The 67,062-nt window shown below is 39.9% G+C and overlaps 4 protein-coding genes across 4 annotated transcripts; 2 read left to right on the top strand and 2 right to left on the bottom strand.

Annotated features, from left to right (window-relative positions):
* Positions 1 to 16,677: 16,677 nt before the first annotated feature.
* On the bottom strand, positions 16,678 to 19,144 carry cunh2orf68 (chromosome unknown C2orf68 homolog). Its single transcript, XM_034238341.1, has 4 exons — positions 18,835 to 19,144; positions 18,041 to 18,174; positions 17,818 to 17,963; positions 16,678 to 17,737 (listed from the first exon to the last, which is right to left on the bottom strand). Exons 1-4 carry the CDS (start codon positions 18,942 to 18,944, stop codon positions 17,615 to 17,617), a joined length of 513 nt encoding a protein of 170 aa, XP_034094232.1. The 5' UTR covers positions 18,945 to 19,144; the 3' UTR covers positions 16,678 to 17,614.
* Positions 19,145 to 19,832: 688 nt separating this feature from the next.
* Positions 19,833 to 26,004, top strand: usp39 (ubiquitin specific peptidase 39). The gene is made up of 13 exons (XM_034238340.1): positions 19,833 to 20,041; positions 20,351 to 20,429; positions 20,540 to 20,634; positions 20,723 to 20,859; positions 21,294 to 21,446; positions 21,542 to 21,767; positions 21,879 to 21,953; positions 22,197 to 22,264; positions 22,425 to 22,613; positions 24,432 to 24,574; positions 24,698 to 24,833; positions 24,956 to 25,042; positions 25,769 to 26,004. The coding sequence occupies exons 1-13, from the start codon at positions 19,972 to 19,974 to the stop codon at positions 25,820 to 25,822; spliced, it is 1,512 nt and encodes a 503-aa protein (XP_034094231.1). The 5' UTR covers positions 19,833 to 19,971; the 3' UTR covers positions 25,823 to 26,004.
* sftpbb (surfactant protein Bb) lies at positions 26,005 to 29,988 on the bottom strand. The gene is made up of 11 exons (XM_034238342.1): positions 29,813 to 29,988; positions 29,487 to 29,539; positions 29,133 to 29,207; positions 28,684 to 28,806; positions 28,473 to 28,604; positions 28,286 to 28,363; positions 28,013 to 28,200; positions 27,779 to 27,920; positions 27,505 to 27,576; positions 27,066 to 27,176; positions 26,005 to 26,503 (listed from the first exon to the last, which is right to left on the bottom strand). The coding sequence occupies exons 1-11, from the start codon at positions 29,925 to 29,927 to the stop codon at positions 26,465 to 26,467; spliced, it is 1,128 nt and encodes a 375-aa protein (XP_034094233.1). The 5' UTR covers positions 29,928 to 29,988; the 3' UTR covers positions 26,005 to 26,464.
* Positions 29,989 to 57,283: 27,295 nt separating this feature from the next.
* Positions 57,284 to 63,002, top strand: LOC117561010 (eosinophil peroxidase-like). Its single transcript, XM_034238175.1, has 14 exons — positions 57,284 to 57,350; positions 57,786 to 57,873; positions 57,967 to 58,142; positions 58,859 to 58,988; positions 59,230 to 59,356; positions 59,442 to 59,648; positions 59,950 to 60,307; positions 60,416 to 60,576; positions 60,678 to 60,936; positions 61,020 to 61,190; positions 61,307 to 61,544; positions 61,649 to 61,848; positions 61,952 to 61,975; positions 62,087 to 63,002. The coding sequence occupies exons 1-14, from the start codon at positions 57,284 to 57,286 to the stop codon at positions 62,524 to 62,526; spliced, it is 2,646 nt and encodes an 881-aa protein (XP_034094066.1). The 3' UTR covers positions 62,527 to 63,002.
* Positions 63,003 to 67,062: the final 4,060 nt, after the last annotated feature.

Below are 67,062 nucleotides of genomic sequence, written 5' to 3'. Positions count from 1 at the left end.
CCCCCCCCCCCCCCCCCCCCCCCCCCCCCCCCCCCCCCCCCCCCCCCATGGCTCCAAGGTGTTTTATTCCGCCTACGTTAAGAACCAGTTCATCTCCATTTTCATTTTGTATTTTTTTTTTTCATTTTAGAGTATTTATTCTTCATTTTGGGTTTGGGTTTGGATTCAATATCATCCCCACTACCATTTTAATTAAATGTCCACCTTCTGAGACAAGGCCAGACCCTGCTTACACCAAGATGTTCAGCCTTTGTGTAACACCAAATGGACGCCTTTCCAATCGATTACCTGATTAAACTTATTTGTATATTTTTTTCTCCCTTTTACTTACTTTAAATAACAGGATTAACCCATGGTTTTGTTTATTATTAATGATTGTATTTTTCTGATCACATTTTGACTTTGAAAAAAGGAGCTTTATCTCACAGTCCAAAAGATACCCATTTTACAGAATGACTTGCTGTCTATAAAGAATCATAATATCCTTGTTCATACCAAGCTAACCTTCAGATGTAGCAGACAATGTTGATTGTTGCTTTGTCTATTTAACTTAAGGATTTCCAACAAGCTGTGTTAGGAAGGGTAGCAAAGTATTACTGAGCGACCGTTGACTAGATTAACAAAGGAATTCACATTACACTTGTTAGACGCTTTTATCCAAAGTGATTTACATACATTCAATACTGTGGACAATCCCCACAGGAGCAATGTTGGGGTGAAGTGTCTTGCCCAGGGACACAACGGCATGCTGACTGCAGTGGGACTCAAACTTGCTATCCCCAGATTCGAAGTTACGAAGTTAGAGCCACAGCCACCCCACATTAAACCTTGAATTGATAACAGAGATGAGACACAACAGGACATAAATACATACTTTGTGACTCTGGCCAATAATAATTACATTTGGCCCTTAGCCACTTTGATAAAGTAGGACAAAGAGCTCTTTGAGGCCTTGGTTTTGGTGTAAGCAAACATTCACACAAATAAAATTACAGTTGTAAATGTTGATGCAAGAAATGGATCAAATGGTTAAGTGTGTTAAAGTAGTTTCTCAATCAAAGTAGCTTCATAAAAGAGGACATTAGATATCCAGGGATCTGCTGTCGCGTAAAAAAATTAGTTGAAGAAAGCTTTTTACAAACTGTAAGACATCCCTAGATTTCCTAAGGCTCAAAGATTACACCATGTCAGCAATACCTGACATAAGAAGTACTAACATGTTAATCCAGAAAACTTTTGTATCAAGTTGGCACTTGTTGGTAGCTGGTACAACTAACAGATGCAGATAACATTATTGAACAACAAGGTATTCAGATGCCAGACTATTAGGCAAAACTAAAATCCACAAAATGGTATTTCCACACAGTTCAATAGAAAAATGGGTTATACTGCTTTTACCCCCAACAGCTAATTCAAGATACTGCTGCTCAGCTTTAACAAAGACAATGTTGCAGCCTTTCACAAGAAACATTTCTCACATTCTTGTGGAGTCTAAAGTCTTAGATAAATCTTCCTTTTGAACCGGTTTGTTTAAACAGGTTATCAAGCTACAGTGTCTTTAACCAGCCTACCCCCATCTTTCTCTTTTACGTAGTCAAATTACAGATATAAGAAATCTTAACATGAAGAAATACGAGATGAGATGTGAGAAGAATCGAATGATATGAATTCAACATGCTTATTTCAGTTACATCTGGTTAAACAACCCTGTCTCCTAAAAAGTACGTCCCCACAGAACTAAACTGCATTCTCAATTACGTTTAGCTAGAAACGTATTTTCTCCTACTTTACGTTCGTTATGAACGTATCTCAAATACGTTTATTTTCTACATATCTTCTTGAAGCATATTTTCTCCCACGTTACGTTTCTTATGAACGTATCTTAAATACGTTTATTTTCTACATATCTTTGCCATTTATTGTCTTGCTTATAATAATGATAATAGTCATTTATAAATATCATTGTAGAGCACACATTTGAAATCAGTAGGCGAGGCTGTAATTTTGCCAGCTGTTACTCTCATGAGCGAGGCAGAAAATAATATTTTTTAACATGCCAAAAAGCTGCTGTCGTTTATTGCACCTCAAACATTAAAACAAATCCAGAGTTACGTGTTTCTGTACTTCCTCTAAGAAGAAAGGACAGTAACAGAAGATCTCTGTGTCTTCAGGCTTGATCGCGGTTCAAATGACAGCGTTGGTTTCCCCAAAAGTGGGCGGGGCTGTAAAGTGACGTAGATTTTACTCTCATCTATTATTCAAAACCATTCTATTTATTCTAACGTAAATTACATGCCAGTGTTTTATGTTTTTATTTTAAATCGTATAATGTCGGACTTTTTTTCCAGTCTGTGCGGAAAATAAATGGGGCTTAGAGCCTCAAAATACTGAAATCTGTATTTTTGAAAATCTTTTTTTCCTTATTTAATCAACAATAACACACAATTATCCTTGTTTTGATTTATTCGTTTAATTCTATAATCTTGGGCTTTTTAGCCGTAAATAAAGTCACCGGAAACAGACAGGCCTATAAGGGACATTTTGAGGATACACACAAACTTCTTATTATACATCCATGACACAAACCCACTGAACAGATTACCCAAGATCCTCAGCTTGAAGCTCGTTGATTGGATGTTTAGCTGCAATGCATGTTGGGATATGATGTTAATGCGATATGATATCCGAAAAAAAATAAAAATACTTTATTCCGAGTGTTCTTGCTTTTCTCTTTGGAAGTAATCACATAACGGCATTGTAATACACAGTTCGGCTGCATTAAATAGTACACATCTGCTGTAGTTCTGTATTTATAGAGCCCTGATGAGAAGACCTTTGGACAAACAGGAGAACTGCCGCCAAAACTGAATATGTGACTTGGATCATAAATATATCAACAATTAAACAACATCTTGCATTTCTTTCACAAAATACGTCTCCTTGCAGTATCAATACTAATTCGGCTGACTTTTATATTTGATCCAATTGGTAGATAGGTTATATTTACACCATAACGGTGCACAGCTGATAGAAAAGGACTTGTAGTTTTTAAAGATATTACTGATTTTCTTTGAATATAAGAATGTAAATACTAAGTTGAGAGAATAGTCAGGGAATTTGGGTAATGGGAGACACCTCTATGGAATCACAATTTCAATAGCTTACCATTAAATGATGGATATGGCTTTCTGTCTGTGATGTTTTACAAATCAGATATTAATGTGTAGAAGTAAAGCATGAGAAATAGTATAGCAATATCCTGTACAATTATGTAAAAACATGAATAAAACTACACATCTTCAGATGTTATACATACATAAGTGTCCTACACTAATAATACAAAGTTATTATTGGTATGCTGTGTGTACCTTGTGTGCACCGCCTAGTGGTTAAAGCATGTTATTGAATTATTTTTGTTGAATAATGTTATTTTTGTTGAATAATGTTATTTGATGAAAAAAATATTAAGAGTACATACTTTCATAGGGGGAAAGTAGAAGGTCAATGATAGAAGTATAGAATATAAAAAAATCAAGAAGATACTGTAAGTGATCTCTACAATAAAACAGTTTAGTGCACGATGTACAAAGATATTAAAGGTGGGGTAGGTCATTTTGAAGAAACCAGCTCGAGTGCGCTAGAATTTGAAAATACACAACCGCAAAAAATCTGCCACTTCCTTACAGAGCCCCTCCTCCAACACACACGAACACGCACATGACCAATGAGGGCGCAAGATAAGTTTGTGCACAGATGGAAGGCTGACAGGCAGATAGGCCATCCAGTTATTTTAGCCGGGCCGGCTCAAATGATTGGTCGTGCTTTTTACAGTGCTACGGCTTCCACAGATGCATTTTGTTATGGATTTTTTGTCAAAGCACTTAAGATATTCATTGCTATCGGGATGTTAAGAGCATTCCATGGAATATAACAAAAAGTGTATCTCGAGCCGGTTTCTCAAACTTACCTACCCCACCTTTAATATGAGGATGTGCAAAACAGACAAACTAATTAACCTTTTAACACATTAAAGAATACTTTAGGTTAAGGTCTTCTTTCAAATAATAAAAAAGCTTTGGGGTATCTATATCTACAGATAAATAATTAAGCACTGACACAAAGTACTAACGTCTAATGTATTGCTCTCCTGCAATGTTAACTATGTTTGAAGCACTTATTTTAACTGATATTATACATATGACTTATACTCTAGTGTTTAGATAGTATAAGAAATGTTGCGAAATTGACAGTTTAATGGTGGAGGTTCACACATATTGATAGATGTCTTGTAATGCACTGTTGAGGAACCTGTGACCAAGTTTTTCATTCATTGCATAACTACACCGTAGTTGTGTATATGATATGTCAATAAAAATTAGAAAATCTGAAAGGAGATGTGCAAAATAGCCATTATACAGTTTTAATTAACTATTAGTAGAGAATAACGAGTAATTAATATACTTTATAGAGATCTGCAGATAAATGTTTAGTCTTCTCAAGCACCCAACTATCAAATATCTCTCCTGATTGTTGGCACTTGACAATCACCTTTCCCTGAATTTTACTCAGGTGTAACTAAAGTCTTATTTAAGGGTTGTTATATTTCACATCATTAATCAGAATCTGCAAAGTAACTCAAATAAATGTAGTGGAGTAAAATACCAGGTTAACCTCTGAATTGTAGTGGAGTAGAATTACAAAGTAACACTGAGCTGTCATGTGGGTATATATTAACCCTTTGTGTGGTGTTCGGGTCAAATTGACCCCGATTTCCATTGTCAATGAATAAAAAAAATACAAGGATATTTTCGTTCAACCTGAAACTCAATGGCCGGGGGCTTACTTATTGTGAAGGACATGTGGTTTTTTTTTTTTTTTTTTTTTCCACTTATGAAAAAATGGCCCACCCGCATTTATGTCCTTCATAAGAGGTTCGGGTCAATCTGACCCGGATACAATACCAGAACAGACAGACAGAGAAAAACACACAAACTAAAGACACACACACACACACACACACACACACACACACACCACACACACACACACACACACACACACACACACACACACACACACACACACACACCCCACACACACCATTGTATGCATAGAGAAGCTGTTTGATCCTGTTTTCCCTTGATATTTACCCTTTGTAGTGTGTACACAAAACTATCCTAGAACATTATAACATTTTAGATCTTCCAGAAATGTATAAACATTTTACATTTTCTCGCACTGTCCCCCCTCGCACCTGCATGCCGGAGGAGGGGACTAAACAGAGACATAACCTCAGTGTAGTAACAGTGTAGTGCAGAACTACAATTATCTACCAACAAAATGGGCCAAAGATATTCTGCTCAGAGCCTTGGAGCTAATAATGGATGAGAGTGAGTGGAATGCATTAGAGCAGTGGTCCCCAAACTAAGGCCCGCGGACCGGGTACGGCCCCGCCTCCACATTTGGCCCGGCCCCCTGAACAATACCAGAGACGCATTATGATTTTTTTTTTTTTTTTTTTTTCCAGTTCTGGCCACGCGAATCCTAGACATAGCCCCTGTCAAAATGTTGTGACCTGCTCTATCGAAATCAGTCGCATTGACCCGAAGACACCTTTTGAGTTGTATACACTGTTGGAAAGAGGACATTCCTAGCTTTCTAATGATATCAGGATTGTTTTTTGTACTCAACTATTAAACGAAATATGTCACATTATATAATGACTGTTAACCGAGTCATCCATTTTGAGAAAACGGCCTTCCCAAGTTGTCTCTTCTCTGGAATCATCGATCTGATTGATTATTAGCGGAGCAAATGATCAAAATACTACGAGGGAAGATATTTTCGTTTGGAGGGGAAGCTCGCGAGTGTGTTGTATACGGTGTGTGTGAGTGTGTGTGCTTGTGTAATTTTGCGTTTGTGTGTATTGTGTTTTGTTTCCCGGGGGAAACACTCACGAGAAACACCGGCTGTTGTTATGCCTGCCGTCTCCGCTTGTAATTATGCCGAAGCTTCAAAGTTGTATTTATCATCTGAATTTGCCGAAACAAGTTTAATATTCTGAAAGCCAAGACTTTCAGATGAAAACCAAACTGTAACGGACCCTGCAGTGTTATCTATGATTACTATACTCTTACATTCATAATTTCAGCGGGAGTGAGGGGGGGGCGGGCGCTGCGGCAGAAGAGCAGATGCGAGTGAGGAAATAAATAGGAAATAAAAGTTTCATATTCTGAAAGCCAAGACTTCGTTTGTTTAAATTTTTAAAATCAAACAAAACACCCGAACCCCGAAAAAATAGGTTTTTTTACGTAAATCCACGTTTATTTTGAGAGATTCTGCTCTGACAACTAAGCTAAACTTTTACCTGTTAAGATTGTGCACGGCACAAACAGAAAGTTACAGTAATTTTCAATGGACTTTTTTTCTGTGAGAACCCAGAGAGGGTTATTTGGTTTATTATTTATTTCATAAATAGTGTTATTTTATTTCATTAATAGTGTTATTATTTATTTCCTGACTTTTTTTCTGTGAAGATCCCGGAAAGGGTTATTAATATTGGTTATGTGTGGCTTTCTAGAAAACAATAAATGTTTACGTTAGACCACCCATGCGGATCGTCACACTTTTTCTGTTACAAACTGACCCGGGCCCCATCAGAGAAGGGAAAAAGTTTAGTGGCCCTCACAGGAAAAAGTTTGGGGACCCCTGCATTAGAGGAACACGGTTGAAGTGGAAACAGGGAAGACATTTCTGAAGATGAGGATAATGTGGAGGTAAACTCAGAATTTGACAGCAAATTGGAAGATGAACTTGACTCAGAGCCAGCTGATGGGACGACTCCCACAGCCAGCTGCAAGAAGACCCCCACAGTCAGCTTCTGAAAGACCCCCACAGCCAGCTGTGAGGTCTGTGGACCCTCAAAGGATCAAGACACAGACTACATGCAGCAACTGCAACAAGTACATCTGTGCTATACACACGAAGAAGTTCTACATCATGTGTTTTCCTAAACGGACTTGCCCATTGACTCACATGATGTTCTGCAGCGTCACTTCATCAATATATTTTTCGGATATACTGTATTTATGAATAGTGACTGTTAATTGTTTTTATTTGCTTTGTGTTTATATCTGTTCTGTAATTTATATGGATGTTTAATTCTCTCTATATTTCACAGACAAATACTTTTGGCTGTGTGGTTCTTGTGTTCCAATTGCTGCTAATTGCTTTATTTCCTTCAGGGCTTTGATTATTATAGACAGATTAAAAATAATAACACATTACAGGAAAAAAATGTTCCATTTACATTTTTTAACATAAATTACATTTTTATCACAAAAAAACGATGGACCACTTCCATTGTTAAATTTGATCTAGCAAAGAGTATTTTCAAAAACTAATCATATATTTCATTTATATTGTTGGGGAATGAGTTAAAGACAATATATATAAGGAATTGTGCATGTTGAATTCTGTATTTTTTTTTAAACACTGAAATATGTCCCGGGTCAATTTGACCCGAACATTACCAAAGGGTGCGAATGTGAACATAACACAAGGGTTAATGCTGCCCATTATGGATACAAGCGATTTTCACCCATGTAATTACATGTTTTAAAGTGTACCACACCAATGTGTTTCCTATCGCCTAAACCTCCAGGGCTGTACACAGTTTAATACTGGCAACTTCTAATTTTTGGACAAACGAAAACGTCTTTTATTAAACTACAATTCCTGTAGAGACGTTGCCATAGAGAAATGTGTAGAAAACATTTGCGAAACACAATAGCCAGCATGTGTAGTTCTGGGGGGGGCATTCGAGTCCAGTTTTGAATAGTCTGCCGTGGTTTCGTTCCATTTCAAAGAGCTTGACGCTCGGCGTAACCTTGGCGCACTGCCACTCCAGCATCCAATCCCAGACCTTGAAGATCAATCAACAGGGTTTGTCAACGGGACTGTAGTCCCAAACGATAGCTGGAGATTATGGGTAGTGTAGTGTCTTCGGCCATCCTAAACTGAAATGTTTTCGGATATCATATCGCATATCATTAACAACACCACATCTGGCGTCACAGAGATCTTCTTCAGTATCTTCAGATACTGTCCTTTCTTCTTAGAGGAAGTACAGACAACACGTAATTGGATTTGTTTTAATGTTTGAGGTGCAATAAACGACACAGCAGCTTTTTGGCATGTTAAAAATATTATTTCTGCCTCGCTCATGAGAGTAACAGCTGGCAAAATTACAGCCTCGCCTACTGATTTCAAATGTGTGCTCTAAAATGATATTTATAAATGACTATTATCATTATTATAAGCAAGACAATAAATGGCAAAGATATGTAGAAAATAAACGTATTTAAGATACGTTCATAACGAACGTAACGTGGGAGAAAATATGTTTCTAGAAGATATGTAGAAAATAAACGTATTTGAGATACGTTCATAACGAACGTAACGTGGGAGAAAATACGTTTCTTGCTAAACGTAATTGAGAATGCAGTTTAGTTCTGTGGGAACGTAATTTTTAGGAGACAGGGTTGGGTTAAACCAGGTGACAACACTATGTTGAAATACTGTATCGACCAGTTTGGGCAGTCCTCTCAAGTCTGTGTTGAATGTATGTAAAAATGTGACAAGCTGTAATGTCAATGGAGAACAAATGATATGTTTTCCTCTTGTTATCAACAAATTAATTGTAATCAAACACCTTTTACTGTATTGGCCCAAGATGTTAAACCTTTTACATTTCTACAATTCCACCATCAAATCCTGTTGTAGGAACTGTGGAGATTTTCAGCTGAACCGGTAATCCAACAAGCTTTTTTACTTTAATTAGCTTGTTTACTGTCTGGGCAACCTAAATCCTGCCTGCTTAGTAAATTAATGAGTGGATTGTTTGTTCTGCATGTGATTTCTGCACTTTAGGAAGTTATCATAGGAGTTTATTGTCATGGAGACCTACATACTTTGGTACTTTGGCTTTCATGGCAACACCAAGACTCGGATCAAATGCATGCCTACTTTGATCGTAATACTTATGAAAGGAAGTTGCTGGAAGGCTTTTTTTTTTGTTTTCAATATGTTTATTTTCACACATAAGGATACATGTGGAAGTGATATTCAGAGGTTACATACAAACTTAAGATATATATCTATGCAAACTGGCATTATGAAAAATGTCCGGATTTGTCTCTGAGAGCTGGAACATTGGTTCAATTAGAAAATATAAACCCATGAGTAGTGTTCATGGTCAAGTAACATTATCAAATTCAGACTGGCAGTTCGACTACAGCAGCTGTGCCTTTCCACGACCACACTGGCTCAGTCAAAGGTCTATCTTTAGCTCTGAATGGTGGAGGGTTACACATCCACAGCCTTGAATGGGCAGGAACACTGCACCACTGTCGCACTGTGGAGGCAGCTGAGAGCGCATGTCTGTTCCTCAAGAGCACCGCATGCTGATAAAGCATAACTTCAATTATTTTAAAGGTAACAGGTTTTGATGCAAGTCCAATGGGTGATCTGTGTTCTCCTCAACCACAAAGGCTGCAGATATTTCCCACAACAAAGAGCTTAGAGGACAGCACCTGTGCTCAGCTTGCATCCGAGACCAAACACAGAGCCATGACAGTGAGACCAAACATTGTTGCAGACTGAGAGATAAATAAAGTCTTATTTTCTCACAGTCACAAGCCCTACAGTGTTGATAGATAAGGTACAAGCAGCTCAGCATTTAGCTGAGGTCAGTGGACCTTCTTGTAAGGATTGAGTGAAAGCAGATTGTATATCTGTGGGAGATTTTTGTTGATTAATTGTATGTTTGTAGGAATTTGAAATGAAAGCTACACATTACTGTTTATAGTTTCAATCTTTTTGCAGGTGATCTACTTCATGAGTCATGACACTCCCAAATTGTTAACATTGGTGCACTTTAAGAAATTATGTTGATTTAGCACCTTTTTTTCCACAGCTTCTTTCTCAATTTTGTATTTTTTTTTAAAGGGTTAGACTATTTATTTGATTATATTTCAAGTCCAAAGTGGAATGTCAATTTGTTATGTATAGTCCGGTTTTTATTCAAGTTTAAAATAAATCCTCAAAAATTGCCTTACTTTGGCAATACTTTGTTAAACATCAATAACGCCTTGAAATCACAGCCTAAATGTTTGACTTTAACTTGTGTGACATGACCTTAACCCTAACCAGTGTGTTCAAACAAGTTTTAATTTGCTCAACACTGGAAATTACATCTCATTTGGGTGTGTTAAACAACAACACTTTTATCATCATAACAATCTCTGTTTTGATTAATGTTAGAAAAAGTGCATCCGATTACACAAGCCTAATCTTATCTGGACTCAGCCTGTGTCACCATCAACTTCCGTACGCAACTGTTAAACCCTGAGCCTGTTTTTCAGGTTTCAGGCTTGAAAACTGACATTCCCAGAACAAATGACCATATCTTCCCTTCTAAAAGGGTTACATTAATAATCTTTTTTCTCAAAGTAATGATAACCCTGTGAGTTGGATGTAGAAAAGTCAGATTCAATATAGATGTTTTTATTTTAAAGAAAATTCAGATTGAACATGGTAAAAAACTGTAAATTATAGTGTCTGCCCAAAAAATATGTGTACTTATAGTGAAAAACTAACCTTGGATGATGGGTTAGTAGACTAAAAGCTTTAGGAATCCAAAGTACAACAATATAATAAGTACCCCTGTTATCAGATTGATGCAAAACAGTGATATATTGACCTATTTAGACAGATTTAGCAACAAAAAAACCTCTTCTGGGGCCATTTGGGTGGATCTTCCATATCTCTGGCCCCCTTGCTGGATTTTGACATGTGACATCTCTTTATAACCGTCAGAGCCAATGGGAATCGAGGGGAACTCCCACATAGTCCTTGATTTGATAATGTGTGTGTGTTAGACTGCCGCATATCCGAGACCGGAAGCAGCAGCCACTCTGGTGGCTACCATTAGCAGCTAACATTTGCTCTCTGCTCTCCGATTTTTTACATAAAAATGAATTATGGATTATAAATTAAATCATTTTTTTTATACAGAGACATTAAAAACCTATGGATTAACCGATTCAGCCGCGGTTTTTTTCTCGTTGTAATGCCATTGAACACGTCTTTTGATCAGATTGACAGCTACGGTGAGACGATCTCCCTAGAACAGGGGTCTTCAACTAACAATTCAACGAGGTCCAGTTAGAGAAAATCACCCCATGCAAAGGTCCGGAACATCAAAATGTCTAACTTGCTTCATGAATTAGTGTGATATATATATTGAAGTGACCTGTAGCTTTATCAACGTCTGCATGTAATCAACAACTGACTGCCAATCAAATAAAGAAAGTACAATTCAAAAACAACAATATTTATTGTCAATTAACATTGAACTATACAGATATACAGTAAATACTGTGGATATGTGTAATGTTCCTCTCGGGCTGTATTTACAAATAAAATAGAAGAAAATAAATAAACATATCTTTTGAAAATATGTGCATCTTAAAAAGTGGCTTAATTTTAGATAAATAAAATAAAGTGGCAGCAGCAGCTTGAGTGTCACTTTTTCTTTGTTAACCGTTTCACATCATGACTTAACAGTTTCAGCTCGCGATTATAGAACAATATCAGGTCTTTACACATAACAATTGAACAGTTTTAAAGTTTCTCTTTCTTTCCCTCTTATATTGCAGTCCCTCACTCACTTTTTTAAAATTCAGTGTGAGAATTGAGCTCGAGCTCGAGGAGTTTGTAAATCTGGGCTGAAATGGTGGTCAGGGGCCATTCTCATACACATGCACAGTGGTTGCAGTGATGCAAACACAGGTATGGTGAAAAAAAGAGAGAACTATTCGAAGCAGGAAAAAAACAGCGTAATACTAATGCTTCAATTAACTGCTATTCTTTATAATATACTCAGATCAATAGGAGACAGAGATGTTAGTTAAAAATCAAGGGTTTTTATTATTATTTACAGCAGGGGTGGGGAACCTTTTTCCTTTAAATTTTTATAACATCCTCCGAGGGTCGTACAAATTATTGAACTCAACCTCTGCCTAAAAAAACTAAAATCACAGCCCATTCATTTCACCTTTCTTTCATGCTGTGCAAAGACAAAGCAACCTCTGAATCCAGATATCTCACCATGACTCACGTATGCATGCATGTGCACGGTGGTGGCGCCGCGCGACCACCAAAACAGAAAGATATGGACACAATATGTGTGCAAATGTATTGAGTATCCTATCCATGTGAACATGATTTAAGTGGGGGGGACCTAACCCACTCCAGGGGGGTCCGGGGGCATGCTCCCCTGGGAAGATTTTTTTAAATATTGAAGTTAAAAGCATCAATCTGGTGCACTTTGAGAGCAACATTAAGAGATCTATGGATACATCTCTCAACACCCATATGAAACAGAACTGTAAGCATATTTTTCTTTTTGGATATTTTTGCAAATCACTCCCCTTTTAAACTCTATACTTGTTATTTTTAACAACTTTTTTGTTACTGTCATATAGTATTTTATACCTGTTTTTCATTAAGTCTCATTAATAACTATAATGATCATATCAAGGTGTGCCTTAACCTCACTGAGCTGAGGTTATTTGAGCCTCTCAGGAGAGAGCTCTCTTCCACCTGGTTGTAGAAAAGCTCTTTAAATTCGTTAGCATAGCTAGCTAACCAGATGCTAATAACAACAGATCGCCACTGTGCTTACAACTAAAGACACAGCCACGCAAACACTGTGGCATGTGTACGGCTCCTTATGGGTATTGCAATATTTGAAGAGCTGGAGCGGCGTTCCGGTGCTCTCTGTCAGCACTCCTTTCAGACGAGGAACCTGTCCTTGGACAGGAAAAACAGGTACTCGCTTGTTTAATTAATTTTTGCGGTCTAGATTTATTCTTCTTTTTTGAAGTGAGAAGTTGTTGATTATAGCTCCCGGGTCCGTATAGGTCGGCGTCTGGGTCCGGATCCGGACCGCGGTCCGCCTGTTGCCGACCCCTGCCCTAGAAGCTCCGTAAAGGTACGTGTTGTGATGTCTGTATTTGCTTCCCCTGTCGCGAGTCCGGATCACTCAGTGATGATACTATATACCTAAAATAATATGTGGACCTCAGCTTTAATCGGATATATTGTATGTGCAGCTACGATAAGTAATAATTTATGGGTACTTTTATCTTGAGTTCTATGCCAATGTCCGTTAGCATTTTTCGCTAAGGGGTCATTTAGATGCTTCTATGAGACTTGTGTTTTGTTTTGGTAAAATGGTTTGTATCGTCAGTTAGCTGAGATTATTTCCGTTAATCTGGTATAACACATTAATAGGTTCTTAAATATTAAGATCCCCTGAGACTAGTGCTGCGTACCTGGACTCACATTCAGGTTCAGGTCCGGACTCAAGTCCAGAGGTTCAGGTTCAGGTCCGGACTTATAAGTCCGGACCTGAACCCATGGCTTATGTCAAGTTGTGTGAGTAACTAAAGTGAAACTTATTGTGAGCTAATTATCAATTAAAAATTAACTCATAATCAACTCAAATTCAAACTCGTCAGGTTTATTGTGCTCCCTTCCAACTTGTGTCTACATTTCTCTACAAAGTACAAATGTAAAAAAAAAACTTTTTGCCACTTAGTCTACAAATGACTTATGACAGCAACTACAGTGAACTACTACACAGTTCAAACATTTATTTCATTTACCAAACTAAAGTAACCAAACAGTCCCTGAGCTGACTGAGCCTAAATCCCTAAAACGTTGCTGAAAGGTAGAGTGTAGAGTAGACTATACGCATTACACTGTTACACACCTACTATACAGTATAGGCTACACTGTAGTGACTGTACAGTTAGAGTGTACTGTACTGTCTGTACACCATGTCTTTTCTACAACTCTACATGTGTACATTATACAGTACATACTACATAGTGATGTACATACATACTGTTAGAAATTAAAATCAATGTTGATATGGCGTAATTTAGAATTAAATACACTATTTAATTTAAATCAGTTTTATTCTGAAAAAACAGAAGTTCACACTATTAACTTAATACTTTTATACTGAAAATTATTCACTTCCAGTTAGCATTAGCATGTGGCGAAATGCTACGTTTTCAAACCGTGAATCGAAGGTGAAATGACATGTGATGTTGTACACTGAGCACACTGGGATTAGCACTCATTTATTGACGCTGAATAACGTTTATCAGGGAATGTTTAAATAACCACAGACACCAACCTGGGCTGACAGGAGATGGGGAGAGCGCCTCCTTTTGCAATTTCATTTGTACACCATCGCATCTTTTGTGTAATTAAATGCCGTTAACTTTTATAAGCTTCCCTTGACTCTTTTCAGTCTCTCCTGCCTTCAGGGAGGTTTTAGATGGTTTAGAACAGTGCTTCTCAAAGTGTGGTCCGCGGACCACTGGTGGTCCGTGAGCGCCCCCTAGTGGTCCGCGAGTATATTGGTAACATTTCACATTTGAAATAAATAAATACATTTGAGTTTTCCGCACTCTCGCGGGAATATCTCCGCAATGGAGCGAGGTTAAGTTTCACTTTCGATGGTATGATATAGCCCAGCGCAACACCTTCATCACACCTGCTGCCACTTGTTTGTACCATTTTCAGGCGATTTGTAATCTGTTCTAGAAAAACGATGCGATTTTGGATATTTGTGGAGTTAGGTGGTCCGCGAGTGTTATTTTATTGGTTAAGTGGTCCTTGGTGTGAAAAAGTTTGAGAAACACTGGTTTAGAACAAGAAGGAGAATATAAGTGCTAGTTTTTTTGCGAGTCCAAGTACCGGTTCCCAACGTTCCGGTTTTAACCGGACTTGAACCGAAACTTTTTACAAGTCCAGTACCGGTTTGGCGTACCGGTACGCAGCACTACCTGAGACACAGTGTCGTGAAAAAAAAAACTAGGGTCCCCGCCGACGGGGACCTTGGGGTTTAACAGGTTGGTCCTGGAGACGTTCCAAAATCAAAACAAATTGGATCTAAACTGATATAAAAATAATATTAAACAAAGGAAATGTAATGTGAACTTCGGTGCTTTATCAATAGGGTTTTGTTTATAATATTTACATTACTATTCAAGTTCAATAACTCAGTCATAACTTACAATGTGATGTAGGCCATGATAAAACTGAAGATTTCCAAGTATCCACTGGTGAAGCAGAGAGTTGCTTGCAATCCTTAAAGATAGGTGGGGTTAATTAGTCAATGTTATTTTATTTTCAAATAATAGTTCATGCAAACCTAGAGATTTTAATAAAAAAAATGATGGCTCATGGTGGCTACATAGTTGTTTTTCTCAGGAAAATAGTACATTGGGTTAGAAATGAGAACACACCAGTGCAGTATAGCAATGTATGGTACGTCATGGTCCCATGTTGCAAATAAGAGCTGCCTGCCTGTCACAACAGGTACCTCAGTGATCTGCAGTCATATAAGTGTTACCTGACCGCAGGTGTTTTATAATATTTTGGAAGTGAAGCTGCTCTAAGAGGGTAAGGTGTGCAGGTATGAGTGTGTGATTGGATAATTGTCATCCAATGAGTGAAACTAGAGATAATCTGGCAATCAGAGGAGTGGGTGACATAGGAATGTGTCTATCCTCTTGTAACCTCAGTCACATGCTGACTGGAAAATGAGAAGTGAGCAGGAGAAGGGCGTCGACAAACTTCAGAGGAGTGTCTCTGTTGCACCAATAGCACGGCAGAGACAGCTTTTCATGAAAAGGCTTTGTGTAATGCTGTGGAGACTTGGCCCGCCATGTGGTCAGAGGATGAAGTTTGCATATTTTCATGCATTAGTGAAAACAATGAATTAATCCCTGACTATAGGGTGGATCTACGGCTAGTCTGTCCAAATGTCAACTCAACTGTTTTTTTCCACAGCAAAGGGATGGTAGTTAAACGTTGTGTTTCTTCTTTTCACTGTGGGGATGGGAATAATTGGTTTGCTATTTATCCGTTGGCTGTTAAAGGACAGGTTCAACATGTGCTGTTATCAAAGTTAGAATAGGGAGTGCTTACTTTCTTTTTGATCTTCTCACTTTGTCCCTGGGCCTTTCTGTCAGTTTTTCATGCTTGGGTTGTCCCAGCGAGAAAACGGGCCAAACACAACAAAACTAAAAAGGTTGGATGAACAAAACATTGTATGAAAGAAACAGGCTCTTTTTATCATACAATCAGCCGTGGAATATAGTACCCAGTTTCCCTGGAATTACAAGGTTTTACCCTCCAGTCCCTTACTTTTTTTATATATAAAAAGAGATGAAGTAGTGCCATAGAAGAATGTTTGTAGCATTTTAGGTTGATTAACAACACATACTGTAGAAATATTGTGTATGGAAAATGACAATATGTCTATACAATTATAACACACTGCTATGCACTACTAATTGACAAACATTTAAATTAACTTATTATAAAAACAAAAGTTAAGAAGATAGGCCTGCAGAGTGGAAAACGCTGATTCCTACTGCCACCTGCTGAGGAGTTTCAGTAAAACTGAAAATATATTTTGCTGTAAGTATTCCAACCAATGTATGTTTCAGGATAGAACAGAAGTGATGATTATCTGGTATTTTTCTACATCAATTTGAGTGTTTAACAAAATATCAAGACACTAAGAAAATGTGTTCACACGTTATGGCCGTTTAATTCCACACGTCTAAATCCAGACACATTTGGACAGTATAAATGGCTTTTATATACAGTACGTCATTTTATACGTAAAGAGGTATGTCCTCAAAAATATTACAGTATCAAAAATAAAAGTATTTCAACAATCCAAAATAAATAAGAATACTGAAAACACAACAAAAGACAGAAGACACACAAACACATTGTCATGGCCACCTCCACTATTCTCTCCAAAAGAAGATATTCTCAAATGTTTTAAACACAAAATCGCTGATTTCACTGACTTTCCATTCACAGCATTTTACCAAAAAGTAAACATTTTGTTTATAAAAACTAGACATTTGTAAACACAAGAAATTCAGGACATGTGTAACTGCGGAGGAAGGTGGCGATGCTCTCTGTCAAATAATACTCACTCCTCTCTGACTTTAAATGTAAGGTATGTAAGTTTGAGAAACCATTAAGATATTCATTGCTATCTGGATGTTAAGAGCATTCCATGGAATATAACAAAAAGTGTATCTCGAGCCGGTTTCTCAAACTTACATACCCTACCTTTAACTTTCTGAAATCATCAACGTTGTTTTTAAGTGAACTTGAAGGTGTATGAACCATCCTTAACGTTATGAATGAGGGCATGAGGTAACAATCCAAAGTGAGTGAAATGTAGTAAACCCGAACCTGACAGTCGACTGCACCAACCTGCCTATTGTTGCGGACTGAATCTGTGCGGTTCCTTCTCGAAAACAGAAGCTGGATTGACATCTGGATGCTCATCTAGCTGGATCTCTGTGGACAGTACGTCATCCCAGAGCTCTCATTATGCACTGTCAACAGCGTTCATGCTTTGTAGGAGTGCAGAACTGCAAATTAAGTATTGCTCGTCTTTGCCTGAAGACCCGCTATGTCATCACAATTTTCTGTTCAGTCAGCGTTTTCCTCGTCTTTTTTCAATTTCCTTTCGAAGTCGAGTCTCCAGAGCTGCCCTCATGGCTGAATCCAATATGTTTTTCTCTGCTACACGCTGCACTAACCTCTCAGGCTTGTCCTCCTTTAGAAATAGAAAGGGAATTAGGACCAAAGCAAGAATAAATCACAATGCCAGAATAATAAACAGTGATCTGCATGTACCTTGTGCACAAGGAATGAGGTAAGGGTACCAGAGTCCGCCTGGTAGTCGAGCCAAAAGAGTTCAGTGCCATGGGTCTCTGTTTCTGTGCTGGACCCGCTCTCATTGGACTCCTCTGCCTCAGCACCGGCCCCTGGATCTGAATCATCTGGGAAATGAGCAGACAAGTATATTATTGACTGGATTCAGTGTTGGAAATAAACACAGCAAAGTGCCTTAACTTACGTCTGCGTCGAGGATCGTACACCTGGATATCAGGTCGACGGGGTCGTCTAGGGGTCGTGGTATTCCTCCGCCGCTGGAGCTCTTTTGCCTCCTGCACCTCTTTGGCTTGCTTCACCGATTTATCATAGTCATCTCTTGAAGAGCCAAGAAATCAACATTATTTAATTTGAATGGAAGTTGTGGTTTTTACATTCTTAAGATCATTGATTACATAACTTTAAAAATGGGACATACTCACTAACCAATAGAGAAAACAAGTATAGAAGGAAATCTCAGGCAAGGGTTAAACAACAGATATGAGGTACAGGTACAATGAACGTGTATGTGGATGGTTGATACTTAATGTTACCAGTGATAACAGTGTTGTTGTTGTTGTTGTTGTTGTTGTTACAACAGCTAGCTATATGTTGTTTTGTCTCCAGTGTCCTAAACTATTATTCTACTCTGCTTCTTCTTGTACTATTAGTATTGTATGTTTTATGTATTATGTTGCATTGTTGGAGGAGCTTGGGACTTAATTTTGTCATTGCCATATCTACACTGTAGGTACTGTGCATATAACATAAAGCCTTTGAATCTTTGAATTATATACCTAGGATGACTCTAGCCATGCGCCTGAAGGACTTATTTGTATATGTTCAGGTTGAGTGTAGAGGAACCTCCCCTTACAACGACAGTAACTTCTATAACATCCTCTAACTTCTATTTAACGTGTGCGGTTGTGGCTCCAGATATGGTGGCTAAATAGTGAAAGCTTGTTTGTTAGCTTCTAGCATTAGCTTTTGGGAAATCACCTAGCAATCTGGTTCCTCCGGATATGGTGCAGGAAGCCGTGGCTCATATCCAAGCGCCCAGACCGTTTGTATTTCAGCTCGTCCAATTCATCTTCTCCTAAAATATCCATTTCAACAAAATGTTCCAAAGCGGTGATAATATTTGTGAGATAATAAACGTTAAGGATTGCAACAAGTCTCAGGCAGATCCACAGACATGACAAAAAGCTACATGCTAGCTAACGGTAAATCGTTGTCCAACTAAAACATTCCCCGAGTTTACAATTTAATAATAGCTCGAAAATAAACATTGTTTTAAAGAGACATTTTCTGAAGCACAATAAATCAGAAATTGAATGTGAATATATATATATATATATATATATAAAATCAAGTTATGCTTTCAGAAAATCTGCAAATTAATATATTTGTATTGCAGTGATGTAAAGTAAAGTAGATTTACTCAAGTACTGTGTAGGTACAGTACTTTACTTGACTATCTACATTTTCTGCTACTTTGTACTTCTACTCCACTACAATTCAGAGATAATTATTGTACTTTTACTCCACTACATTTATTTAATACCTCCAGTTACTTTACACATTATGAAAAATGTTATCAAACATGATCAACACTTAAATAAGAATTTAGTAAGTTACACCTAGTAAATCCATAAATTAGACCGCAGTAAATAAAATAATACAAATGAGTTCCACATTTACCAGCTATGATAAACATATTAATAATTATAATCAAAACATATATTATATTATTCTGAAAATGGCCAATCTGCATAATGAGTACTTTACAACTTTTACTTTTGGTACTTTAAGTATATTCTGATGTCAGCTATGTTGTACTTTTACTTGAGTAACATTTTGAATGCAGGACTTTAACTAGAGTATTCCTACACTCTGGTACTTCTACTTTTTACTACTAAGTACAATCTCCAAGTACTTTTGGCACCTGTGTGGTATTGGTATTGAGCAACTAAGGGGCAATAATGCTGGCCTCTCCGTGTTAGTTCTTGGTTGGCCATTTGCGACGTACAACCACCGCGAGTTTCGACCATCGCGCACGGTGCTGCTCATTCATCTTCTCCAAATAAAGTTGTGCCTTCTCTGTTGTTTTGACATTAAGCTCCGAAGGAAACTGCCATGATGGTTTCTATGAAGCGAGAAAGAGAGGCTGAAGTGGACGATGATGATGAGGACGACGAAGACATAGGTACGTTTATTTACTTCTACGTTTGGTTAGCATGAAGCTAGCTAGTGCTACTAGAAAGTGCGTTTGATTGTATTCACTAGTTTCAGTCACACACAGGCAGGTCAACAAGAACCACTGCAGTATAGTTTTCACTGGGTAAAGAAAGATACCACCCTTCGGATTTATTCATCATTACTAGTGTGCAAGTTGATCATCTCATAACAACCAAAAGGCTAGGTCAGTTAGCATGTTTGGCTAACGTGAGATTACATTAAACTGTTTGAACCATAGACTGGTTTGAACATTGTTTTGTTTTACTTCCGGTTGCAGTGGCAGCCAAAGTAGGCCGAGGACGTGCAGCAGAAGACCGGAGAAGCCGCCACTGTCCTTACCTCGACACTATAAACAGGTAAGATATAGTTGAATGTGCATAGCTAATGTTAGTGCTACATGCTAGTTAGCCCCGTCCTCCTCTATTGCTCGACAGCTGATTCCCAGTCTTGTCTATGTATCCATCAGGAGTGTGCTGGACTTTGACTTTGAGAAACTGTGCTCCATATCACTCTCCCACATCAATGTCTACGCCTGCCTTATATGTGGGAAATACTTTCAAGGTAAGTGAGGGATCCAACATTAAACAAGGAATGAAACACCTTGTTGTGCTAAGACTGATTCACTCATGTTGTGCTTGTATCCCTGCAGGTAGAGGTTTGAAGTCTCATGCTTACACGCACAGTGTGCAGTTTACCCATCATGTGTTCCTGAATCTGCACACTCTCAAGTTTTACTGTCTGCCAGACAACTACGAGATCATTGACTCCTCACTAGAAGACATCACGGTAAGTTAAGTGTAACAGGCATGTCAATATTTTACTCATGTTAAGCACCATCTTAACACGAGTAAAATATGACTTTGCATATTATAAATTCATCCAGGATTGAGAGTTCATGTAGTATTCAGAAACATTACATGCCAAAAACATACCCGATGGCTATACTTATTATTATTATTGTTATACAACTGTATATTAGTTAATAAGAGTGTTTCATATGGATATATTTCAAATGTGATCCGATGGTGTTTTACTATAGCCACTATTCATATTGATTTTGAATGAGTTGGCATAATACTATGACAGGATAATATAAGTTAGATACTGTTTTAACCACCAAAGGTCATTCTCAAAGTGTCACAGTGTCAATAAGTAACACCAATTCCATACTGTACAAACTGCACTTTGTTGTTAGTAATCTGTTGACACTTTCTTTACAGTATGTGCTGAAACCAACTTTCACCAAGCAGCACATTGGAGGGCTGGACAAGCAGGGTAAACTGTACCGAGCCTACGATGGTACGACCTACCTGCCTGGCATCGTAGGGCTCAACAACATTAAAGCCAACGACTACGCCAATGTGGTTTTACAGGTACGATTAACTGTCTCCCTGGACCATCAATGGACATGGTCATTCACTTCTCTAAATAATCACAACCATGTCACGTTTGCCGTTCCCCCCCCTAGGCTTTTTCCAATGTTCCACCGTTGCGAAACTACTTCCTTGAGGAGGAAAACTACATGGGGATCCGGAGACCACCGGGTGACATCATGTTCCTCTTGGTGCAGAGGTTCGGTGAGCTGATGCGCAAACTTTGGAATCCGAGAAACTTCAAGGCTCATGTCTCTCCACATGAGATGCTGCAAGCTGTTGTGCTGTGCAGCAAGAAGAACTTTCAAATCACCAAACAAGGTAAGGCTTGAGTTTCCAGAAGAAGTACTGCACATCTTAATAAGACTTTTAGCACGTGTTGCTCTATAGAGATTACATTGTGATTCTGATTGATTGTCTTCTGTTCTGCAGGAGATGCTGTGGACTTCATGACGTGGTTCTTGAATGCTCTGCATGGTGCTCTGGGAGGCACAAAGAAAAAAACATGTGAGTCAGAAGAGGATAATCAAAGGGGTTAATAAATGCAAAATGTGTCTTTAATGCAATCATCAGAAAGAGGTTTGGCAAAAAAAAAAGAAGAAAGTTTTACATCAATTGTGAATGTTACTTTTCTCTAAGGTTGAATTTACCTTTAGAGTTAGCTTTAGCATGAAACATTTTACTTCAGTTATTGACTGTTGCATATATGAAAATAAACCGGTGTCCTCATTTATCTTTCTGCCCTCTCAGCAAGCATCACAAAAGCGTTTCAAGGCTCCATGCGGATCTTTTCAAAGAAACTTCCACACCCAGATTGTGTGAGTTTCATTATCAAAACATGAATTGACATCTTGAATGTGAATGGTTTTATAAAGAATAGTCCATGCTTATTCAAAAATTATCCGAGCAGTTTTTGCAAATAGTATTATGTTTAGAAAGCCATGGTTTCCTTCTCATTGTTTTACTTTGATTTGCCAGACACCAGAAGAGAAAGAGGCGTTGCTTGTGACGGAGGAGTACCAGGAGCAGATGTCAGAGTCCACCTTCCTGTTTCTGACCCTTGACCTCCCAACAGCTCCACTGTACAAGGATGAGAAGGAGCAGCTCATTATCCCACAGGTTCCCCTCTTCAACATCCTGGGGAAGTTCAATGGCAGCACGGAGAAGGTACAGTTAAATAATAATAATAATAGACTTTAAATAATAAGTGCAAAAATGAAACGAGTGAGGAAAAAACGATTAAGAGAAATGTTGCGATGCAGTAATCTTACCTGAAATGCTTTGGCGTTGATTACGTTTTTTTAGCCAAAAACTGGATTATTAAATGTTGACATGTTACAACTAGTGTTAAAGGTGCGGAAAAAATAATTGGGCAACTACTAATTTAGATGGATACAAAACCATATCATTGCACAATTTGGCCTAATGCACTATTTAAAATTGCACACACAGTTTAACTATTGCGATAATCCAAATTGGCACATACCTGTTCTCCTCAACTTGATGCTGTTTGTTTGCTTTGGCTCTGCCAAGCATCCAACCATGTGTTTGTGTTGTTTTGATGTTTGGCAACCCTGTCAGACAAAGGCTTGAGCTTCTGAAAGCATGTTCTTGACCATGTACCTCCAAATAACACAGACACAGAATAAAAAAGAGCATCTTCTCTGATAAGATAGAAGAAAAAAAAGTCCTGAGGCCGGTCGGGACCACGGTGTTTAATGTTGAAGTTTTGTTTCAAAATGCAGATTTTCAGATGTGTACTGTAGAAAATAATTCCTAGTGTCCAGCTTTACTGTAAAACAAACCTAACCACTAGAAAATTCAACTGTTCGTTGAAAACGGCAACATTTGGGCACCAGAGGCCTGTACTACGAAGCCGGTTCAACCTAATCTGGATATGTTTGAGTTAGCCGGTTGGCCTAACCCAAAACATACGCGCTCTCGCTAAGCGGTCCTACGATGCTGGTTATCAAGTGTATCGCTCAAGCCAGCCGTGTCCTATCTAGTTAGGTGCGCGTTCACATGAAAGGGGTGGTATCTGGAGCATTCGACCTATCACAAACATGGACAAGCGTACTGACAGCGCAGCGCGTCAACTATAATATTAGACATATGAAGAAGTTAAACTTTAAACATCCATGACTTAAACACTTTATCCAGGATCAAAGCCACAGAGCTGCACCAGCAAGGTGAATACAGCTGGTAAAAGAAAAAGTGTTTGAATGCGTACATTAACAGGTTTATGATATCACTGCTCCGTCTAAGACACGATCTGACTTTAATTACATTTGTCTCGAGTGTTTCGTCAACTTAATGTGTTGCTTAAAATAATATTTCTGCATACAGTATGTGACACTGTGAGTGTTGCACGGCCAGATACGGCTCAGCTGACTCAGATAAGGAAATATATGATACATTATGAAGTGATATGCCGCGGACTGTACTTAATGTTACTCTGATCCGGTTACTTATGTTGTGGCAGATATTTAAGTAAGCTTTCTTAACGCTAATGTTATAATAGTCAGATTGCTCTGAAGATGGGAGGTGATATTCTATTAATGTTCACGTTCACACAGTCGGTGATTTTTGCCGGCCGTCTTTCCTGCAACGGCAGCTTTTCTGTATTTCCTTTCTCCTGTAATATGACTTGATCGCTTTAAACTCCGCACACTGAGCTCTGATTGGTCAGCAGGCAGTGCTTTCACTGAGTTGAGCTCTTAGCCTGCAACCTAACCTGCTCTGGGGCAGGCTAGCCGCTCAGCATAAGTTACCATGGAGATCTAGCCCGCTAAAAAGAGAACCAGCGTCGTAGGACCGGAAACCCAGAGTTTTCCCTGAAGTTAGCCGCCAAGCGAAAATCCGGCTTCATAGTACAGGCCTCTGGCAATCAGCCCCACATCAAATCTGTACCTTCCGCTTTCTTATATTTTATTTCCATAACACTCTAAACGTTTGTGCATGCTCTCCTGTCTCATCTACATTCAGGAGTACAAAACCTACAAAGAGAATTTCCTCAAAAGGTTCCAGTTGACCAAACTGCCTCCGTACCTCGTCTTTTGCATCAAAAGATTCACCAAGAACAACTTCTTCGTGGAGAAGAACCCCACAATCGTCAACTTCCCCATCACGTAAGTGCTGTGGATATATATCTGCAGGATCTAAAATGTGTGTTGATAATAGTTTTAATAATATGTTGTCCCCATTATGACTTTGCACCTGTTCATGTTGTCCCTTTGTATTCTTTTCAACAGGAATGTAGACCTTCGTGAGTACTTGACAGAAGAAGCTCAAGTGACAGAGAAAAACACAACATATGACCTCGTCGCCAACGTGGTGCATGATGGGAAACCAACCGAGGGAGCATACAGAATACATGTTCTGCATCATGTGGGTTACAGCCAGATATTTCAGAAATGACTTGTACAAACAACATAAAAAGACATATTTTGACATAGCCAGTGTTGTGTTGTTGTACAGCTATGTGTAAATAATATCTTTTGTTTTATCAGGGAACTGGGAAGTGGTATGAGATGCAGGACCTGCAGGTGACCGACATTCTCCCCCAGATGATCACACTGTCCGAGGCCTACATCCAGGCAAGTCACTTTTCTATGAATTCTCGGAAATGGGGCTGGGTGCAATGGAGAAAATCACCATGTTTTCCCCCAAGTACCCATGGCGATGTTGGAAAGATATTGTAGACTTCACGTGCTGTGGAGTGCTTTAACAAAACATTTACACTGACATTTTTTATAAATATTCATCAGTATTTTGAAGGAAATAACTAAATCGGTAAAGGCAAAAAATAGAAAAGTTGTGCAAATTACATTACTGTAGTGCAGCCTATTAAACACCTTGTCCAGATTAAAGTATTCAAAATCTAAAAAAAAAAATATATATATTTTTTACATCACAATCTTGCTAGAATATGAATCTATTGCCTAATGTAAATGCTGCTGGGCCTTGGCTCCATATGTTTCAGAGTGACATGAAATATTCAGCACCTCTCACCTGAAGGCACTCGCAGCACAATAAATGAATAATTGTGTATGTTTTAAACGGAGCGCTACTGTAAAACGGACAGTTGCCGCTTCTGATCATTTAAAATACTATATAGCAGTTTTTTCAGTGTTGATTTTGCTAATAAACTTAATGGAGGACTGAATACGTGTAATTTGTGGTTAACGATTCAGATAATGAGGACAAAATGATAACGATCTAAGCTTTTTCTTTAGATCGTTATCATTTTGTCATTATCTGAACCGTTAAACAGAAAAAGCTTTTTCTGTTTTAACTGAAATGTCCTTTTTTTCTCCTTTCAGATCTGGAAGAGACAGGAGAGTGACACGGACACAAACAACCACACGGCGGTGTAAGTGAGACCACATTCTCAACATGGCCAGAAGGAAACTGGGTATTTAACGGATAAAACAACAACATGACAGAAATGCGGCTAAAGAGACTTTTTCTCTAAATAAATGTATGTTTCCTGTGTTTTTTTCACAGTTTTATGTTTTTACTATGTGGAAGTTTCCAAATAAACAAACTTCAGGACATATTTGTGTGTTGAATTTTAATGACAAACCGTTGGATTTTGAATTAATTTGAGGACTTTGTCATTGATATGCAGTTATTAGCACCAAGCATCAGAACAGCATCAAGATAACAGAAAAAGCAGTTTTGTTCTAAAATCATAATGAGAGCTTATTCTATGTAAGGAACTTTATATTTGCAGTTAACACATTCATAATGACATATTTAAAATGCAGAATAGTACTGTTCACCAAACCGTTCACCACTGCAGAAACCGATGTTCAGACGGAATCCCAGCCTTGTGGCGGTTCATGCAAACGGTGCCATTTGATGTTGAATATATGGCTCATTGACTGAAGCAATGTATGAGACGGATGATTTCTCAGCAAAAGTAAAAAAATAAGTTTAGCGCATTACATTAATAAATGTTTAAGAGATGATCAGTGCAATATATTTGTAAACAGAAAGCAGATCTGCAGTTTGGTTCACTCCTTCCACATGAACTTCTCACAGTACGCCTGGTTCTGCAAATAAAAAACAGACATGGGAAGTGAAACCATTTTTACCATTCCAATAACTCCCTTCGTACTTTTGAACTGTGCTTGAGTTGTCAATCGTCACCCAGCATAGCCAAAAACCCATGTGTGCTTAAATGGTGTCTTTCAAAGAAAATATTTGTAATGGCATCTTCAACCAATTTCTAATTCCTCCACATTTCTGAAAGACAAATGAATACTTTGACTGATTTTCAGTTTTGACTAAACGTCAACCGACCTCATGCGTCCCGTGTCTTCACCCTGCATTAAGACAGTGATGGTTGTACGGTATCACGGGACTACTATAAATATGGTATTACTTATTCACCATTGTCCTCAACCGTGAAAACAAAATGCTTAAATCTCTACAAAAGAGAGGCTGGGTACAGCGGACTCAAAATAAAAGTAAGATCTGCAGGAAGTTAAGATCAGGTTTGATGGTTGTAAAATATCCTTCTCAGTTTTATGTGACTTTTTAGTGGCAGTTGCTGCAAGCATTGTTACATAGAAAAACAATCCGCATGTTGTGATTTATTTAAATGTGCCTTACCCCACACTTTTGAGCAGTCTGAATGTCCTTGCACCAGTACGTCGGTCCCCAGGTACAACGATTCTTTCCCAGCGGCTCCAACTTCTTTGAAGCAACACACAGATCGGCTCTCTGCAGACGGGACAAAAAATCCAAAGGAAATCAACCAGACTGAAGAATATGTCTTTGTAAGTATTCAAGTTGCTACCACGTGTTCATGGTGGGTGTTGCGTGGACCAGGGCTCCTCATACTGTTGTAAATGATATTAGTAAAACCACTTATATGTCTACCAGTGATGGGAATAGATGTCAGTAAATGTGCTTATTTCAACCCGAGTGAAGGTCTGACGGCACAACTGCTTCACCATTTATTGATAACAAATCCTTTTGGATCTGTAACACCGTGTGAAGACATTTAAATATGAAATGTTAGACATGTCTTTGAAAAAGAGCTTCTTACTTCACAAGCGTCCATCTGGTTTCCCAAAACCTTCTGCAGTTGAGAGCTGTAGGTTTTGGTGAAGGATTCACACTGAAAAGAGCATGACAGTTGAGAAATTACAAATATTCCGTTTTTTAAACATCCTGATTGATATCTGCTTAACAAACCCATTTAATGAAACTCAAATGTAAGTAATAAACAACGTGAGGCCCAACACTCTTAGTTATCGTGATCCATGACATCGTTTTTAGTTGTGAGCAGTATTTGTGTTAGTGGGAGCTGAGGGTCAGACCTTCGGGATGGCGTTAGGGTGATGGACACACACAGACTGGAGGAAAGAGGAAGCCAGATGTTCGGTGGAGTTGAGTCCCAGGTGAAGTCGGCTGAGCACCGCCAGCGTGCGGCACGACTCACAATCAGAGGGGGGGGGGCAACTCTGGGGAATCAGTGGAGCGTTAAACTCGGAAGTAGAGGTGTTGGTTTCAGCTCAAACCAAAAAGAAGGCCAAATGTATTCATCATGTGACTGACCTGAAACAGGCTGCTCCTCGAACAAACACACATGCAAAAGAGTACATATGGTGTGAGGGGCAGCGGACGATAGGAGGAACTCCACTATCAGCACTCCATATTTCTCGACAAAATCGTCACATTGGTCCTTGTAGCTGTGTGGTATGAGATCACAGACCTCAGCCATGAGCTTTTGCAAAGCATCCTGCAGGGCGACACAGATATGTAACATGATGCCATTTGTTGTTGTGTCTGCAGGACAGAGTGATATTAAAAAAACCAACATTCACCTCAGTCATATTTGTAGGCAACAGGGTCTCCAGTTTCTTCACGAGAAAGATACACAGGGTGCAAGCTGGGTTGAACAGCTTCGAGAGAGAGGATTAACTGATTAGGACATTTATAGTATGGAAATATCAAGCACAAGTTTCATTTCTACTTGTATTTTAATATCTGCTTCTGCTTTCTCACACTCACAGAGATGTCGGAGGCTGTGCCGATAGCAAAGCTGGATGTGTCTTTGTTGGTGTCATGGTTAGGGAGTTTGAGCACTTCCTCCTCCTTGTGGGCAGCACACAGTCCAAACACCATACAGGTCTTTGCTGGTTTCTACATAAACACATTAGAAGTTGATCATTGGTTGTTCATTATAACCCTTTAAAGAAGCCTATCTAGAGGGGGAACTCACCAGGTGGCCAGGTGTTTGCTGCAGGACTTTGGGCAAATACATCTTCACCTGTGACTCACACTCTGATGCCTGCTCTCTTGGCAGGCGTTGGCACAGAGCATGTAAGGTTTCATAGAGATTCTCCTGCAAAAGAAAAGTAGTTAATGCAGCGTCTATGTTGTGGCGGTATTTCTAGGTTACTACTCTGCAAAGTACACAAGCAATCATGTGCAAGATAGCTTGACAGATGTATACTTTTGTGATCTTGACGTTCAAATATTGGAATTTGTCTCATTAAATGTGTGCTTACAACATGCAATGACCACCTTTAGAGATGTTCATTTAAAGGTTGACATTTTAGAGGCATTACAAGGATCCCAGTTATCTGCAAGTTTCCAGAATTCCTCAAATACTGGTCAGTCAAGTAAAGTTAGGTGAAACTGTGGTGTGTGATTCACAAACAACCTCACCTTGGTAGTTCTGCTGGAAATCATGTTGGCGGACAGATGGATGACCTGGCTGCACTCTGAACACATATCTAACGTCTAATAGGGAGAAGCCACAGTGACACACGTTAGTTACTAAGGACATTCATAACAGCCACATTTCAGAGTTAATGTAAAAAAAAAAAACTAATTCATCACCTCTAATGAATAAAAAGCATCTCATTTTAAAATGTATGTGCAGGAGCTCCAACAAATAAATACATATGTTTAAGTACAGTAGGTCGATGTGTAATCCATTTTAAATTAACAATTGGTATGTTGGCCTTTTTAAACATTTGACAAAACGGTGATAATACAGGAAATGAATGTCAGGCTCACCAGAGATTTCTGTTTAATGAATGACAAAGGATCTGTGATGAACCGGGAGTCTCCTTTAAAACAGAAACATAAAATATTCATACAGGGAAGGGAAGAGAAATAGAAGGAACGACCATGTTTTAAAAAGGTACCAAAAAGAGAAATAGTAAATCAAAATACAAATCCATGTTCTTTTGCATGCAAGTGCTCGAAGCTCAAGTGTCATAGCAAAAGCACCAGCATAACAAACCTGATATTTCACAACAGATGTAATGGCGACCGACAGCCAGGTGACAGACAGTGATGCAGACATGAATAAAGTCATTGCCGGTAAATGCTCTTCTTACCGGTCCACAGAGTCACGGAGAGGACCAGCAGGGTGAAGACAGACGGTGACATGATGTAGAGAAGTCTCAGCGATGTGAGGCAATCAGGTGATTTTATAATGACATCAGTGCGCATTTATTTGTCGGATTTAACAGCGGATGGATATCACTGTTGTGTGCTTTACCGCCACCGTTGGTTTCGGAGTGTCATGATTCCTGTTTATAAAAATATAATATAAAGGTGCGGACTGCGGAGGGTTACTTGCAAAATATAATCCGGTACAATTACTAGTCAGGGTGGGCCCAGTAGTTCAACATTTTTAATCCCTATCTGATCGGATCAGATTTGGATTTTTGGTAGTTCAAAACAAAAAAAACAGGATTAGGATCACTTTGATATCCGATCAGATCAGGAAATCAAATCCTAGTTTTAATCTGGATCAAATCTTCAAAACGGGTAGTTCAAACCGACAACACAGGATTGGGAACTGGATTATTTTGATCCCACCAGAGGGGTGGATTTCCAGTGGATTACCAGAGCAAAATGTACTGTACAATTTATTTAGAAATATGTTTCAATATAAATAAAATGGCAACGTTTGTTAACTGAATTAATACACAATTTTTAGCCTTCATGGCAAATCTATTTTATTTTTCATTTTTTTGGTCACGTTTGTGGTGGCCTATTTTGTTTTCAACCAAATGTTGATGACATAAATGTGTATGCTCATAAAATGATCACAACAAAGATTGTCAATCACAAATGTAATTTAGATTAAAGAAAAAATATCTTCAACAAAAAAAAGTCTATCATCTGTCATCACCTTTCAAAAGTAATTGCGGACAATAGATGTGGTCTCTTGTCTTCCTTGTATTATTTTTCATATCCACTAGATGGAGATCGGTAGGATTAAAGCACTGATATTCAGGATCTAGTCATCTTGAAAAGTCTGAATCTGGATCAGGGTGATCCTATCCTGAATTGCTTTGAAATACTGGAACAAAATCTGGCCGAATTGTCTGATCCTGGATCTCAACAAATGGGATTTCAAAATATGATCGGATCTGATTGAGATTAAAAGTTTTGAACTACTGGGACCTGTTAACTCATTTATTCAGTAACCTAATCTGAGTATCAAAATATATAAATAGGGCCTATTGTCATATCATTACTTGTCGTAACTTTTGGATTACCTCAATATCAAATGCAATGCAAATAAATAAAAGAGGAACAATTTATCAATAAGACGTTTTTTACTGAAGTGTATTATGTAAGATGACAGAACAATGTGAATTTAAGAAAAAAATTACAAAATAATAATATGTTCATTTGAAAACCTGCCTTTCATTATGCAGATTCAGGCGTATCGATTCACACTTAAAGTATTATCCTAGAACAGTGCAGCCTCAAGGAAGAAGTTACTTCTCCCTTTAATTACTTAAAGTTAGTTATTGCTGCCAAGTTTTGGTTAATTTAATTTACATCAAAACAAAAAGTTCTTCATAATTTGCAATGGTTACTTGGGTGTCTAAATAAAGAGGAGTATGTCTGAATACATTTGGAGTTCTTCCATTGAAACACAATTCATAAGGCTCGTGAAGGCTTCTGAATTCTGAATAGACCAATAGATGGCAGCAGAGTGGAGGAAATACCCTAGCTAGATTGCCCCTGCAGGAAGTTATTTCTTGAAAAAAGTATACATCTCTGTGTGGCAAGGCTTTACGTATCAAGTACACAAAGATTGTATTTTTTATAACAAGAAAAACTATAATTTCACTGAGCACTGAGGAATAAAAGTCACTTCCACCAGAGAAGTGTTATCGGCATCCAAGTGTCCCTGTGGGGAATAGACTGGTGTGTAACCTATAACAACCCCGAGGTATGACTGATCTGATGTGTTTCACATCTTTATAGCTTTTCTTTATATTTTCTTCTGTTTTTTGTTATGTTTTATTTGTGGAGAATCATTTTTGGACCTTCAATGGTGACCTGAATTTCCTATGTACAATTGCAGGAAAACGCACATATGGGGTCTGTTTGAATTTTCCTTTTTTGCCATGCTGAATATTATCGAGTGACTGAAATATTGGTTTTATTTAAGAATACTTGCACTGGATGTTAGTTTAGAAAAAACAGTCTATTCTCCATATTGCGTGTGTCTTTTAAAATAATATTCCTGGATCTATTTCTGTTGCTTATTATGGTAGCAGGTAGCAGTGACAAGGAAGGTATAGTCATCACTCTCCCAGCAACGTTTCCCAGCTCCTACAGGGGGTCCCGAGCAGAAGCTCTACTCCAACTCCCTCCCGATGTCTGAACTCGTTAACCTGCCTCTAGGAGTGAGTCCTTCCACCTTACCCTCATTCCTTGAACATATGATGCATTTAACATTCTGCATACTTGGCTTGGCACAGTTAAATGAGGCCAAAACATACACATAACAAAATGCCAAAGTAATCACTTTGTAACTCCTGCACGAGCCCAAGGAGGATTATAAATGGTTGAAGCATTCTGACTCACATGGGTTAAGTAACCCCTTTTTTGTGAATCATGATGCAAAATGACTCAACTTTGCCAACATTGGCAGCAAAGTTTTTAATAAAATCAATAATATACATTTTTTATAATGAACACTTTCATCCTCGAAAGGAGCCAGTTGAGGTGGTTCGGGGCATCTAGTTAGGATGCCACCTGGGCGCCTCCCTAGGGAGGTGTTCCAGGCACCTCCAGCTGGGAAGAGACCAAGGGGTAGACCTAGGACCAGGTGGAGGGATTATATCTCTTCGCTGGCCTGGGAGCGCCTTGGTCAGCCCCAGTCAGAGCTGGTTGATGTGGCCAGGGAAAATAAAGTTTGGGGCTCTCTGCTGGAACTGCTACCCCCGCGACCCGACCACGGATAAGCGGGAGAAGATGGATGGATGGATGGATTGATGGACTTTCATCCTCAGACACCCGAGAAAAGTATTCTTAAACTATTCAAACATATCCACACACATGGATTAGTCCTCTTACAACTCAGAGAGAGCAATCGTTTGGGCTAACACAATAAGATCACAAAAACTGTAAAGTAAGGTACGACCGATGCATGAATTAATGAAGGATGCATCGTGAAGCCCTCTTGCTCACTATAAACACACGGTCTTTGAATCATCAGTTAGGCTAGTGAATGTTAACACAGTTATTTCATACATTCATTCATTCATTAGCTGGATTCAAATGAAATAGAAACATAACTTTCCTTCAGACCAATGACAAAGAAAGGCAAGGCAAGTTTATTTATATAGCACTTTTCAACACAAGGCAATTAAAAGTGCTTTGCAAAAAATGAAAGACATTCAGAAAATGGCATTTAAAATCAGTCATTAAAAAGAAAAGCTAATAAAATAAACATTAAAAGAAAAAATACATGGATAAAAGTTACAGTGCAGTCTAAGATATGAATAGTTCAATTAAACATTAAAAGAAAAAGTACATGGATAAAAGTTACAGTGCAGTCTAAGATATGAATAGTTCAATTAAACATTAAAAGAAAAAGTACATGATAAAAGTTACAGTGCAGTTTAAGATATGAATAGTTCAATTAAAAGCAGCGACAAAAAGAAAAGTCTTTAGTCTGGATTTAAAAGTAGTCAGAGTTGCAGCGGACCTGCAGGTTTCTGGGAGATTGTTCCAGATATTTGGAGCATAATAACTGAATGCTGCTTTACCATGTTTAGTTCTGACTCTGGGGACAGAAAGCTGACCAGTCCCTGAAGACCTGAGAGATCTGGATGGTTCATAATTTAGCAGGAGGTCAGAAATGTATTTTGGGCCTAAACCATTCAGTGCTTTATAAACCAGCAGCAGTATTTTGAAATCTATTCTTTGACACACAGGAAGCCAGTGTAAAGACTTCAGAACAAAGAAAAACAGTAGTTGTTTTCACAGAGTTATAAATGAAACAAAAATAAACCTTTGTGTTAGTGATGGCCGACACCCATCTCTACTGGGTGTTTTCATAACTCAACACATTTCTATCATACTCACAGGGATAAAAAAAAAAAAGAAAGGCTGCCAAGAAATGTTTCGTCTAAAATAGCCAGCCTTGAAAGTTTGCGCTGCTAAAAGGTCTTAATATCAAGATAATTGATAATAAATTGATAGAATGTTTAAAGGTCCCATGTCATGCTTTTCCAGTTATTACCCATCCCCCTGTGTGTTATGAAGGTTATTATGCATGTAAACGGTCTGCAGAGTCACCAAACCTCAATGTACACCCTGTAGCGAGTAAAACTCTAACACAGAAAATACCTGTCTATGCTGCCCCGGAACGCCTCGTTGGGGATGTTCTTTTTCAATTTTTTTCTTCCGGGAACCAAGTGACGTAACGACGACCCCTCCGCACGGCTCAGAAGCGTCCCAGAAGCGTCTCGGCGTTGGGCTCCGCTCAAAATAGAATTCAAGTCTATTTTTCGACGTGAGGCGTTGCAGAGGCGCCGGGCAGGAAGTGGAACGGTGACAGCATCCGGCCCATCCACAAAATAAACTAATTTTGCAAACCCTATCCCTCCATAGTCTTTCAAGTAGGAGGAGAAATGCCAGTGTTCTCCTCCGGTTTACAGGCACGGAATATTACAATTATTATTAACTTTGTCTGTGCAGGAAATGTGCCCAAATCAATAAAAACTGCGAGCCGGCAGGCAAGACGCTCCGCTTCTGAAATGCTTCTGAAATGCGCCCGGTAGGGTATGACGCCGGAGAAGGCCGGACCAAAACCGCGGCGCAGCCGTGACACGACGCAGACGGACCCGGTGGAATCGAGGGTTAAGACGGCGGGACACGGCGAGGCTGTGAGTCGGTGTGTGAGCACACACACAAACTCCCAGCCAGGCTGCGGGTGCGTGTGTGTGTTCGGGATGGTTTCGCTGTGTCTCGCTGTCTCGCAGACGGCCACTGTGCTCATAGGGAGGGGGTCATAGGGAGGGGGGGTCAGGAGCTCCAACAAGCCGTCTAGGACAGAGAGTGAATACACTATACAGAGATGCTGTATGAGAAACCAATGAGATTTTAGAAAATTGAACAATATAAATCTATTCTAGTAGACCTCAACAATGGAATTATGATCAGTAGAAATGGCCATGACACATTCAACAGTTTGTCAAACTGAAACACCCAGATTCTCCTAAAGACAAGACCAAATCATTTTTAAATGTTTGTATGTGATATAGCAAAACAAAAAAAAACGTTTCTATTTACAGGATGAACCTTATTTTTACATTTTCTTTATAAGCAATACACTTGCATAACTAGCATGGAATATAAAACCATTGTTATCAAATATGTTCACAGTTCTTGTAACAACACTCCCTTCTCTGAGGTAAAAGCTTCCCTTGCTCGCTCCTCTCAGTTCACTTCTGTACGTTTTGCCTCCAGGCCTGCATTCACTGTCTTTCCTCATCCCCCTGAAAACATTTCTTCACAAATAACTGGTTGTCAAAGTCAGGTTTAAGCATTAGGTCACTGTGACGACAGACTACAGACAATTCATTTTACGTAATTTCAAGGAATTGTCTTTACAAAACCTCTAAGCACACAGATTCCCTTATGTTACAGGAATCATTGGGACAAATACAATATAGATAGGGAGCATGGTGCAAAACTGAAATGAATAAATGCATTTAAAAAAAAAAGTATAATCAATGTTAAGTATTTTGCGTCCTATGCGAACTATGTGCACCTACTACAGACTTCTATTTGTCAGCAAACACAGAATTGGATGGTTATTCTTACAATTTGTGAAAACAGACGAGCAGTTTGTCCATTTCTCTAAAGGTGTACAATCTTTGCACAAGAATAATCTTAGATGAATGCAGATATGACCAAATCTGAGGAAACAATACAACCTGAAGTCTTTCCCGTAATATCTGTAACAGTAAAACAGAAACACTGATGACAGGAAAGGCGTACACACACACACACACACACACACACACACACACACACACACACACACACACACACACACACACACACACACACACACACGCACGCACGCACGCACACACACACACACACACACACACACACACACACACACACACACACACATACCATGTATACATCACTTCAGAGGACATTACATTGACTTACATGCATTTCCTGGAGACTTACCCTAACCTTAACCATAACCAACACATGCCTAACCCTAACCCTTACCCTTAACCTTACCCTAATCCTAATCCTAAACCTAACCAAGTCTTCACCCTAAAATGAATGATTCCCCTCATGGGGACCTCCAATTTGTCCCCAAAGGGAAGCCAGTCCCCACACGTGACTGTAAACAGATTTAGGTCCCCACAAGTATAGTAATGCTAGACTACACACACACACACACACACACACACACACACACACACACACACACACACACACACACACACACACACACACACACACACACACACACACACAAACACACATGAACACAAAATACCTTTAGATGAGGAGATTAAGGTTGCTATGGGGGCCTGCACATCAAATAAAAAGAGAACAAGGAAGAAAGAAGAGAAACAACTGTAAGCACACTGATTTAGTATAAAAGTGTCAACGCCTCTAATATTGTGACTACAGTGTACTAACACTAAGTTTGTGATTTTGTGCATAAGAAGTCAGTGGGTTTTATCCATGCATTTTCAATAATATTCATGCAGTTAACTCGTATATATTGTAAGATCATGTCACTTTAAGATTTAGAGTTGATTTTGGCATTATGTGTTGTTTAAGGATTTTGTACTGTTGATTGGAATTTTTGTTCGTGTGGTTCACCTATATCAGTCTGCACATCTGGCACATATCCACGCCTTTCCTGTCATCAGTGTTTCTGTTTTCTGTTTTACTGTTACAGATATTACGGGAAAGACTTCAGGTTGTATTGTTTCCTCATATTTGGTCATATCTGCATTCATCTAAGATTGTACACCTTTAGAGAAATGGACAAACTGCTCGTCTGTTTTCACAAATTATAAGAATAACCATCCAATTGTGTGTTTGCTGACAAATGAAATACAAGTCTGTATGTACAGTAGGTGCACCTAGTTCGATTGTGCATAGGATGCAAAATACATAACATTGATTATGAATTAAAATATTTTTCATTTCAGTTTTGCACCATGCTCCCTATCTAGATTTTATTTATTGTCCAAATGATTCCTGTAACATAAGGGAATATGTGTGCTTAGAGGTTTTGCAGAAAATGTAAAAAATAAGGTTCATCCTGTAAAAATAAAAGGTTTTTTTGTTTTGCTATATCACATACTAACATTTAAAAATGATTTGGTCTCGTCTTTAGGAGAATCTGGGTGTTTCAGTTTTACAAACTGTTGAATGTGTCTTGCCTCACATTAAAGGTCCCATGTCATGGCCATTTCTACTGATCATAATTCCATTGTTGAGGTCTACTAAAATAAATGTATATTGTGCAATTTTCCAAACTCACATTGGTTTCTCATACAGCATCTCTGTAAAGTATGCGTATTCACTCTCTGTCCTAAACGGCTTGTTGGAGCTCCTGCTCCTGCATTCATCATCATAATTATTCTATATATATTACACAGTGCCTGTAAACCGGAGGAGAACGCCGGCATTTCTCCTCGACTACTGGGGGATAGGGTCTGCAAAATTAGTTTATTTTGGGGATTGACTGGATGTTCTTCTGACCGGTCCACTTCCTGCCCGGCGCTATGCAACGCCTCGCGTCGAAAATAGACTTGCATCCTATTTTTAGCGGAGCGCAGCGCCGAGACGCTTCTGGGACGCTTCTAGCCGTAATGCGGTGGTCGCTGTGAATGCATTTTTTTACCACTAAAATACAGCAACACATCTTTGATTCATGTCGTTTATAACTGGAATATTACAATTATTATTAACTTTGTCTGTACAAAGTAGCCTGTCCAGGAAATATGCCCAAATCAACAAAAACTGCGAGCAGGCAGGCAAGACGCTCCACTTCTGAAATGCTTCTGAAACGCACTGGGTAGGGTATGACGCCGGACCAAAACCGCGGTGCAGACGGACCCGGTGGAATCGAGGGGTGAGGCTCCACTAGCACCCCCCCGTCGACGCTCGCGAAACAGAGGGCCTCATCACTTTGCATGGGGCCTCAAGTTGGCCAGGGACGGCCCTGAGTAGGTGTGTGTGTGTGTATGCCCGCCCTACCACCTGTCCTCTGGACCCTATCCCTTCAAACCTCCTTCAGACTATCGCTCCTGATATTCTACCGTTCCTCTCCCATTTCATCAACACTTCTCTAACTTCTGGTCACTTTCCAAACAGTCTCAAGGAGGCAAGAGTAAACCCTCTCCTAAAGAAACCCACTCTCAACCCGTCTGATGTTATAAACTATAGGCCTGTCTTTCTACTCCCGTTCCTGTCTAAAACACTTGAACGCGCTGTCTTTAAACAACTCTCCTGTTATCTCCATCAGAACAACCTTCTGGATCCGCACCAGTCTGGTTTCAAGGCAGGTCACTCCACAGAAACTGCTCTCATTGCTGTCACTGAGGAACTGCACACTGCTAAAGCAGCCTCCCTCTCCTCTGTCATCATCCTGTTGGACCTGTCTGCTGCATTCGACACGGTGAACCATCAGATCCTCCTTCGCACTCTCCAAAAACTTGGGGTTTCAGGCTCTGCACTTTCCCTCCTCACCTCATACCTCAAAGACCGTACCTACAGGGTAACTTGGAGAGGGTCTGAGTCCGACCCTTGTCAATTAACTACGGGGGTCCCACAGGGCTCTGTTCTTGGTCCCCTCCTCTTCTCCCTGTACACAAACTCGCTCGGATCAGTCATTTGCCCGCATGGTTTTTCATACCACTGCTACGCTGACGACACCCAATTAATTCTGTCCTTTCCCCGCTCAGAGACCCAGGTCGTCGCACGCATCTCTGCTTGTCTAGCTGACATCTCTCAGTGGATGTCTGCTCATCACCTCAAGCTCAACCTTGACAAGACTGAGCTGCTTTTCCTTCCGGGAAAAGATTGTCCCACTCTTGACCTGACTATCAACATCGGCACCTCTGTTGTTTCCCCGACTCAGACTGCAAGGAATCTGGGTGTGATCCTAGATAACAACCTGTCCTTCACTGCAAACATAGCTGCTACAACCCGCTGCTGCAGATACACGCTTTACAACATCAGGAAGATACGTCCCCAGCTGACACAGAAAGCGACGCAGGTTCTGGTCCAGGCTCTCGTCATCTCACGCCTAGACTACTGCAACTCCCTCCTGGCTGGTCTACCTGCATGTGCCATCCGACCTCTGCAGCTCACCCAGAATGCAGCGGCTCGTCTGGTCTTCAACCTTCCTAAATTTTCACACACCACTCCGCTCCTCCGCTCCCTTCACTGGCTTCCGGTAACTGCTAGAATCCACTTCAAGACACTGGTACTTGCTTACCATGCTGCGAATGGATCTGGCCCTTCGTACATCCAGGACATGGTTAAACTGTATACCCCAGCGCGTGCACTACGCTCTGCATCAGCCAAACGACTCGCTGCACCCTCGCTGCGAGGGGGACCCAAGTTCCCATCAGCAAAAACACGTGGGTTTGCTATCCTGGCTCCAAAATGGTGGAATGAGCTCCCCATTGACATCAGGACAGCAGAAAGCTTACACACCTTCCGGCGCAGACTGAAAACACATCTCTTTCGACTCCACTTCGAGCGATAGATTTATTAACAAAGCACTTATATACTAATAAAGGACTGGCTTATCTAAAGCCAGTTGAGTAGCACTTGAAATGTTTGGCTCTATGAAACCTGATGTACTTATATGATTCTGTTTTCTTCAAGGTTGTGTCTTCCTGGTCGAATGTACTTATTGTAAGTCGCTTTGGATAAAAGCGTCAGCTAAATGCGATGTAATGTAATGTGTGTGTGTATGTGTCTGAATCTGTATGCATGTGCGTGCGCAGGCTCGTGTGAGTGAGTATACAGTAGGTGTGTGTGTGTGTGTGTGTGTCTGAGTCTGTATCAAATCAAATCAAGTTTTATTTATATAGCACATTTATAAACGATTTTTGGTCGAGCCAAAGTGCTGTACATATAATAAAAATAGCCTACAGTAGAGACACTTTACAGCAAATACAACAGCACAGATTGTTCAGAATATCAGTATGAGAAAACAACACCCTCTGTCCTTAGACCCTCACATCGTACAAGGAAAAACTTCCAGAGAAAACCCACAGTTAGTATGGGTGTGAGTGAGTAGGTGTGTGTGTTTGTTCCATTCTGTCATTTGATGGAGCTGTTGTAATTGCTCGAAATGTCCTTGCATACCAGAACCTCTTGATGAAGCTGCTTTTCCAGTTAAGCACCTCTGATTTGTCCTCCTGTTCCGTGTCTCGCATTATCCCTGCCAATCATAGGTGTCCATAAATGAAGATGTTATTTGAAATATCATTTGGTCCATCACAGGAGACATCTTTACTTTGGCTAGCGAGTTTTATTACCCTCAGCTCAAACATTTGGGGGAAATGTTTATTTCAGATCTTATTCAAAAAAGAATAGCATTCAATGTTCAAACCTTTATAGTCTATGGTTCAAACCAAGGAGAGGACGAGTACACACTTTCGACTGCAAGAGTTTGAACATTTAAGCGTGACTTATTTGTAGAACATGAAAACGTTGTTGTTTAAAATCCCTTACTGAGTCTGAGAGAGAATACGTTTTCAGGACTCTATATTTGCTGTTGAAGATTTTGTTGAGAAGTTTGTGTTGGTTTGGTCGGCTAAAAAGTGTGAAACCCTTAATATATACAGTCTATGGTTCAAACACATGAATCATATTTTTGCCAGATGACACCATATCACAACAAATCTTTAAGTTTGAATTGAGCTCCAACCAAAGTGTACTACACAGTATATTAACGCCTTTTAAAACCAGAATCTTTTCCTTTTTTATTACAAGTAAACATAAAATACAATATCTTGAATTCGGAAAACAATCTTAGCAAATTGGCAAAAAAACTATTATGGTTGCATCATAAAAAAATCAGTTCCACTAAAAAAGACATACAAATCTCTAGAATAATAACTTGGTGTGAAGAGATGCTGCTGTATAATTCAATAAATAATACTTGTTGGATTGAATTACTATAACATACTGTAATACAAGACATCAGTCAGAATTGTGAGATATTGAGGACATTTATTAAAATATGATGTTTAGTTATCATGAAATGGGATAATGATAGACGAAGTCTGCGTGCACCATGTGAGCTACAGCCATTGATAAATTTTTAAGAACAAGTTTATTTTGTAATGGGAAATCCCACATACTTCGTGTGTCTCAAGACTGGCAGGCTTCCAGGTAGTGAAACCCAGAAACAACAGTAAGTGATGCAGAACATGTAAACACATGGCACTCCCATCTTTCCCGTAAGGTAGTCAACATTCAAGATAATCATATGACTACTGAGGCCAAACCCTATGATACGATACCCTTTCCAATGTAGAACATATGATAGAAGCCATTCCAGTGGAGCAAATGTGTCAAAAATTGCTCTTTAAGCTTTTTTTGGAGCTTTTAATTGAACTATTCATATCTTAGACTGCACTGTAACTTTTATCCATGTACTTTTTCTTTTAATGTTTAATTGCACTGTAACTTTTATCCATGTATTTTTTCTTTTAATGTTTATTTTATTAGCTTTTATTTTTAATGACTGATTTTAAATGCCATTTTCTTAATCTCTTTCATTTTTTGTAAAGCACTTTGAATTGCCTTGTGTTGGAAAGTGCTATATAAATAAACTTGCCTTGCCTTGCCTTGCCTTTAAGTCAAGAAAATGTGATAACGATCACTCTGTTTTCTTTTTCAGTAGAGAAAACGTGATGAAGATCTCTCTAGGGTGAGAAAAAATAGTAAATGATGTGGGGAGTCTTTCTTTTGTGTATGTGCATCATGTGCCATCATATACATGCATGGTAAAATATAAACTCAAAATGTTCATAACAAAACCCTTCCTCAGCTGGTTTAGGCCTACACACAGTATAGATACTGAATGATTTATGATCATCAGCAGACGTTTGTCAGAGTCTCAGTAGTCTGGTTATTCAATCTGCCCGAAACTATATATAGGATGAACTTGAAGAACTGCGTGGCGTTGTCAGACAGTATAAGAGACAGTTTGACATTTGACATACTCTGGCTGTCTGATGGGAAAATCCAAATGGATGAAACCGGCAACAGCTACATTGTGTTTGGCACCAGCACGCAGAAAGTTTACTAGCATGAAGGGCATCTGATTTGGAACTGCACCTTGCCATTCTCCTATGTAAGGATACCTTGGGGGGCACATTCGTTGGATTTAAAAATACATTTAGGGTCACCAAATGCTTCTCCTGCCTGCTTGTAATCATGACAAATTATTTACTTTTTCCTGCATTCCTGAGCACAGTAGCTACTCGCAATCACAATAGTAACTTGCAAAAACAACCCCTGACTATTAACACATGTACAAGTGAGAAAAATCTGAAATTAAACTAAATGACTCCCTTTCATCCTGAAAAAGGGGAGCGAAAACAAAATGGGCCATCAGTCAACACAATGAGAAGTGTAAAGGAGGAAAAAGACTCAAAAACAGCACTAAAGTTACACAGTTTCCATGCCAGAGGACAGCGGAGATATGCACACCTGCACATAACATGATGTGAGATAGTTCCTTCAACGTTTAATCTAAATATTGTCGGTTTAAGTTAGTGAGTTTATTTCCGTAGACAGCAGGCACACAGGTTAAAGCCAATTTGTTATTGACAGTTTATATGGAATCATTTTTTTCTTTTCCCGCATTCCTGACAGTAGCCACTTACAATGACATGACCAGCTTGCAAAACAATCAGACTATACAATGAATACAGGAGAGAAAAATTAGTAATGAAATGAAGAGCCTTCCTTATAACCTCCCGAACAATGGGGAATTAACATGTATCTGTATCAGTCAACACAATGAGAAGACTCAATGAGGGAAATATTTCTAGTAAGTCACGCACTTTTTTTCCATGACAGAAAGGTTTTTCTGTGTCAGCTGGGGTGAACGAATAGGGCAAGAGAGATATATACACACCTCCAAGCCTGTAACTTTTATAAATCTGAAGAATTTCTTAAGTGTTTGATTTCAATCTATTTTGTAATTTTTAAGTTAGTCGTTGTTTAGTTCGTAAGACACACGAGTGAATATCTTTTTGTCAAGGACAGCTTTTAATTATGGAAATGTATTTGAATGTTCCTGTATTTCCATCAAAGGTGCAACTTACAATCACATTATAATACTATAAACAACTACTGACAAGAGCAACAGCGTTCTCATCCGATTTGAGAAGTCACCTTAACAAAATCTAATATAAACATAACATATAATGTTACATACAAACTGTAACATATTATTATTCAAACTCATTGTTCTTATGATTTATAGCTTTAATGTCAAGTCTTTTGATGTATTTGTATTACATTACATGTGTTGGTTTAAGTTTGTCATGCAGTCAATTAACAAAATCAGAAAGGCCACCTGCCTGAATGGATGCCAAGTCACTTCTGCCTATGGTTCCTGAACCTTCTTTTTTTTGCCGGTTAACTTGCAATGAGCAGAACTAAACCAGAAGGCTAAATAGAGCCTTCTAATTACTATTAGATCTGGCCCTCCGGTATATTGCACGCACACCTTCACTCAACCCTGAGGGTTTCCTCAGCTCAGAGCCTGAGCCCAAACATTGATGACCTTGCATCCAAGATGAGATGCCAAGTATCTGGCTTGAGCTAGCATCACAGAGCACACTGAGTTTAATGGATGTTTCCTTCTGCACTTTGTTTCTTGAGACAACAGGGCATGTTTGGTTTTCTCTTTGAGGGAAATAGTTTTGTTGAAGCTGTTGTTGGCCTGTGGAAAAATGTAATCATAAGAAATGACTCTGGAAAAGCTGCAGATAGAGCCATAAGAAATGAATGCAACTGATTATTTAATGTTGTTTTTATAGGCAATAATTTAAGCTTTGTTAGTTCCAGGTTTAATATGTGCAATAAGTTCATTTCAATAAGTTCTGCAATAAACATTGAACCAGTCCGGCCCTCGACTAGTACCCATTTTTAAATGTTGGCCCACTGTGTATTTGAGTTTGACACCCCGGATCTAAATGTAATAAAACATGAGAATGAACGTTACAGTGCAGCGCAAAAATAAATAGGCTACATTTTTATTTTAATCTGTGCAGTTGCCAAAAAAGTCTGTCTTCCCCTGTGTACATTTTTCAGAGATGCGCTAATGGCTAAACTGAGCATCATTCAAACAAAAATATTCAGGTTAGTTCAGGTGTATTGCAGTGATTTTTTTTAGAAACAGTCAAACAATCGGAGACTATGCACATCATGTTCGAGGCAGTGCTGAATTGAATAGTTCAGTAAAATACACATCTATAAAATAAATTCGCAAAGATATGATATTTAAATATATACAAAACTGTAAATGTTTGTTTATCATGATTACAAAATATGACAAATTATATTTGATAGAAAATATGATTATGTCAATGCTGGCTGCACTGAAAAAACTGAAACGTTGACTTTGATTAAATGTTACATGACAGCAGATTTCACATAACTGTTTCAGGTTAGTTGAAAGCAATAATATTAAGTTGAAATACACAATATTAGGTTCAAATTAATATTGCTTTCAACTAAACTAATAGTGATATGAAATGTGTTGAAAAAAGTTTCAAGAAAAAGTATGTGAACCCTTTGGATTCTCCACACATAGCGTTGTGTGTTCCTTCCAAACAACTCAACTTTGGTTTCATCTGTCCACAGAATATGTTGCCAGTAGTGCTGTGGAACATCCAGGTGCTCTTTAGCAAACTTCAAACGTGCAGCAATGTTTTTTCTGGACAGCAGTGGCTTCCTCCGTGGTGTCCTCCCATGAACTCCATTCTTGTTCAGTGTTTTACGTATCGTAGATTCGTCAACAGAGATGTTAGCATGTGCCAGAGATTTCTTTAAGTCTCTAGCTGACACTCTAGGATTCTTCTTTACCTCATTGAGCATTCTGCGCTGTGCTCTTGCAGTCATCTTTACAGGACGGCCACTCCTAGGGAGAGTAGCAACAGTGCTGACCTTTCTCCATTTATAGACAATTTGTCTTACCGTGGACTGATGAACATCAAGGCTTTTAGAGATACTTTTGTAACCCTTTCCAGCTTTATGCAAGTCAACAATTCTTAATCGTAGGTCTTCTGAGAGCTCTTTTGTGCGAGGCATGGTTCACATCTGGCAATGCTTCTTAAGAATACCAAATTCAAAGCTGGTGTGTATTTTTTATAGGGCAGGGCAGCTTTAACCAACACCTCCAATCTCGTCTCATTGATTGGACTCCAGGTTGGCTGACTCCTGACTCCAATTAGCTCTTGAAGAAGTCTTTAGCCTAGGGGTTCACATACTTTTTCCACCCTGCACTGTGAATGTTTACATGGTGTGTTCAATAAAAACATATAATTGTTTGTGTGGTATTAGTTTAAGCAGACTGTGTTTGTCTATTGTTGTGACTTAGATGAATATCAGAACACATTTTATGACCAACTTATGCAGAAATCCAGGTAATTCCAAAGGGTTCACTTTTTCTTGCAACTGTATTTCAAACCGGAGAGACGTGATGTAAGAATTACATATTTATTGTTTACACGTCATATGAATGAAATGATTGCCACGATAATACAACAGGAGAATGTAATGGTGTTTGGCGATTAGGCCCCGGTTTGCAGGATAATCATTCGGGAGGGAAAGAACCGCTCCGATGAAATCCCCGGGGTCTAGACACTGGTGGTGGTGATGAGTAGGTGAGACCGGTCTGAAGGAGGAAGGTTTAGCTTTGTCCTGAAGGAGACGGGAGGCGAGAGGGGTGGAGGCGGGTTGCGTGTAATCATCTGCAATGACAACTGACAGGGAGGAAGAGCAGGCATTTAAGGAATTTAGCATGTGCAGCGATTGGCTGCTGAGGGGTGACGCCCTCGTATTTAATGAGGGGAGAAGGGAGCCATAGAGTGACGTGTAAGTGACTCGTGTTAGGCAAGGCAAGGCAAGGCAAGGCAAGTTTATTTAATTTATATAGCACTTTTCAACACAAGGCAATTCAAAGTGCTTTACAAAAAATGAAAGACATTCAGAAAATGGCATTTAAAATCAGTCATTAAAAAGAAAAGATAATAAAAGAAACATTAAAAGAAAAAATACATGGATAGAAGTTACAGTGCAGTCTAAGATATGAATAGTTCAATTAAACATTAAAAGAAAAAGTGCATGGATAAAATTTACAGTGCAGTCTAAGATATGAATAGTTCAATTAAAAGCAGCGACAAAAAGAAAAGTCTTCAGCCTGGATTTAAAAGTAGTCAGAGTTGCAGCGGACCTGCAGGTTTCTGGGAGTTTGTTCCAGATATTTGGAGCATAATAACTGAAAGCTGACCAGTCCCTGAAGACCTGAGAGATCTGGATGGTTCATAATTTAGCAGGAGGTCAGAAATGTATTTTGGGCCTAAACCATTCAGTGCTTTATAAACCAGCAGCAGTATTTTGAAATCTATTCTTTGACACACAGGAAGCCAGTGTAAAGACTTCAGAACAAAGAAAAACAGTAGTTGTTTTCACAGTTATAAATGAAACAAAAATAAACCTTTGTGTTAGTGATGGCCGACACCCATCTCTACTGGGTGTTTTCATAACTCAACACATTTCTATCATACTCACAGGGATAAAAAAAAAAAGAAGAAAGGCTGCCAAGAAATGTTTCGTCTAAAATAGCCAGCCTTGAAAGTTTGCGCTGCTAAAAGGTCTTAATATCAAGATAATTGATAATAAATTGATAGAATGTTTAAAGGTCCCATGTCATGCTTTTCCGGTTATTACCCGTCCCCTTGTGTGTTATGAAGGTTGTTATGCATGTAAACGGTCTGCAGAGTCACCAAACCTCAAAGTACACCCTGTAGCGAGTAAAACTCTAACACAGAAAATACCTGTCTATGCTGCCCCAGAACGCCTCGTTGGGGATGTTCTTTTTCAAAAAAATTCTTCCGGGAACCAAGTGACGTAACGACGACCCCTCCGCACGGCTCAGAAGCGTCCCAGAAGCGTCTCGGCGCTGGGTTCCACTCAAAATACGATTCAAGTCTATTTTTCGATGTGAGGCGTTGCAGAGGCGCCGGGCAGGAAGTGGAACGGTGACAGCATCCGGCCCATCCACAAAATAAACTAATTTTGAAGACCCTATCCCTCCATAGTCTTTCAAGTAGGAGGAGAAATGCCAGTGTTCTCCTCCAGTTTACAGGCACGGAATATTACAATTATTATTAACTTTGTCTGTGCAGGAAATGTGCCCAAATCATAGTATTTTGAAATCTATTCTTTGACACACAGGAAGCCAGTGTAAAGACTTCAGAACAGGAGTGATGTGATCCACTTTCTTGGTGTTAGTGAGGACTCGAGCAGCAGCGTTCTGAATCAGCTGCAGCTTCCTAATAGATTTTTTAGTGAGACTTGTGAAGACACCATTGCAGTAGTCGAGTCTACTGAAGATAAAAGCATGGACAAGTTTTTCCAAATCCTGCTGTGACATTAGTCTTTTAATCCTAGATATGTTCTTTAGGTGATAGTAGGCTGATTAGTAACTGTTTTAATGTGACTGTTGAAACTCAGGTCAGAGTCCATGACTACACCTAGATTTCTGGCACACTGAAGCTCAGCGCTAACTTTGATATGTTCTGACTTGGCTCCAAAAACCATTACCTCAGTTTTATCTTTGTTTAATTGGAGAAAGTTCTGACACATCCAGTCATTGATTTGTTCAATGCACTTACTCAATGTTTGAATTGGAGCATAGTCTCCTGGTGAAATTGTTACGTAAATTTGTGTGTCATCTGCATAGCTATGGTAACTTATTTTGTTGTTTTTCATTATCTGAGCCAGTGGTAGCATGTAGATGTTAAAGAGAAGAGGCCCCAAGATGGAGCCTTGAGGTACCCCACATGTCATATTTGTCAACTCAGATGTGTATTTACCTATAGAAACAAAGTTGTTTCTGTCCTTTAAGTAGGATTCAAACCAATTTAGAACTGTTTCCGAAAGTCCCACCTAGTTTTCCAGTCGGTCTAGTAATATGTTGTGGTCAACAGTGTCAAACGCAGCACTGAGATCTAATAATACTAACACTGAAGTTCTGCCAATGTCTGTGTTTAAGTGGATGTCATTAAAGACCTTTACAAGAGCAGTCTCAGTGCTGTGGTTTGGACGAAAGCCTGACTGGAACACATCGAAACAGTTATTTGAATGCAAGAAATTACTCAACTGTTGAAAAACAACTTTTTCAATGATTTTACCTAGAAATGGGAGGTTTGATATGGGCTTGTAATTGTTCATTACTGAAGCATCTAGATTATTCTTTTTTAAGAGCGGTTTAATGACTGCAGTTTTCAGGGCCTGTGGAAAAATACCTGAGTGAAGAGATTTGTTTACTATATGAAGTAGATCTGAGGCCATGCAAGGTAAAACATCTTTGAAAAATCCTGTTGGAATAATATCAAGGCAGCAGGAGGAGGATTTCAGAAGTTGTATAATGTCCTCTAGGTTTTTATCATTAATCTGATGGAATTGTGTCATGATGTCTGAATTGATGTTAAGTGGACACAGAGACAACACATTTGCTGTTCCTGATGGAGAGGCACTGACTGCTTGTCTGATTTTCTGAATTTTGTCAGTGAAGAAGGAGGCAAAATCATTGCACGCCCTGGTGGATAGAAATTCAGAGGCTACTGACACTGGGGGGTTAGTTAGTCTGTCGACGGTAGCAAACAAGGCACGTGCGTTGTTTTTGTTTTTGGTAATGATGTCAGAGAAGAACATTACATTACATTACATTGCATTTAGCTGACGCTTTTATCCAAAGCGACTTACAATAAGTACATTCGACCAGGAAGACACAACCTTGAAGAAAACAGAATCATATAAGTACATCAGGTTTCATAGAGCCAAACATTTCAAGTGCTACTCAACTGGCTTTAGGTAAGCCAGTCCTTTATTAGTATAAAAGTGCTTCGTTAATAGTTCTAACGCTCGAAGTGGAGTCGAAAGAGATGAGTTTTCAGTTTGCGCCGGAAGATGTGCAAGCTATCTGCCGTCCTGATGTCAATGGGGAGCTCATTCCACCATCTTGGAGCCAGGACAGCAAACCCACGTGTTTTCGCCGATGGGAACTTGGGTCCCCCTCGCAGCGAGGGCGCAACGAGTCGTTTGGCTGATGCAGAGCGTAGTGCACGCGCTGGGGTGTACGGTTTAACCATGTCCTGGATGTAGGAAGGGCCAGATCCATTCGCAGCATGGTAAGCAAGAACCAGTGTCTTGAAGTGGATTCTAGCAGTTACCGGAAGCCAGTGAAGGGAGCGGAGGAGCGGCGTGGTGTGGGAGAATTTAGGAAGGTTGAAGACCAGACGAGCCGCTGCATTCTGGATGAGCTGCAGAGGTCGGATGGCACATGCAGGTAGACCAGCCAGGAGGGAGTTGCAGTAGTCTAGGCGTGAGATGACGAGAGCCTGGACCAGAACCTGAGTCGCTTTCTGAGTCAGCTGGGGACGTATCTTCCTGATGTTGTAAAGCGTGTATCTGCAGCAACGGGTTGTAGCAGCGATGTTTGCAGTGAAGGACAGGTTGTTATCTAGGGTCACATCCAGATTCCTTGCAGTCTGAGTCGGGGAAACAACTGAGGTGCCGATGTTGATTGTTAGGTCAAGAGTGGGACAATCTTTTCCCGGGAGGAAGAGGCAGCTCAGTCTTGTCAAGGTTGAGCTTGAGGTGGTGAGCAGACATCCACTGAGAGATGTCAGCTAGACAAGCAGAGATGCGTGCAACGACCTGGGTCTCTGAGCGGGGAAAGGACAGAATTAATTGGGTGTCATCAGCGTAGCAGTGGTAAGAAAAACCATGCGGGCTAATGACTGATCCGAGCGAGTTTGTGTACAGGGAGAAGAGGAGGGGACCAAGAACAGAGCCCTGAGGGACCCCCATAGTTAATTGACAAGGGTCGGACTCAGACCCTCTCCAAGTCACCCTGTAGGTACGGTCTTTCAGGTATGAGGTGAGGAGGGAAAGTGCAGAGCCTGAAACTCCAAGTTTTTGGAGAGTGCGAAGGAGGATCTGATGATTCACCGTGTCGAATGCGGCAGACAGGTCCAATAGGATGATGACAGAGGAGAGGGATGCAGTTTTGGCAGTGTGCAGTTCCTCCGTGACAGCAATGAGAGCAGTTTCTGTGGAGTGACCTGCCTTGAAACCAGACTGGTGCGGATCCAGAAGGTTGTTCTGATTGAGATAACAGAAGAGTTGTTTAAAGACAGCGCGTTCAAGTGATTTAGACAGGAACGGGAGGAGAGAGACAGGCCTGTAGTTTATAACATCAGACAGGTTGAGAGTGGGTTTCTTTAGGAGAGGGTTTACTCTTGCCTCCTTGAGACTGTTTGGAAAGTGACCAGAAGTTAGAGAAGTGTTGATGAAATGGGTGAGAAACGGTAGAATATCAGGAGCGATAGTCTGAAGGAGGTTTGAAGGGATAGGGTCCAGAGGACAGGTGGTAGGGCGGGCAGAGGTAATGAGGGTAAGAACCTCACTTGGAGAGAGAGGGGAAACGGAGGTAAGTGTGTTGGTGGAAGGAGGGTCTGGTGACCCAGCGGTGAGTAAAGGTGAGTCAGAAAAAGAAGAGCGAATATCATCAACCTTTTTTTCAAAGTGGGTAACAAAGTCGCTTGACAGAAGTGAGGAGGGGGGAGGAGCTTTTGGAGGGTCCAAGAGGGTGGAGAAGATGGAAAATAGTTTTTTAGGATTGGAATAGGAAGATTGGATCTTATCTTGAAAGAAAGTGCTTTTTGCCTGAGAGATCGAAGCAGAGAAAGAGGAGAGGAGAGCCTGATAGGTTAGGAGGTCGTCACGGTGTTTGGATTTCCACCATTTCCGCTCTGCTGCCCTAAGGACGGTTCTATTAGCACGCAGTGCATCATTTAGCCAGGGAGCAGGAGGGGACTGACGAGCCTGCCGAGATGTGAGAGGACAGAGCGAGTCCAGAGTGGATGAGAGAGTAGAGAGGAGAGTTTCTGCAGCAGAGTTTGGAGGCAGGAGATGGAACGAATCAGAGGAAGGGAGGGCTGAGAGCACCGACGAGGCAAAGGTAGAGGGGGAGAGGGAGCGAAGGTTACGGCGGACAAGTGCAGGATGGGAAGAGATTAGTTTGTTATGTTTGGAAAGGGATAGAGAGAATGAAATGAAGAAGTGATCGGATGTGTGGAGCGGGTTTACAGAGAGGTTAGAAGTAGAGCAGTTCCTTGAGAATATGAGATCAAGGACATTGCCAGCTGTTACGTTCCCACTTGGCTAGGGTACAAACGGGAAACGACACGACCAGATTGGATTTGGTATATTTGTTACCGGTGGTTTTATTTATGAATGAAACTAAGTAAAATGATGGCCACACAGATTGGCCCCACAACACGGGTCAATCTGTCACTATAACACAACACAAAGGGTCTCCAAAAGAGAGTTGCCCCGCTACCCAAAGAAAAACAAATCTCACTACTAAAGTGGAAACAAACAATAAACAAAACGGGACTGTGGAAACACACAGCTGGTGCGGGTCTACAGGTGCTAATCACCTGGCTCTACGCAATATCCACTCACAGGAACGCTGGTCTACAGGTGCTAATCAACCTGGATCTAAGCAGTATAAACACACAGGAATGCTGGTCGACAGGTGCTAACCAACCTGGATCTAAGCAGTATAAACACACAGGAATGCTGGTCGACAGGTGCTAATCAACCTGGATCTAAGCAGTATACACACACACAAAATCCCTACGCTAACACAGAACCCGACGACACACTGCTACTCAGTGTGCTCGCCTAGAACCCTACTACAGACACTGCTAATCAGTGGAGCTAATACAAAAGACACACGGCTAAATCTCAGAATTCACAGAAAGAAGGCTTATCACAAGGATAGGGTTGAGGCATCTGACACAAAATACAGAGCCTCCCGACTGTTGTCCGTGCTCAGCCTTTATACTCCTCCCCCGGATGACGTGGCAGAAGCGAGCAGGGGTTGGGCGACGTCTGTCCAATCCCCGCGGCTGTTGAGTGGTCCGGGACGGCCAATGACAGCAGAGGAACTGCACAGCTCATTTACATACACAAACAGACTTAAGCTCACAAGGTAGCAGCGGCTGTAACACCAGCTTTATGAGTCGGTGGGGACGGAGACAGTGAGAAAGCAAAGGCGGTTAACAGAGATGTTAGTTCGTCTATCTTCCCCGTCTGGAGGTTGAAGTCTCCGAGAAGTACAGCGGGAGGGCCAGTTTCAGGGATGAGTGAGAGGAGATTATCTAATTCCTCCAAGAAGTTCCCCAAGGCGCCTGGTGGACGGTAGAGAACAACAATGGTTAACTGTATAGGATGGGTTACTGTGACGGCATGGAATTCAAAGGTGGAAGGAGTGAAGTTAGGTAGCTTGAAGAGGGAAAAGCTCCATTTGGGAGATAGCAGGAGACCAGTGCCACCTCCTCTGCCAGTGGGTCTGGGTGTATGGGAGAAGGAATATACAGTGGAGAGAGCTGCTGGGGTGGATGTGTTGGATGGAGTAATCCAGGTCTCAGTGAGAGCAAGGAAATCCAGAGACTGCAGGGAGGCGTAGCCAGAGATGAAGTCAGCCTTGGGAACAGCTGACTGGCAATTCCACAGGCCACCTGAAACTAGATGTTGGATCTCAGTGGAGCACGTGGGATAGACGAGAGCAGGCCGGTTATATCGATTAGGAGATACACGGGGCCAGTGATAATTGAGAGAAGACACATGAACAGGAATGGAGAAAATACACATGATTATAGCATGAGGGGCTAGAAAACTAAAGAAAAGATAAATAAGACACAGCTCAATCAGAGTAGGATTTGCCTCCTCTTTGACTCCCTCGTGACTCCGCAGGACTCCAATGTCTTTGTCAGTCTTACTCCCGCAGGACTCCAATGTCTTTGTCAGGTCCATTCTCGGCTGTCTGACGCTGAAGCTGATGCTCCAGGAAAGAGCTACCCAAAAATGGACGCCTGATTGCTCAGTTCACACAGCTGTAGGGCCATGGCCCTCTAATTAGTTAACTATCTACAGCTGATGGGCGACAATAGACTGGCCGTGCCTATATTAATGCAGGCTTGAGTGCTGAGACCTGTAAAGCAGGTTTCGCCTGAGCAGATCTGAGATTTAAAATCTCTCAAACGCGATTTAGCCGTTAAAGCTACAATAACAATTTATACAGAGTCGAATAAATGAAACAGAGAAGTCTAATTAAACAAGAATATAACTTACAGTGGTTGCTGCGTCAATAGGTAATGTCGTCACCGGGTCCAGATGCACACTGAGTTCATCAGATTTTAAATGCGGTATTTAAATGCTTTTTAAGGTACAAAATGACTGAGTCACGCGGTTGTACTTCACGCTATCAATAGACTGGCCGTGCCTATATTAATGCAGGCTTGAGTGCTGAGACCTGTAAAGCAGGTTTCGCCTGAGCAGATCTGAGATTTAAAATCTCTCAAACGCGATTTAGCCGTTAAAGCTACAATAACAATTTATACAGAGTCGAATAAATGAAACAGAGAAGTCTAATTAAACAAGAATATAACTTACAGTGGTTGCTGCGTCAATAGGTAATGTCGTCACCGGGTCCAGATGCAGAACGATTGTTAGGTCTTCCTTATTGAACTTGCGCTAAAGCTTTCATTACATTTAATCAAAGTCAACGTTTCAGCTTTCCGGTGCATGTGATCTTTGCAAAAACAAGCAGACCATTATGATTTTACGAGTTTCTTTTATTTTTGTTAAATATTTGTTGTGTCTCTTGGCCTGATCAGATGTTATTTGTGTTACGTGTTACCTCCTTGTGTCTCTTGGCCTGATCAGATGTTATTTTTGCTGCACCTTTAAAGTTCTTGGCAGATGATCTGAGGGGAATTTGTTGTTGTTTGTTTTTAACATGTGTCATTTTGTAAAGCACTTTGAGCTGCATTTGTTAAAGCTTTATTATTCACACTTGCGAATGTCTATTTAGTTATTTAAATAAAGCTGAATAAGATGTTCACAGAAGAACATTTAACATGACATAACAGTTCCTACAGCAAGGTTTACAGTGATATTGTTCACCTGAATTAACCTGCATTATAGCTTCAGGAGTTTACAAGACATCAACATTTAAAGAGATTGTGATTAAAGTTTGCAGTGGACTCGGCCTATGAGTATGAACTGCTAATGAAAAGAAAATCTAACTGCTCAAATGAAAGTATAAAATATTGCAGGTCGTGTGCAGAGTTGGGTGTAACAATATTACTTTTTGTCGGTAACGGAGTAGTGTAACGCGTTACTTTTATAGTTAAGTAATCACACTACCGTTACTAACATTGCCCCGACACGCGTTACTTCGTTACTTTTATAAAATAATCACACTCACTGACAGACAAGAGGGGTTTCCGCCGCAGGTTTATATACATGTAGGCCTATGTAATCTGCGCGATTTGCGGGACCACATCTCCACGTGCAGTGCTGCATAAACATGGCTGAGTCTTCTCATCTGTAAACTCCCTCAACGGGGCCGCTCGCTCTCTTTTGTTGATCGCCCTCTCACGGGTGAACAGTTCAATGCCCCGCTTCATTGTAGGAATTCTGCCATGTCTCTACCACTTTAGTTTGACCATCTCTGTTACTAAGTTATGGAATACTAAATAAATAAGTAATTAGATAACTTACCGTTATGCGCTCATAAAGAATGATAAGAATAATGCGTCTTGAACTGGTTTCATTAATTAGTGTCTTGACGTTTCACAGACTGTTAGCTTGTTGTGGTAGGCTGGTAGCCTATTTTAGAGCATATACAAAGAAAGACTTGTGTTATGTCTTCCTTAATGCAATAGTAATTGGGGGGCAAGTGGAGTCTCGCAGAGGCAAAACTGTGGCGCGCTTACACTGTAGGTGCGCCGCAGTCTGCGTGATCTGCCTGTAGGGAGGGGCGGGCCGGCCCTGCGAGTAAAGTAACGAGTAAAGTAACGAGTTACTTTATGTAGAGAGTAACGAAGTAGTGTAATATATTACTTTTTAAAAAGTAATATGTAATATGTAATATATTACTTTTTTTTAGTAACGACCCCATCTCTGGTCGTGTGTCACTATTATCTCAGTGCTCAATGATCTGACATCTCCATGCCGTACAGAGGATTACTCATGTATGGAGGAATGAACGAAGACACAACCTGTTGAGCCAATTTGTAATCCTATTCGTGCTAATGACTACATGTTGATAAAATGCCAGAAACCTATCAAACATAGTCCGGCTCAAGTTATGATATCAAGAGTGAATTCATGCTAAAACATTTTAACTTTAGGTATGATAGCTATAAGCTGTTTGCTGGACTCAGCCATGTGTGCTGACATGCCTGCAAAATGAACCTTGATTTCACTGAAGGCTACTGTTGGGATACAGTTTGCTTTCATTCACAACATATACAGTTCCAGGATCCATTCAACTAACATGTGGAGAAGAATTCAAAAGGCCACCCAGCTTATCAAGCATAAACCGTTTGGAAATGTGTGTCTTCTAGTGTTAATTCCTGCAATTGATCACACAAAACAAAGAAAACGTTCCAATTCCAACATTCTTCGGGAGCACATTGTAGGTCTTTGCCCAAAAAAGAATCGGATTACAAAATGAAAAATTCTGGCGCTGGCATTGCATGACAATCAATAATTTAAACAAAGGGCAACATACTTTTAAAGATGGACACACCTGGGTTACCAAAGGCCAAGGTATGTGATTTAGCTTGCTATTAAAGCACATTAATTGTCAATCTGATGTGTGATCTCTGACTGCAATGAGGTCAAATGGCTGCTTCTGTTAGTAGAGATTTGACTTGATGACATGCGCAGGTATTACTAATAATAAAGGTGGAACACGAGACTCGCCCACAAACCTAATTATAGCAGATAGGAATCAGTGCTTACCATCAAAATGAGAATTCTAGTTCTTAAAGCACAAATAAATCTAAAAGAAAGAAGTGCAGTCTTCTGTGTGTGCCCCAAAGCAGAGGGTCTCGGCTGGGAATCTGTTGAGATGATAAGAACAAGTACTCATTGTGTGTGTGTGCGTGTCTGCGTGTGTGTTTGTGCACCAACAACACACCGACAGCAACCCCCCAAAAAATTGCGTTTAATATCCAAATGTAATACAAAAAGTAATTTTCCCCTATTGTATACGTTTTTTTGGGTGGTATTTATATGTAGGCCTAATATATATGTTTAGAATCGCAACAAAAAGGAAGCACACATTAATTTTCGTTTATTCAAAAGCTGGGATCGTCTTAAAAGTTGTCATCATATTGAAAAGCTTGGACATTAGCGGGTTATTAAAGGAGCTGTTATCCAATGCTCAGGTGCTGGTAGATATTGTTAATTATTTCACGGGTCTATAGGACAACATCAGACCCTTTTTTCAGCATTGGTTCAGGAAGATGTTTTCGTTTGGCAGGAATCGCAATGCTGACTTTCAATGGCATGTCAAAAATGCAGCCACTGTATCATTAGAGTTTCAGGAACTTGAATGTTACGTCACGATTAACTTCCTTAAAGTAATTTTACCGGAATCGATTTACATAATAGTGGAATGCGTTATCATGTAGACCTTATTATGTGTAGGACGAGACTCACATAATATTCACAAAGCACTTTTCGAAAATGTTTTAATAAATAGCCTACTCAAAACTCGAAACAAGAAATTAGCTTGAAAAGAATAGACACAAACATACAGTAAAAGTTAAAATTAACAATCCAGATTTGGGAATGTAACTTTGTGTTATGGAAAAACTGTAACGTAACACATTAAGAGGGAGAGCATTTTCAGAATACAATTTCTTAAAGTGAAGCGCTGCAGCTCTCTAATCCAAAAGTATTATATTATAAATGTATGCAGAATTTACAAATAAATATGAACAAGACATTTATGCATAGCGAAAATGATTATTGACGAATAAATGACAACGCAAAATGTGTAATATGTGTGAAAACGTTTTTTTCTCGGGTTAACTATCCCTAAGAGTTTCTGTTCTTCTGTGAAAAACAAGATTCATAACACGGTGAAAGCATGCAGCTTTGATTTGCTACATTGATTTTTTGAGTGACAGGTTATTTATTTCGCTGATCATCATTAATTGGCAGACTTCAACAGGGATGCTGAGTGAGAACGCGGAAGAAAATATGGGAATTCCGGACAACAAATGGGCGGTAATGAAGCAACACACCGGCTATAAATTGTCCGACAACTTACATGCAGCACACACTTCTGAGAGTGGCTGAAGATTTGCACCTCTTGCTTCACTGACTAGATAATATTTGTCTTTTTTGCAGCAATGAAGGGTTTTCTGTGCCTGTTGGCTGCAGGGCTTTACCTTAGCTTGCAATGCCAGGTGAATGCTGGTGAGTGCTTCCACCTTCCTCTTGCTTACAAAAGCCACTAAGATATATTTAAATATTTGACTTATTGTACTTTTTTTAGATAAAGACTTTTCTTTCTGCCGCTGCTTTCAATTTAACTATTCAGGTTACATAGCTTTTATTAATGTTTTTTTTATACCTGTGTTATTTGCTTGTTTAATGTTTATTTTATCCTCCTTCTCTTTATAATGACAGTTTTTAAATGTCATTTTATAATGTGTTCCGCTGCACTATTTCTTAATGCTCCTAATGTTTTTCCTTTTTGTAAAACACTTTGAATTACCTTGTGTTATAGGTGCTATATAAATAAACTTGCCTTGATTCAGAAATAATTATCTCAGTTCAAATGTTTGAGTTTTATGTTACAGTATTGCATCACAAATATATCTTGTAAAAGTCTTTGATGTGGCATTTCAGAATCGTATTTGAGCAGAGCTGAGATTGAGAAAATTGTGATCGCAGCCAAGGCCAATGTTGACTCAGCTTACGAATACTCCAGAAAAGTGTGAGTGTACAAACCTTTTTGAAGAACTAAATCGAAGGTATTAGTTCCTATTAATGTATGAATTCATCAATGTTGTCTCTGCTCACCACACAGGAGCATTGATCGCGTGAGGCGGAATGCAGTGAGTCCCTCAGACATCCTGCGGACGTTGAAGCAGCCTGTTGGGATGACCCGAAATGCGGTGCGCGCTGCAGACTACATGCATTACGCCGTGGAGCTGATCCAGAAGTCTTTGCACAGACGACGAAGACGCTCCATCAATGCCACAGGTGTGAAACATTTACAGCTCCCCGTCACTTTCCTTAGAAACATCTGTATATCGTTTTTTGTTTTCTTTGTATTGTTTCCGTTCTGATTTTATGTAAAAGGTCTTTGAGCATTAGGAAAAGCGCTATACAAATCCGATGTATTATTATTATTATTATTATTGTTATTAAAGTAGTAGACTTACTCACTGTACTTAAGTAACATTTTTTGGTACTTTATTTGAGTATATCAATTTTTGGCTATACATTGTACTTCTACTCCACTGCAATTCAGAGGTAAATCGTGTATTTTTACTCCACTACATTTTACAAATATATTTAGTTACTGTTTTCAGATTTTGATTAATGATGTGAAATGTAATAAACACTTGAATAAACTTTAGTTATACCTGGAGTAAATTCACAAGCTAACCTGAAGAATACAATGTTATTAAAACAGCTGCACCTCAACCATCTTTGATAGACACATGAATGCATCAATAAATAAACAAAACATGTACAGTATATTCTGAAATGGGCCAATCTGCATAATGAGAACTTGTACTTTTGAAGTACATTTTGATGCAAACACTTTGCTACTTTTACTTTACACATTTTTATTGGAGAACTTTAACTTGTAGATTACTACACTCTGGTACTTCTACTTTTACTCAAGTACAAGATCTGAGAACTTTTCCCACCTCTGCAGCTGAGTCATTAATGTGTCTTACTTAATTTAGATCTGATCCCTGAGGAGACTCTGGCGGTCATCGCTGATCTGACAGGCTGCTCCCCCCGACATCGGTCCCCTTCCTGCACGGCGAGTTTCTATTCGCCGTATCGCACAGCAAGCAGCACCTGCAACAACCAGTGAGTCAACTATTAAATAGAAACGTTACATTTAATTTCCCTGACTATAGGTGTGGACAACTGCACATATAGCTTTCATACTACTAACTCATGAGTAGTTTGATTCTGTTTTAGTTTTCATGTTACTGTATGTATTGGTTGTAAGCAGCTGCCTAGGTTTCCCACCTATCATTTTTATTAAATAAATACAAAAAAAACATATAAGATGAGCACTAATTCATTTATTATTTCTTGCATATAGGGAACACCTCCTTTTTGGCTCCGCCAATACACCTTTCACCCGCTGGCTCCCTGCTGAGTACGAGGATAGTACTTATAAACCAAGAGGCTGGGATAATAAGACTATCGACAATCACTATCTGCCATTGGTAAGAAACCTTAACATATGGTCAATGACAATGAAGAAAAGACGAATGTAGTACTAGGTGCTCACTGTCTACACTGTGTCTTCAGGTATTGGAAGTGTCAAACCGAATTCTGGCAACAGGAAACGATAACGTGACAAGCGATCCACTCTATACTTTCATGGTGACCATCTTTGGCCAGTGGATGGACCACGACCTGACCTTCACCCCTCACTCGCCTGTTATCCGCTCATTCAACAACGGGATCGACTGTGACGAGAGCTGTGATAGCACAGAGCCCTGCTTCCCCATTAAGGTCAGTGTCATTACAAAAAAACAGACATCATTGAATTTAAACTGAACTGAAATAATTGTAAATCTTGAACTCTGTCTTTGTCTGTCTTATCCAGCATTAAATGTGCCTCTCTACACACACACACACACACACACACACACACACACACACACACACACACACACACACACACACACACACACACACACACCACACACACACACACACACACACACACACACACACACACACACACACACACACACACACACACACACACACACACACATTGAATGCTAACTTCTTCTCGTCTTCCCAACAGATTCCTAGCAACGACCGGCGTTTTGGCGAAGACGCAGAGTGCATGCCTTTCTTCCGCTCGGCCGCAGGTTGTGGTTCTGGACAAATGGGCCACATCTTTGGTTCCAGCACCACCCGTCAGCAGATGAACGCTCTTACAGCTTTCATTGATGTAGGTCAGGTGTATGGTTCAGATCCTAGCAAAGCTCGCTTACTTCGGGATCTCAGTTCAGATGATGGCCTGATGAGGGTCAACGAAATGTACAATGACGACGGCCGTGAGTACCTGCCCTTCTCCGACATGGTGTCCAACATTTGTGCCAACCGAGCTCGCATGACTAATGATGTTAATGCAGAGGAGGTGCCCTGCTTTCAGGCTGGTGAGTGGCAGCAAACACACTGATGTACAAATGTTGAACGTGTTAGATCATTCCAAGCATTGCACAAGGCTGACAGCTCTTTTTCTCACATTTTATCCAACTTTTAAGGTGATGAGCGTTCCAATGAACACATTGCGTTGACCACTTTACACACTCTGTTTTTGCGTGAGCACAATCGGCTGGCCCGTGCTCTGGCACAGCTGAATCCTCACTGGGGCGGAGAAAGGCTCTACCAAGAGGCACGCAAAATCATGGGAGCATATTTCCAGGTTAGGAATTGGTTTAGCTGAATCGCTTACAAAAAAGTTTCAATGACGATTTAAGGGATCGTTATTATGCATGGTTCATTAAAATGTTTTCTGTCTTTCAGGTTATCACTTTCAGAGACTACTTGGCTCACATTGTTGGTCCAGACTTCATGGCCAACCAGCTGTCCACCTACCCTGGTTATGATGACAGTGTTGACCCCGGCATCTCTAATGTGTTCGCTACTGCTGCTTACCGATTTGCTCACCTGATGATTCCGCCTGTTATGCCTCGTTTGAATGAGCAATTCGTTGAACACCCCACATACCCCAGCCCTATGCTTCACAGAGCCTTCTTCACACCGTGGAGGATCATCTTTGAAGGTTTGGCCAAGATCTTTAACTTGTTTGTTGTTACCTAATCAGAGAATGAGTTTAGACCCTAAATGATCTATTGTGTTCCTCAGGTGGTCTGGACCCAATTCTGAGGGGCCTTGTGGGTAGTAAGGCCAAGCTGAACACGCAGGATCAAATGATGCCTGAAGAGCTAAGGGACAGGCTTTTCAAATTCACCAACACGTTGGCTTTGGATCTGGCTGCCCTTAACATGCAGAGAGGCAGAGACCATGGAATCTCTGGTAATTTAGTTTTTATACCTATGTATTGTTTAGGAATACAATAATTGTTCCTACAGGTATTAAAGATCACACACCTAAAACATGGCAACAATTTAAAGCTGTGTACTTCCTTATAGGCTACAACAAATGGCGCAAGTTCTGTGGCCTTTCACAGCCAGGTAACCTGATAGAGCTGGCTGAAGTGTTAAACAACACGGTTCTGGCCACCAAACTTATGGGTCTCTATGGAACACCTGGAAACATCGATGTGTGGCTTGGAGGAGTGGCTGAGCCCTTTGTCCCTGGAGGAAGAGTGGGACCTCTCTTTGCCTGCCTGATTGCCACTCAGTTTGAGAAGATTCGCAAGGGAGACCGGTATGTTACACAACTGACATTGCTCACAATGTGGAAAATGGTATGTGTTGTTATTCTTTTTTACATTCAATATTGTTATATTTTAACAAATTGTCCAATTTCAGACTTTGGTGGGAGAACGATGGAGTGTTCACTGAGGCCCAAATGGAGTCACTGAAAAACACGTCACTTGCCCGAATCATCTGTGACAACTCTGGTATAACTGAAGTCCCAGAAAAACCCTTCCAGTACCGTCCTCGAGGACCGGGTTACACCCCATGTGCGAACATCGAAGCTTTTGACCTTGATGCATGGAAGGATGATGGTTAGTATTTGTCCTGTAATCTGACACAGTAAACTAAACAAGATCAGTGCCAACATTATAATCCTTGAAAAAATACTGACTGTTTCCCCTTTTTATTACCCAGGATCTAACCAAAATGGATCCGCAGGTAAAACTACAGCTTATGCATTTTTACTCTACGTTTAGAATTATAACTTTAAAATGGTTGTATGGAAAGGTCCTGTTGGTATAATTGTACTCATGTCTGTTTTTTATTCAGGACCCCGAGGGCGCCGTGGTCTGAATGGACCCCCTGGACCCCCCGGGCCTCCAGGCACCATGTTTAACTCTGCCTTCTCCATGAGACTCGGTAACCTCATCAAAGACGGCGGACCCTTGAAATTTTCCGATGTCATCTACAATGGACAGAAAAGCTATGACAGCAAAACTGGGTATTTTACGTGTGAGTATCCGGGTGTTTATGAGTTTCAGTTCCACGCCACCGTTTACAACCGTGAGGCCACTTTGGATCTGATGCGCAATGGAAAAAGGATTCTGCACTCATTCACCACCAGGCAGAGCGGTTACATCTCAGCAAGTGGCAGCATGATCATCAAGCTTGAGAAGTGGGACAAGGTCTATCTTGTGTCTGACTATGGTGTCAGCGGCGGTCTGACCGCTGACAGTTCCTTCTCAGGGCATTTTCTGTTTACTGAGTAAAAAAATGTTCTTCAGCTGTAGACCCATGACATCCTAAAATGACTGCAAACATACGGTCCTATATGAAGCCCTTAAATGTTAACGATGGATGATATAATACACCTTTCCATTTTCTATTGTGGTTTTACTGAATTGCGCCAAAATCCAAGGCAGGACAAGCCTTACATTTTCAGATTTTACATTTTCAGAGGTTCAAGTGAAGCAGAGCTGTCCTGAGAGTTAGTTGAAGTAATTATAGTGTTCTACTTATATCTATAAATGGAGAAAAAGCCCAGTTATGCACAAAATAACAACTTCATCAACAACTTTTTTGTTGTTGTGGCCCTACTGACCGAATAGCACAAAAAGGTAGCATTAATTTATTATCTAAAAGCTTTTGTATTGAATGAAGGAATATTTATAATTCAGTAATACCATACTGAAAAACAATGTGAAAACTACTTGACTTGATCTGTGATTTTATTTTTATTTTGAACTGCTGTGATAGTGCAAGTCACTTTAAAATGAATGTTAATAAATGATAATTGTACACATTGAACCCTGCCTTCGAATGATATTTATAATGACAGAGACTTCAGGAGATGGTATGTGTTTGCAGACCCCCCCTAAACACAGTTGATGATATTCTTAACCAGACCAGTAGATGGCATTGACATACAATCTTTTAAGGAAAGCAGACACAACCTGTGGTGGTTTTAGTAGGTTTCTGCTCTGCTAACAGGACTTAATGGTTCTTAAAATAAACCAGAGCTTCTTGACACACAAAGCAACACATCTACATCACAAAGTTTAATCTGTGCTTTGAACAAATTCAGCTTCAGACGTTTTAATACTTTCCATTAGAGTAAATAAAATAAATGGAATGGATATTTATGTATGTTGTCATGGTCTGGCTCTTGGCCATAACAAAAAGCGTGGGAAGGACAAGAATATGTAGGAAAAGGTATTTATGAAACAAAACTCAATATGGCCAAAGACAAACAAAAAGGCAAGGTAAAAAAGAATAGACGACACTGCTCTCCGAGGTCCGGTCCTCTGGGGGGGGGGGGGGGGGGGAGAGAACGCTCCAGGGACTGACTCAGGCCTTTTAAACCTCTGGTACCGGCAGCCAGGTGTCCTTAATCAATGCTGATAGGCAAAAGGGAGAATATTTAAAGGGCCACACACACACACACACACCAGGTGATAGCAAGGCAGGGGTCGTCACAATGTTGTATCTACAATAAATACATCTAACAACGTTATTCCCTCTAAACACTTACACATGGACTATCAAGACTCAGTCCAGTTTTTAAGATATTTTTCCTCAGCAGGAGGTCAATGCAATCCCTTTTTCTAAAGCAAAGTTATTATAATATTAGGTAATGATATGTAATTTAATATATTTAAGAAGTTGTGTTTTTGTCAGACAATTGTTAAACCACAGGAGTATTTTGGTGGGCTGTAAACAAATACCCCACTCACTGTGAGTGAAAGGGATTTGAAGTGTCTGCAGTGAAGGTGAAAGGTTGATTGTAATTCAAAAGGAGAACTATAATGATGTATTACACCCATAGACTGTATTGGCGTCCCGGCTCTACCCCACAGTTTGCCCCTTGATTACACCCAATTCAACAGAATACAAATATATCAAATTTTATAAAACTGGAAAAGCACAATAGACTCATAATCAACAACTGGCTTTAAAACTTGCTATGTATTTTTTTTTAAAAGCCTTCTATGTGCTTTGTTTCCGTATTGGACATTATTTTACTCCAAATCACAACAGGGCTTTTATAAAGATTAATCCAAATGTTTGGAGCAGAATAATTTTTGTATATGAAGAAATTAGTCTAAAGGTGGTCACTCTGCTTTAATCTGCATGCTTAAATCCTAAATAAGTCAACAAAAAAAGCAGCTCAATATATGGCGATCGATGGGAGACGTGGTGGGTCGCATTAGCTCTGTTGTTTTCTAGGAGGACGGAAACCAGCTGCTGCGTCTCCACACGCACGCACACAAGCACACGCACGCACACACACACACACACACACCACACACGCCACGCCCCTTCTGACCTCCGTGGACACAGTGCCATCCACACAGAGTGGCTCCGGGTGTCCCATGGGAGCAGGGGAATGCTGGGCAGGACGAGCGGCACACGATACCCCATTGTTTGGTTTAGCAGTCACTGATTCCCCCCTCACCTCCTCCCTAAAACACACGGGCTGACCGTCTCAGCGGGTTAAATTGATTAGAAAGACGTTTGTGGTTTGACTAATCCCCCATTTTCGCCCCGACTCTCCGCTCCAGCAATTTAGAAAAGCCCCACATTCAGACAGCAGTCCTGCGGGTGGGGATGATAATCACGGCCGAGCCTGGCGCACCTGTGGGGCTGAGCTGCAGAAACACATCACAAAACACACATAATGCAAATAATAGGACGAGACTTGATCTGTTTAATCTGTTTAATCTACCAAACATGTACAACTTCCAGCCAGCTTCAGTTTCGCAAGCAATACGATTTGAACCAATATTATATAAGCACATGTATACGTTTATGAGATATGGGAGAACACATTTTAAACACAATCTATTAAAGGATTGTTTTTGCAAACGAGATCAAGCGTTCCAAAACAGGCCAACTAAAGGCAGGTAATAATAGGCTATGTGGGTTCATTATAGGCCAACAAATTATATGAGATGAGTTAACAAAGCATTCTTATGTGATGGCACATAAACCTGTTTGATCATAATTATGACAACTCAAATGTGTTTGATGACTCAGGTGATTGTTGGAAGTCTGGCACCACCCAACATTAGCAATGAAAAGTCAGTACAAGTTTGTAATTCATATTTTCTCCTTGGGTGAATTCGAGTCTGCAGAAGCCTTGATTTCTTGCAAATATATTCAAGCTTTCTGGGTTGATTAGGCTACCTGAGTTTTTGAGCATCAATCGAGTTTATTCAATGTTGCTTCTCATACAAGAGACAGCCCAACCACCGATAACCTAGATCGCGTCTCCTTGCTTTTCAGTAGAGGAATTTGTATTAAAGTGTGTCATCATATACAGATTGTTCATGGTTAAGTAGAGCTGTCAATCATGTGTGGGGAAGTGTGTGAGGGACACGGAGACGGGGCGTAGACTCGGCAGCAGGATTCCCCAAGACTGCTCTCATAATTGGGGGAACATCTGACTTTGTCCCGCGCTGGCAGATGGTGGGTTGAGGCGGGATCCAAAGGGGGGAGATTTACATTCATTGTCCGGGCGCACAAACTCCACCCTTAGACAATAGTATCGGTAAGGGCCAAAGGACCAGGGGATGAAAAAAAACTTTCCTTTTCAACGCCAGATGAACAGAAGCGGAAATTAATTTTTAGTTTGCAAAAATAAAAGCTCAAAAACATGGTATAGCCCATTTTTTTTATTTTGTTGGGCCTAAACACAAACATTTTTTTGAATTACATTATGATCAATACATAATTCCAAGAACCAGGGCTTTTACTTTATTTAGGTTTATTTCTGCTTATCCTGAAATTACCCAAATCAGCGTGCTAAAGAAACTTCAGACGTTATCAAAAATAACTCAACATACTTTTTATAACATCAATACATTTTGTTATATGCTAAAGATACCTTACAAAAACACTTTAGGAAGCCTCTCTTTAACATCGTTATTTTTGAACTGATTTCAAGACCTCTGTGGGTTTGATGAAGTAGCCTACTCAGATCCTGCACTTTCTCAAGTAAAAGTAGAAACGTTTTGGCATTAAAATATACTTAAAGTAACACAAAGTAAAAGTATGCAGATTTGCCCATTTCAGAATAATATATATTATATGTTTTGATTATAGTTATTGATGTATTAAAATGTTTATCAAATGGTAAATGTGCAGCTAATTTGAATTCCTTTGTATACTGCAGGTAGTTTGTAAGGGTAACTCCAGGTGTAACTAAAGTATTATTTAAGTGTTGAAACTATTTCACATCATTAAACAAAATCTGCAAAGAAACCAAATATATAATAAATGTGGAGTAAAAGCAGAAATTACCTTGAAATATGGAGTATAATTACAAAGTTGCACAACACTGACATTCTCAAGTAAAGTACAGGTCCCTCAAAATTGTACTTAAGTAGTACTTGAGTACATCTACTTTTACACCACTGTTGATAAGCCAGTCTTTTGTATTGATTGAGAACTCAGTTCGGGCTCTGTCAGGGTCCAATCAGAGCGCAGCACTGTGCGCTGTGCGGTGATTGATGGACCAACCAGACGGCCATTGTTGCGGCTGACACTGATGCGATGCTCCTCAGCGGAATCACTGGTTCAAAGGAGCAGACGGTGGAGCTGCTGAATGCGTGCCTGTCGAGAGCGCACTTGTGTTAGATGTTGACTTGAATGAACAGACCTAACAGGATTTGTTGTAGTGACCATTCAGGGCAGCATGTACAGAATAATTGAAACCAACGTTTAAAGTGTGGCTTTTATAAACACATTCATAGATACACAAAAAAGTACAAAAAAAACAAGTAGGCTACAACACAAGTATAAAA

Source organism: Gymnodraco acuticeps, unplaced genomic scaffold (assembly GCF_902827175.1).
Source record: "Gymnodraco acuticeps unplaced genomic scaffold, fGymAcu1.1, whole genome shotgun sequence".
In the NCBI taxonomy this organism is placed as follows: domain Eukaryota; kingdom Metazoa; phylum Chordata; class Actinopteri; order Perciformes; family Bathydraconidae; genus Gymnodraco; species Gymnodraco acuticeps.
The sequence above is the reverse complement of the archived record's forward strand: the minus strand, read 5'-3'. Positions and strand labels throughout refer to the sequence as shown.

Excerpts from the sequence above, each read along its gene's own strand:
- usp39 (XM_034238340.1), top strand. The coding sequence starts at position 19,972 with ATGATGGTTTCTATGAAGCGAGAAAGAGAGGCTGAAGTGGACGATGAT. Across the intron at positions 20,860-21,293 it reads CCTCACTAGAAGACATCACG|TATGTGCTGAAACCAACTTT; the intron begins GTAAGTTAAGTG and ends CTTTCTTTACAG. Across the intron at positions 22,265-22,424 it reads AACTTCCACACCCAGATTGT|ACACCAGAAGAGAAAGAGGC; the intron begins GTGAGTTTCATT and ends TTGATTTGCCAG.
- sftpbb (XM_034238342.1), bottom strand. The coding sequence starts at position 29,927 with ATGCGCACTGATGTCATTATAAAATCACCTGATTGCCTCACATCGCTG. Across the intron at positions 28,807-29,132 it reads TTTCCAGCAGAACTACCAAG|GAGAATCTCTATGAAACCTT; the intron begins GTGAGGTTGTTT and ends TTTCTTTTGCAG. Across the intron at positions 27,921-28,012 it reads GAGCAGCCTGTTTCAGGTCA|TTGCCCCCCCCCCTCTGATT; the intron begins GTCACATGATGA and ends GATTCCCCAGAG.
- cunh2orf68 (XM_034238341.1), bottom strand. The coding sequence starts at position 18,944 with ATGGATATTTTAGGAGAAGATGAATTGGACGAGCTGAAATACAAACGG. Across the intron at positions 17,964-18,040 it reads GTACGATCCTCGACGCAGAC|ATGATTCAGATCCAGGGGCC; the intron begins GTAAGTTAAGGC and ends CTCATTTCCCAG. Across the intron at positions 17,738-17,817 it reads CCTCATTCCTTGTGCACAAG|GAGGACAAGCCTGAGAGGTT; the intron begins GTACATGCAGAT and ends CTATTTCTAAAG.
- LOC117561010 (XM_034238175.1), top strand. The coding sequence starts at position 57,284 with ATGAAGGGTTTTCTGTGCCTGTTGGCTGCAGGGCTTTACCTTAGCTTG. Across the intron at positions 58,143-58,858 it reads ACGCTCCATCAATGCCACAG|ATCTGATCCCTGAGGAGACT; the intron begins GTGTGAAACATT and ends TACTTAATTTAG. Across the intron at positions 60,577-60,677 it reads TCATGGGAGCATATTTCCAG|GTTATCACTTTCAGAGACTA; the intron begins GTTAGGAATTGG and ends TCTGTCTTTCAG.